Raw genomic sequence first — 72,089 nt, 5'->3', positions numbered from 1 at the left:
ATCTGACAATTTTTTTGAAAAACGTTTTTTGGTCCAAAACTTGACAAAAACGTCACACTATACTATGTAGTACGTCATACTATACTATATCTCCAAAATGTGGCCATTTTTGGAGAAAAAAAAATTGCTCCAAAATTTGACAAAAACGACATACTATACTATGTCGTCCAACATCCGACAATTTTTTTGAAAAACGTTTTTTTGGTCCAAAACTTGAGAAAAACGTCATACTATACTATGTAGTACGTCATACTATACTATATCTCCTAAATGTGGCCATTTTTGGAGAAAAAAAAATTTGGTCCAAAATTTGACAAAAACGACATACTATACTATGTCGTCCAACATCTGACAATTTTTTTGAAAAAAGGTTTATTGGTCCAAAACTTGACAAAATCGTCATACTATACTATGTAGTACGTCATACTATACTATATCTCCTAAATGTGGCCATTTTTGGAGAAAAAAGAATTTGGTCCAAAATTTGACAAAAACGATATACTATACTATGTCGTCCAACATCTGACAATTTTTTTGAAAAACGTTTTTTTGGTCCAAAACTTGAGAAAAACGTCATACTATACTATGTAGTACGTCATACTATACTATATCTCCAAAATGTGGCCATTTTTGGAGAAAAACAATTTGGTCCAAAATTTGACAAAAACGACATACTATACTATGTCATCCAAATTTCCAAAAACCCCATAGAGAAAACCAGTGTTTTTAGCTTGTGGGGAACACAGTAGCTGCTGCTCCACTGCTGCCTCGTGTGGAATGTCTGTGTCACTTGTATAAATGTAAATAAAGGTTTTTAATCCCAGAAGTCACCGGATAACACTTTTAAATGTATTAATGGAGGCAGCAGTGGATTAAACACTTCTGTCTGCCTTGGTGTAGAATTGGTCGTTTTTCCAGTGGAATTTGGTGCACAAAAGGTGGTGTTTGATTGCCAGAATGGCTTCAATCATAAAATCTAAGTGTCTGTGTTTCATCACACGAAAAGGACGAAGACTTCAAGGATCTAAAGAGCGAGGACAATCCATCACAGCCTGAAGGTCCATTAGACCCATTAGACTTCTCCTCTCCATGCGGCGGCGACGACGCGGACTTTGACCTGTGTGGACGAAACAAAAACGATCGTAAAAAAAAACAGTTAAAAAAAAAAAAAAGACTGTGAGAAGTGGAGCAGCCACCGTACGCAGGAACCGAGCAAGCTGTGCAAACACCAGCGGCCGCCACCGACCAGAGGACATAAAGAGGAGGACGCCGCGGCCCCCGAGAAACAGGTGATGAGTGAGTGTGTGTGTGTGTGTGTGTGTGTGTGGGGGGGGGGGGGTTGTGTGTGTGTGACCTGTGGCTGAAACAGAGAAAGAAGAAAAACCCGAGGAGGGGGAGGGAGGGAGTCGGCGTGTTCTCATGTACCTTTCCACGCTCGGTTGCTTCATTTCCCAGAAAGAGTCGCATATAATCTGCTTAGCATGCACACACACACACACACACACACACACACCCCCCCACACACACACACACACACACACACACACTGACTTTTTTTGTACCTTTCACTTGTCACTTTCCTAACTTCCTTTGGCTGCTTTAACAAGTGAATAATCCAATCTAATCTAATCTAATCTGAGCCGGTTCCTCAGAAATGCGGTTCCGCCTCATTAGGACCAGAACCTGGTCTCCATGAGGACTTACTGGTCCTGACAGGGTCACAGGAGAAGGTCCTAAATCCTCAATTTAACCAGTTAATCCCAAACCTAACATTAATTAACCTTAATCTTAACCCTCACCACAATTCAAATCTTCGTCCTACAGTTCCTCCGAAATGAGATTCTGCCTCATTAGGACCAGGTTCTGGTCTCCATGAGGACTTACTGGCTCTGACAAGGTCACAGGAGAAGGTCCTTAATCCTCAATTTAACCAGTTAATCCCAACCCTAACACTAACATTAATCTTAACCTAACCACAATTCATTCAAATTCAGAGTCCTAAACTTTAACCAGTTCCCCAGAAATGAGGTTCTGCCTCATTAGGACCAGGTTCTGGTCTCCATGAGGACTTACTGGTCCTGACAAAGTCAGTGTTTGACAGAAAAATGTCCTAAAGACAGAAGTAACAACTCTTCAACTTAACCCTTAACTAGTTAATCCCAAACCCTAACCTAACCACAATTCAAATCATCGTCCTACATTTCACCAGTTCCTCAGAAAGGTCCTGAGGTTCTGCCTCATTAGGACCAGGTTCTAGTCTCCACGAGGACTTACTGGTCCTGACAAGATCAGTGTCCTAGTAAACAAACACGTTCTTGTAGTGCATTCATTCATTTTCGCTAACCTATGGTTGGTCCTCACAAAGACACACACACACACACACACACCCACACACACACACACACCCACACACCCACACACACACACACACACCCACACACACACACACACCCACACACCCACACACACACACACACACACACACACACACACACACACACACACACACACACACACACACACACACACACACCACCTTAATCCACCATCACTGTGTGAAAAAGGGCCTCACAGATCCTGTGCCAGCCATGATGGGATGTCTGTCTCCTGAGGATTCACAAATATCTTTGCATCAGATTGACTTTGACATACGTGGGCTCTCAGATTTCGGGGCCATGTGTTCAGCCGTAAAAAAAAAAAAAAAAAGCCCCCGAAAAAACTCTCAAAATATATCTGACTTCACTTATACTGCGAACAGCTGTTGGCCCAGTGTTTTTCTCTGTATTTTCTAATGTACTCTGACATGCTGTTTTCATTAAATCCTCCTCAGGATGCAGCCCGAGTCCTTTCAGGGTCTCTGATCGCGCTCCAGAACAATAAGATAAACGGCCTCTTTTTCTTCTCCTCTCTGTCAAGGAGCATGTCAGCGACACCGGTGTCTGCAGACTCGATAACGAGTCGTACCTTTAAACTCTCAGACTCTACGTCCCCGCGGGCCAAAGAGGAATTTTACTTACTTACAGAAACATGGAGGAGGATTCGCCTGCATCACCTGTGGAACTCATGAAGACGAATCTGTCTGTTGAGGCACGACGACGATGATGATGGTGATGATGTTATTTATTCAGATGTATTGGCCAAGATTTGGGTCCCGATCTGGTCCTTGTGTCTTCCGGTGTCAGCCTGAGTTGAACAGATTATCTGGACAAATTATCCTTTAGTGTGAGGGATTATGAGACACGACTTTAGGTAAAAAAAACAGACCTGAAAATCACGTAAAAAACACACCAGAAAAAAAATAATCTTGAAAAAACAGACTCGTAAAAAAATATATTGTAAAAAACAGTTCAGAAAAAAGAACCCAAAAAAAAGAATTTTGTAAAAAGACGCCGAAAAAAAAAATCTTGTAAAAACAGATTCAGAAAAAGAACCCAAAAAAAGAATTTTGTAAAAAAAGACTCAAAAAAATTAACTTGTAAAAAGAGACTCGGAAAAAAATATATTGTAAAAAGAGACTGAAAAAAAAGAATTTTGAAAAAACAGACTCCGAAAAAAAAATCTTGTAAAAACAGATTCAGAAAAAAGAACCTGAAAAAAATAATTTTGTAAAAAGACACCGAAAAAAAAAATATTGTAAAAACAGATTCAGAAAAAAAGAGCCCGAAAAAAGAATTTTGTAAAAAAAGACTCAAAAAAAATAAACTTGTAAAAACAGACTCGGAAAAAAAATAATCTTGAAAAAACAGACTTCCAAAAAAAATAATTTTGTAAAAACAGATTCAGAAAAAGAATCTTGTAAAATCAGATTCAGAAAAAAGAACATGAAAAAAAGAATTTTGTAAAAAGACTTGGAAAAAAAAATCTTCTAAAAACAAATTCAGAAAAAAGAATCTTGTAAAACCAGACCCTGAAATTTTTTTTCATAAAAACAGACACCAATTATTTTTTTTCATAATAACAGATTCCGAAAAAAATCTGGTTGAAAAAAGGAGGGGGAGTGGGGAGCAGTGCAGGGGGGTGTGGTCTGAAAGTGAAATCTGACACTATCAAGGCTCATTTGCATATTTTTCCAGGCACATTCCAGGTGCAGTAAATTAAATACAAATACATATCGTGCAAGAGAGATGGAATTATGCTAAAATGAACATGAAGCAGATGCAAAGACACCAAACACTTCTGTATCTTCTTAATTTACTTAGATAGTTCAGTCCAGTAGCTCCCGACATAGACGAGAGGGCCTTTTTCAAAAGGTCAGAGGTCAATCTGTGAGGTCTGTGAGGTCTTTTGTGCATCAAAAATAAGGACAACATTTTTACAAACAAGTCTGTATCGATTATTAAACTTTTGTTTCGCCCTACAAACACCGATTTAAACAAAACCACTTGAATGGTTTCGTGGGGAAACGTCTCTTTGGTTAAACCCTCATCTGGATGTTGGTCCAAACGGACACTTTCTTTCTCCGAAGATGTCGAAAACCACTTAAAGATGTTGGGAGCCACTTAATCGGCAACAGAACTCGTGTTCTGTGGGGGTAAAAAAAAAAAAAAACCAAAAAAATACAGAATCTCCAGATGTAAACAGAGACGAGTTATGAGTGCGGTATTTCCTCCCAAATGTAGTGACGTACGCGAGGGGAATTAGTTTCGTACTTTCGTTTTTATGGATGTGTGAATCACTTAATATTTCTATTTCTGTCTCGTATCTTGTGTCTTGAATTTCCACAGTAACCCCCGGCCCCTGTTGTTAGCTAGCAAATCGCTAACAACAGCTTAATCGTTCAATTTGGACTAGATTATCTATAGACGTTTAAAGGCTGTGTTTACTAACCTGTCTATAACGTACATACTGTATATACGATGTAAAATTATCGATTTTTTGTTTCCAGACATCATAGCCCGGATATCGGGTTTACAGGTCTACACGTTCCCCAAAAAACAAGAAACTACAACGAGTTTAGCTTTCGCACAATATACACAATATACCACAAAAATGCCTAAAATAACAAACTAATTGTAAAAGGCATTCGCAAAAATGGCAAATTACCCTTCGTTTAATCATCTCTTGGACAAACGCTAGCAGCAATTGTCCGCCAACAAGTGACCTCTGTATCTTCTGACGATTTAGCGACGGCTAACTGATGGTTTGGGTCAAGCCTGGGTGAACCCAGGACTCATTAGCCCAGTGTTTTTATAAGCTAGTCTTTTGGGTGGTTTTTGGGTTCATTATCCTGTTGGACGACCCATGAGCGGTGGCGGCGATTGGGAGCGATTGATACCAAAGAAGCTCCGAAACGTAACCAATCCCCTCCTATTGCTGTGTTTCCGTCACGGTACGGTTCAGTTTGGTTTGGTACAGCGATGGTAAAGGCCTGGGTCATATGCTAGCATTTTCGGCTGAGAACAGTACCTTTAGTTGGTTGGCGGGGGGTTTGCGGTATTGGGCTGTGCCCGATGACCGTACCATTTTACTCTGGTACCCCCAAGAGAAGGGTGCCAAAGAATGGAACGTTTGGGGCCAGTTATTTTGGTAACCAGTAGAAGACAACGCTATGCCAATTTAAGCCCTATCATTCATTAAAGGTGTTCTTAGATCGTTATTAAGCGAGGACAAAACCCAAGAACGGTGTGACTCATTCTCACTTCTCCCTAATCGCTGATCTTCAGGAACATTTTTTTTTTTTAAATCCGCTTACTTCAAAGACAAAGAGGAAGGATTTGTGTTCTTAACACGGGGCGACTAATGACCGCTGACGTCTCGATTAATGGACTTTAATGTCAGCTTCAACACAACACAATTAACGCCTAATTTGCTCGGTAAACGCTTCGCTTCGTTGCGGCGCGTTCGGCCGCGTTGAGGGAGCGTCAACAAATTTGTCAGTCTCGCACACGCCTCGTATCTGCCAAGTGACGGCATAGACACAGACGTACGTGGAGTTTCCGACAATCATGACAGTATAATATCTTGCAGTGTAAGCGTTATACTGTATATATACCAGTCACATTTCGACGGATATCTCTTGCATTTAGCGTCCAAACAATGTCAAAGTTGGCACTGCACACACTGGTGCCCTCAGTAAGTCTCCTGCCAAGTTTGAAGCCTCTCAAGCGAACCGTTGGACAGTTATGCCCAATTGCGATTACGTATAATAAATGACAATGAATGAAAAACCCCACAACCCTTGCTCCCCCTAGTGGCCACGCCCTCTTCAACGCTACACACCGCTGCCATCGGCGCAGCAGCCGAGGGCGGGTTTTAATCTAATCAATCGAGCACATGCTCAGTTTGAGCGGCTGCCACATGTCTGCGCCGTGATAAAAGACAGGCCGGACAACTGAGTTTGACCAAGGCACTTTCACACACACACTCACACACACACACACACACACACACACACACACACACACACACACACACACACACACACACACACACACACACACACACACACACACACGGACAGAGTTTCACCCGTTGAACTCCCAACTCCCAACAAAATGTGTTCCGTGAAACCGCGTTCCGTGGTAAAATATTGCCTCCAGACGCTGCTTCATACACACTTATCTGTTTCTGATGAATTTCCATATGGCGCGGTGACGCAGTGATTTGTAGTCCACCAGGTGAAGTCAAATCGAACACAAGTAAAAAACAGAAAGCCCTCGTCACGTTTAATCGAGCTAAGGTCGTAGTCCCCGCTAAGCCGAACTAGAAAATAAATGTTTTGGGTCGCGTACGTCCGACTCTGCCTCTATAGGTGGCACTGTATCTCTCTATAAGCTAGAACGTATTGAAAAGATGACCAAAGATAAAAAATGTTTTGTTGAATGTGCTTAACGCCAAGTCCGACTCCAGTCCGACTCCAGTCCGACTAAGGGTACAGACGCAGGAGAAATCGGACTATGAATCCCATGATCCAGGTACGTTGGTCCTAATCCAAGACGAGCTTGATTTTAAAACTTGTTTACGTGGTGTTTCGAAAAAAAACAGAATTATTGCCTTAGTCTGACTAAAATCGGACTTTTAGCATGCAGCCATTACAAGGGGGGGCAGGATTGGGCTTGTAATCGTAGGGAACTCGGGAACAAGCTCTGCCCCATTCCCCATCGCCCATTGGACACTCTTAATTGTGGCCACATAAATATGACAGTAAGTGCTTTTATTAGTGAACCAGTCACAAAGTTGAAATGAAACAAAGTTCCACCTCCGTCAACAATGTAAATTTCACCCATCAATCACTTACCAGGAACTGCTAAGGGCGTGATGGCTGGGTTGGGTTGGTTTTTTTTTTTTTTATGCATATTTTTTTTCAGCAATCCCTTCCTTCTTTCTTTGTTTCTTTCTTTTCTGAAACCAACAGATGGCAGTTTTCGAGAAGTGTCTCTTGTTCCTTGTTCAATACCAGCTTTTCAGGATTCCAGAGCAATGAATTTGCATCATGTACCCGAGGACCTGTTCAGAATTTTGTTTTGGAACAGTAATCATACAGGTGCCAGTGCCAGTGTCTGCTGAGAGCGACACATACAAGTGTTGTGAGGCGTAGCTAATGACAGGAGTTTAGTACTAAGGAAAATTAGAGTGTGAATAGATTAACCGGTTTGCGGTCTTTGCGCTACGCTTAGCTAGCAGCCAGGGCCTCGTGTATAATAGAGGAGTTTTGCAGCTTTGCAACGGTACAATTCATTCACCACTGTATGTAAAAAAAGGTGCCACTATTGTTTTAATGGGGTTTTTCATGTGTAAACATAGTCACCGTACACTGTGAGTGCGTTAGCATGCTGACGCGACCGTTTAGCTCAAAGCGCTGCCATGCCTAAGTATAGCCTCGCAGAGCTGCTGTCATGAGCTGTAAACACCTAGCCTCGTTTGTTTTTGCACTCTGGTTTCAGTGTCACCTCAGTGCGGTCAGATTTTTTCCTCTGGGTTTCTGCGCTTTTTTAGCCTCAGTAGACATTTAAGCTTCTTTTTTTTTTCCCTCCTCCCCACTCTGTTTGCATTCTTCCTCCCTGTTATTATATATAAAACCAGATATTTTGCACCCATCCAAACCCGACGCGGGATCACAAACACTTGGGAGTGTGGTTACCCGTGGTTAAAAGGGACAGACCACCACACCGGAGAGTAAATAAAGAGCACGACCAAAAAGAGAGTCACAGTGTCGCAGTGTTCCAGTCCAAGAATGGAAAACACCAGTAAGAGAAAAGGTAATGAAATCAAAACGTAGGGACGATGGCTTGTCCAGCACCAATAGTGATTACAACTGCCGTTTGTTGACAAGCCGAGAAGACCAGTGAACTCTGAATCAAGTACAAGCCATGAAGCGTAACGTAAAGGTATTCTTTTGCGTTTCCATAAGGCACCAAAACAACCAGACCCAACCATTCCATTTTTTGGCACCCTTCCCTTGGGGTACCAAAGATAATGGTACGGTTAGACCGGCTCATGCAAAGCTTGCAGAAAGCGAGTTGTTGTCTGCCGCGCTGCGAATTGTTTTGATGTCGTCGTTTTGCGCCTAGCAAGTAAAGACACTGTTCTCGGTCAAAACTCAAGCCTGACTTTGGGGGGTAAACGCACCGGTTTAACCGCAATGAACCCGGCTGGCGTGAATACACCCTGAAGCCACGTTTCTACGGAGTGGAATAGTTTGGTTGGGTGCGTATTATTTTGCGTTAGTGCCAAAATAACGGGATCAAAGAGCCAAAGACCGAGTTGTTGTCTGCCATGTTGCGAATTGTAGGAATAGCACCAAAACAAACAGACCCAACCATTCAATTTTTTTGGCACCCTTCCCTTGGGGTACCAAAGATAATGGTACGGTTAGACCGGCTCATGCAAAGCTTGACGTCTCGTTGAGATAAAACAGTTTTCGATGTCGTCGTTTTGCGCCTAGCAAGTAAGGACACTGTTCACGGTCAAAGCCTGACTTTTGGGGGGGTAAACGCGCCAGATTTAACGCACCGATTTAACCGCAATGGACCCAGCTGGTGTGACTCCACCCTGAAGCCATGTTTCTACGGAGTGGAATAGTTCGGTTCGGTACGTATTCTTTTGCGTTAGTACCAAAATAACCGCAAAAAACAGCCACAGACCGAGTTGTTGTGTGCCGTGTTGCGAATTGTAGGAATAGCACCAAAATAACCAGCCCCAACCATTCCATTTTTGGCACCCTTCCCTTGATAATGGTACGGTTAGACCGGCTCACGCAAAGCTTGACGTCTCATTGAGATAAAACCCGCCCAATTCGCAACCTGTGTTGCAAATTGTTTTTCGATGTCGACGTTTTGCGCCTAGCAAGTAAAGAGACTAAGATTCTCGGTCAAAACTCAAGACTGACTTTGGGGGGTAAATAACCGCAACGAACGAGTTGTTGTATGCCGTGTTGCGAATTGTACAAGTGTACAAAATAACCAGCCCAAACCATTCCATTTTTGGCACCCTTCCCTAGGGAGCAAATTGTTTTGTTGCCTTTGTTTGTGCCTACCAAGTAAAGAGAGGTAACTGTTCTCTGTCGAAACTCAAGCCTGACAGAGGGCGTTACCGCGCCGAAACTGTACCAAACCAAACCGTACCATGATGGAAACGCAGCGTTCGAGGGCGATTCAATTCAGGGACAATACTTCTTGATTTGGCAAGCCCGTCTTTTGCCCTATGTCAGCTGGACAAGAACAACCATTCACTCCTACGGCAGATTCACCCTTCTCGGTGAGAGGCGACAGTGCTAGCCGCGACGCCACTGTACGGCTCAGTAGCACGAATTGTCGCAACAATTAACAATAACATGACGATAATGACGACAAAACTGAGTGCAGAGTGAGAATGTGCTGATTAATACTGCATTAATTACCACAACAGCACTGTTTTAGGTCATCTTCAGGGTTCGGTCAGACGTATACGAACCACCGCAAACAATCACAGTCGTCGAATCTAAATCTAGCAAATGCACAGACAAGGTGTCAGTAAAAGCGCAAAGGGACAGAACGTCTCTAATTGAGATTATTATGCAAAACTCTGTCATTAAGTCGAACAATCAAGAGGTTCATCAAGTCCATGACCCAGTTACGCGTTGTTAATGACATGTAATTAAACACTGAGATGTTGGCCAACAGTCAATTCAAGGACACAGTGTTCAAACAGTGTAACAAACAAACTTTTGCTCCAAATGAAAAGAACAGAACGGGCCTCGGAATTTAGGGTTTTTGAGTCGTATTTAGATTTTTTTTTTTTTTTTTTAAATTGATGTGATTTTGAGCATTAGGGGGCCCCCTAGAGCATTTCAATACCGTATCGTTTTATTTTATTGTTCGCGAAAGGACGATAACAGCGAGTCTTTTGCACATTTTATGCAGTTCTGATAACGAAAGTTCTTAACTAACATATTTTGCCATCTTGTTACAGCATTTGCACTCATGTGTGAATCAGCGAGGTGCCGTTTTTACATAGTTATCTCACTTTCGTTGTCGTGTTATTTCCTGGAACTGTTTCGTTTCTTTTTCTCTCAAATCAAAACTAGTCAAGTCACATTCACCTCTCAACTATTGCGCCACTTTGAATACTCGGTGAAAATCAACACAAGACCAAATATTCTTCTCGAGATTGCTACCATTTAAGAACAAACCAATTTTAAGCGTAAGAACGTGCAGCAACACAGCTACAACTGTGCAGAATTCCCCCCTGAAGCATTGTATAATTCACAGCTTTATTACTGGGATTGATAAAGGGCCTCAAATATCGAATTAGCTTGGGCCCCGGCCCGCTGTGCTCACTTATGCACATATTGAGTTAGACTGCGGTTTGGACCAAACATACACAGCAACATCCGTGATGCTGCTTTCTGCTAATAATTACACGTTTCGCTCTTAATCGTCCACAGATCGGCGCTTGCTTTAATTGATCAAGAGGTCAGTCCGTCAGATCACGAGCTTCAAAGCGGACACTCGTACACGTCTGCCGACCGACGTTTTGGACGGACGTTTATTGTCTTCGCCTGCGTTTGATTTGAAGCTGGTATTTAACCGGGGCGACTTTCGTTGTTTTGATGTTTATTTTAGATATTGTGTGCAAACGTGTGAACCTTCTGTGATGCAAAAGAGTCCCAGGACGAAGCCGAAGCCCGAAACCTTGTCTTAATTTCTGGGTTTACGGCACAATTTGTTTTAACTCTAGCGCTGCCACATTAACCCCAAGAGTCTCAAACACGGTTCCCACACTTTCGTTAACGTCAAATCCAAGGACTTTTAAAGGACTTTACGGGACCAATTTCCTCAAATAAGAGCTTAATCTAAGACAGTAGGGCGACGTGTAAGAGCGTCTAGGTTTGACTGTCGGTCAAATCAGTTTTTTGTCATTTTCTTTGGTGAATTTTCACACCGTTTGCTCTTTTGCTTGGCTTTACTCGCTCATCGTTCTGTATACAATCTCACGTCACAGAGCAAGAGAGAGAGACAGTGTCTACAACAACAACGCTAAAAATTACAACTCGGCCTGGTCTACGTGCATCAAGCGATGCAGGGCATGAAACAGTAGGTGGCGTCGTAAACAAACAAGGCAAACATTTACCTCGATATCAAACTGAACCTCTTTCCAGCACAATATTTAAGCCCTTTCTGTTTCGTTTCTATTTACTTTCAAGGCACTTGAAGGATCACAAGGACCTGTGCAAAGATCACAAAGTCTTTTTGAGCAACAAAGCTAACCCTGCGCTCCATTGTTGTCTGTTGGGTTGGGTTCGATGTCGTCGTTCCGATACGACGGCACAGCCCACACACACACACACACACACACACACACACACACACACACACACACACACTTACACCACCAAAACACGAGCCCAACCCAGGATTTTACCATTCCAAGCTGTACCGCGACGGAAAACAACAACAAGTTTAGTGAAGTAAATGGAAACTCTGTGGAAAATGCCACTCATGGTCACTTTGTTCTGAGCTCATTACAATCGGCCAATTAAAAAAGGCCAATTATCTGTTGTTATGATCACACTAACGCGGAGCGGTCGAATGAGGTGAGTCGAAAACCAGAAAAGCCGTTTTCCTTCGCCGGTTTTCATGTACAGATATTAGCGCTTCCGATTCTTGGCGAGAAAACCTTGTCTTACATAAAAAGACGAATGGCCCCGATGTGTTACTTAGTTTGACCTAGTTTATGCCGTTTGTTCATATAGGCATGAATGGAACAGGTTAAGTTAAAGTGTGCGTCATCATATAATTATGTCATTATATAAAGGCAACACACTCGAGCACAAAATATCTTCCATGAGTCAGCAAATACAGGTTCAAGGCAGTTTGGCATTAGCTTCTTAGAATTTTTTGTACCCTAATTTAGCAGCTTTGGAGTCATTGTGATGGTGAAATGGAGATTCAGGGGGGTTGTCTCTACTCCCCCTACTGTCTGTTAGCGGGAAACGCAAGGCTGATCAATGCTGCCGAGCCGGAGTCTTCTGAATTAGACGTCTCGCGAAGTCTCGGGTCTTGCTAGCAGCTATAGCGATTTTTTACACGCTCAGCGCGGCTAAATGTTGTCGGAGGAAGTGAGGAAGAGTAAAACTGACCGAGCGAGGGGCCACACATGAGTAAACATTGGAACCGTTGTTGTCCGTTGGCGGGAAAACCCGGCATTGCAAGATCTTGCTAGCAGCGGTAGCGTTATTTTACACGCTCAACGCGGCAAAATGTTGTCGGAGGAAGTGAGGAAGAGTAAAACTGGGGCCACACATGAGTAAACATTGGAACCGTTGTTGTCCGTTAGCGGGAAAACCAGGCATTGCAAGATCGCAGAGCCCCGCCGACCCGGAGTTCTCAGAATCAGGAAAAGTCTCGCAAAGTCTCGGCTCTCGCTAGCAGCGCTAACGCTCATTTTTACGCGCTCGTCGCGGCATATCGGGCAAAAAAAGAATCAGAGAAAACCGTTGTCGGAGGAAGCGAGGAAGAGTGAAAAACGGACCGAGCGAGCGGCCACACAAGAGTAAACATCGGAACCGTCGTTGTCCGTTAGCGGGAAAACCCGGCCTTGCAAGATCGCGGCTGCCGACCCGGAGTCTCGGCTCTCGCTAGCAGCGATAACGCTATTTTTACACACTCGGACAACAACGCTATTTTACAGAGCTGTGGGAAAATAAGCGACCGTTGTCGGAGGAAGTGAGGAAACGGAGCCACAGGCGAGGAAATATATCGGACAATTGTTGTCTGTCGTCGTTCCAGAATGACGTCACGCTACGTGGTCACCAAAATCAAGGACCTGCGGGAGTCCCGTACAGATTGACCGTTTAACCCAGTCCTCCGTTGTTGTTCCGTCGTGTCGCGTTCGATGTCGTCGTACCGGTACGACGGCACACAAGCCAGACACACTCCGCACTAACAAGGAAGTAAGTACACGTTTTTTGTGTACAGATATTAGTGGTTTCAGCTCTTGGCAAGAAAGGCCAGTGTCTTGCGAAATGTCGAAATGTTCTCGCAAAAGGCTTATCCTTTGAAGGTCAGAGAAAATGACGGCAATTAAAAGGTACATCAGCCACCGGACCGGCTTTGTCTGGAATGGTCGAGAAGTGGTAAAACAGAGAACAACAGCTCTGTGGCCGAAAGTTTGAATGTGATGTTTACTGCGAGCGTTTTTTTTACGACGCCTGTGTTTGCAACTTCACAGTTTACGCTCGTGCATCTGCGTGTTATTCGAACTGAATCCTGTGTTTTTTCTGCTGCTCCGTTGCAGCTAATCCCTAACCCGTCACCGAGGGAGGTCCGCCAAAGATGGATTTGCTCCGCCGTCGTCCATCTCCGGCTCTTGCACTTTAATCCGGGTGCGAGAACGAACGGGGAGATTAAAAAGGCGGAAGATGAGACGGTCAGGCGGTCAGCGGGGATGGGGTTTAATCAGCACACGGCCACTACTTCACTTCCTGGAACACGATGATGCTGTTTTTCTGCGGAGGGAAAGCGAGACAGGTGGAAAACACACACACACACACTCTTGTACTTGCTGCATACTGAGGACCAGCATTTCCACTTTATAAATCAACACAATTACAAATATCTACTTCATGAATGACATCTACAAAGAACTACTGGTTGTAGTACCATAACATGTCTGCAGGTGGAGCCCCAGAGCACAAAAAAAGCGGCTGGAAAACTTTTTTTATTTTATTTATTTATTTTAATTTTTGGTCCAAAATTGTATAAAAACGTCAAACTATACTATGTCAACCAAAATTAAAAAAAAAATTTTACCAAAAATTTTGGTCTAAAATTTTACAAAAACGTCATACTATACTGTCGTCCAAAATTTGAAAAAAAAAAAATTGACCCAAAAATGTTCGTCCAAAATTTTACATAAACGTCATACTATACTATGTCGTCGAAATACTTAAGCATTTCCACTATATAAATCAACACAATTACAAATTATATACTTCATAAATGACATCTACAAAGAACTACTTTTTTTTTATTTTTGGTCCAAAATTTTACAAAAACTTCATTCTATACTATGTCGTCCAAAATTTGAAAAAATCTTTGACAAAAATTTTTTGGTCCAAAATTTTACAAAAACGTCATTCTATACTATGTCATCCAAAATTTGTAAATAAAAATTTGACCCAAAATTTTTTGTCCAAAATTTGACAAAAATGTCATATTATGTCATCCAAAATTGTTTTTTTTTGACAAATTGAGTATAGCATATAGCAACCTAAGGAAGTGATTTCAATGAATACAAAGTGAGGACGGGCCAAAATGTCCTCACTCCGTAAAAATGACCTCACTTTGTTGGTTAAAAACCCTCACTGGTCCTCGGTATGCTGCAAGTATAAGAACACACACACACACACACACACACACACACACACACACACACACACTGAGTGCAACACCTGCTGTTTATCCTTCTAATTCAGCCACTTACTGCGTCTCGGCGCTTCCTTTGCCCTTAAAGCGACAAACGCGCTCCCCGAAAAGATACCGATTTTCGCACGCCTCACGCACGCATCCGTGTTTAATTACGTATATATAAATACATATTGAAGAAGTGAAACGAGGCAGCACAGCACAGACGCCTGGAATTATTGAACTATTCTAGGTACACAAAAGGTAGAACAGTAGAACAATGTTTTAAATGTCTAAATATCTGCAGGTCAGGGTTTATCTTTGTTCAACAGAAACTTGAACACAGTTTTGTTTTATGTCATCAAGATATGTTGAAATATTCGTGCCACAAAACGGGGAAATTTGCATTTACAGCAGCCAAAAAAAAACCCCAACAAGAGTAAGTACATAAGTATCTATGTTGTCATTTTCCCTGTTAATTTATTGCTTCACCTCTAAAAAAAAAATACCTATAAAAAGTGTTTATTTCAAGTTATTTGGAGGCAAATTTGCACATCTGTTGCACGTCTTTAAAAACTAAAGCCATTAAACTCGGGGTTTTGCGTCACAAACTTAAACGAGGAGAGAAAAACAAACACACAAACCACAGAGCGCAGTGACAAAGTTGACAATATACGGATATTTATGGCTTTATTTAAATAATAACATTCTGAAATTCTGCGAAAAAAAAATGAATGGCACGAGGAAGCAAACGACCGCGTCTTCTACCCGAGGCTTTGCCTTCCCGACATCGCTGATCGGAGCCAAAGACCATAAAAAAAACCTGCATAAACTGCTGAGTCATTTTACCCGGGGAGTAAAAATAATGCTGATCAGGCAAAATTTCCATTGACGAAAAACCAGTTCGTACTCGCATTTTTGAATTGTTTTGCAGCAAATTATTTTTCACCTGTAAAATAAAATGTATGAATTAATGTGACAACTGATATAATGGAGCAAAGAAACCTGAAAAAATACACTTTTAAGAAGCGGACAAACCAGAAAGCGTGTTTTAAATATAAAAAAACACATTATTAAGGCCTGAGCATAAACACCAGGGGGCCAAACCAATTATTTTCTTTCAGATTATTATTATAGCCATGGCTTTGCGGGGGAGGTCAGGTCTGGTAAAAAAAAAAAGCGATATTGGCATAGTTTCCTGACCTGTGCGTTGCTCAAGGGCTCTACAGCGCCAAAGGTGGAAAAAAAAGAAAAAATTAAGTTCCGCCGAATTTCCCGAAACTTGGTGGGAAGATGTTCTAGACCAAGACGAGGAAAAAAGTCGACCGTAACCATGGCCTCAACTCAACAGGAAGTCGGCCATGTTGTACTACACAGATCAAAGGAAGTGCCGTATAACTTTGGCATATATTGAGTTCCACCGAATTTCCCGAAACTTGGCGGGAAGATGTTATAGACCAAGACGAAGAAAAAAGTCAACGGTAACCATGGCCTCAACTCAACAGGAAGTCGGCCATTTTGTACTACACAGATCAAAGGAAGTGCCGTTTAACTTTGGCATATATTGAGTTCCACCGAATTCCCGGAAACTTGGTGGGGAGATTTTATAGACGGACAAAAAAGTCGACCATGTAACCATGGCCCAAACTCCACAGGAAGTCGGCCATTTTGAATTTTTACGCCAATTTGTACTAAAACCAGGGCTGAGATATGACAAACAGATGAGTCCTCGCAGTGAAATAAATGATAGTTACACAACTTTATTGCCTTTGTTTTGTCAGCATCAGTTTCTACCATAAGTTAAAGTCAAAATAAAAACTGAAAAAAAAAAAAAAAAAAAAAATCACATTTACAAAAAGAAAATCATATCATACACTTCCTGTAAATCATTTACATTCATCACAACAAAAAACAAAGGTCATTTATTTACCAGAAAGTTAAAATTTGGCTCATCTGCGATTCTTTGTATTTACATTCTGACACAATCTCCATCGTTTCTGATATTTAAGGGTCTTTAAATCTGTGTTTTAACCTCACACGACCTTTGTGATGGTGCAGGGTTTGTCTCAATAATCCGATTAATCTCCGTCATTAAAGAAAAAAAGTTTGTTCCAGACAGCACAATTAAAATAAACGATGATATTTCTTTCATCCGTGTGTGTGTGTGTGGACTGTCACCATCCCAGTGAGGCGTGAAATCACCACAGGCGTGCACAACTTTAATTCTAAAATTCTTGGCTCTGGGGCTCAAAGAAAAACAGGATATGCGGCATTGAAAACCGCGCCCCGATAAACTTAAGTAAACAGTGTCCAAACAATCGTGATGACATGTAATAACGACTACGACAGGATCGCGGAAACACCGGAAAAAAAAGTGAGGTGTGCGAGAACAAAAAACAAACCTGCGAGAACAAAAAACAAGAGCGTGATTTTTAAAAGGTGTCTTTGTTTCGATTGAAACTTCTGATGTAAGTATGCGGATGAGTGACTGTTTCAGTTTGATCGAGAATCGAGACTAAAGCGAAAGTGCGGAACGGAACGGAGCGAAAACATTTTAGGAAACTGGCCGCCCTTCTAGGCCGTTTTCTAGAGTGTGGATTTAAATTTTTAAGGTTTTTTTTTTTTTAGAGCTGCAACTAAATGTCCATTAGTGTCTTTGGGATGAATCGGTTAATTGTTTGGTCCATAAAATGTAGATCGATGGTTCCAAAACCTTGAAATGATGACGTGATTTCGTCCACAAAGCAAAAAAAAATTTTTATTAAGTTTTTGAATGCTTTCTTGGTCACATGGAGCAAATGAATTAGCGAATAATAAAAAAATTGTTGCCGAAATTGATTGGTTGTTTTGGTAAATAAAACATTTGTTCTCAGGTATCAGATGATCGAAATAATACTTTGTTGGTTAAATAGTGAAGCTATAGAGTTCTTTTAGTCTTCCATTAAAATCAGGGTTACCACACCTATGGGCTGACATCAAATTCGAGTACTTTTCAAGGACTTTTCCAGGACCGATTCCCCCTCAAATTCAAGGCCATTCAAGAATGCGCCGACACTAGAGCGTCTTCGTCCATTGTCCTCTGGATCTCGGTCAAAGTCGGTCTTTAATGAGACAGCGACGTCGTCATTTTGCGCGCTCTTTCGCTCGACTTTACTCGCTCATTGTTCTGCGTCTAAGTGTCCACAACAACGCTAGTTATTACAGCGTAACACGGGGCGCATTTACCTAAATATCAAACTATGATTCATGTCTATTTAGGTCCACTTTTCATGGATTTCAAGGACCTGTGGGGAACCCTGTAAAAATGTTTTAGCCTTCTACATGGAAACGGATAAAATAAAAATAAAGATTGTGATGAAAGTAAAGCTACAGGGAACAGAACAGGAGCAGTGAAGTGAAGAAAAATGTGTCGTTTTCTTGTCGTACACCCAAATAAATCGTCCAGAGTGACGCGTTTAAAGGTTCGTAAAGAGAGATCATGTGTGTGAATCCAGGCAGACATCATCTCATCCAGCGTCCGGGGATTTGACAGAAGCCCCGATGATGCGGGAGGACGGTTAAGGTCGAGGACATTCGATACGGCTCGTACAGTCGGGAGCAAAATGTCAGGCTCGACATGACACTTCATATTTAGGGATGTTTGAGGAAACTGCTGAACGGGAACTCTTAGTGTAAGGCATAATCCAGAAAACCCAAACCAGATCCACAAATAGTCTGTGGTGAGTGCGAATGACCGCTTACCGGGCCAGAGGGCTGCTGAGCGAGGTCCCTGCCACTGTTCATTTTTGTCCTTTTTTATTCTCCCCCCCCCCCCCCCCTTTGCAGAGAGCGAACAAAGGGGAGAGAGTTTCCTCTGCCTCGCTCCCCGGGGGTTTTCGTTGACGATGAGGAGGTGACGAGGTCAGACCACACAAACGCTAACCTGTCATCCTGCTTTTGACAGGCCGTCGACCGCCTCGTCGTCCCCGTGGGGGGGCGGAGACGCTTCCGATTTGGGGGACGTCACAGACCGGAGGAGTGGCCGGGGTGGTACGGTCCGTTCACCTGAAACAAACAGTCGTCAGTATACGTGTTATTTTTTAACAGTTATATGCAAATCCTGTACTTCTACACCTTTACTACATGGCTTCGTTACTACAAAATAAAAGCTGGGTTGGTGACGTTGATGCCTGTTCGTTGTCACTCGTTGTATTTAGCGGCACCGGCTGTTAGCCGCTCAGCTGTTAGCCGCGGATTTCGGCTCCAAGTGGACTTAAAACACAGAGGCTCTGGTCTCCGGGTTTCTGTTGTAAACGATCCGGACGCCGGGTGTCAGCTAGCTGAGCGGCCAACCGGTGAGCTAGCGAGCTCGTGCAAGATAATAAACCCACGGATTCCGCCTCCAAGTTGAATTAAAACACAGTGTCGTCTTCACAGATTCCAAAAGCTCCACAAACTCCCTACTTGTGCCTTTTACTCAAGTATCGCTTTCAAGTACGCGTATGTCTCGTACATCTCACCAAGGGCAAGGTCTGTCAAAATTGTATAAAGTACTTGAAAGCGATACCTGAGTAAAAGTACAAGTATCTTACCAGAAAATGACTTTGGTAGTTAAAGTTAAAGTCCCCTTTTGTCAAGCTTTTGGAGTCTGTGGAACGAAATCTGTTTATCGGTTTATCTGCGCTGTTAGCCTGTTGGCTAACAGCTGAGCGCCAAAGCAGCCGATAGCTGAGGCCCAGCGTCCAGATCGTTTACAACAGAAACGACGAGCCGCTGGCTGTGTTTTAAGTCCGCTTGGGGCCAAAATCGGCGGCTAACAGCTGGTGCCGCTAAAAACAACGAGCGACAACGATCAGGCATTGCGTCACCAACGCAACTTTTATTTTGTAGTAACAAAGACACATAATAACGGAGTAAAAGTACACATTTTATTTCGGAACTGTAGCGGAGTAAAAGTAATAGTTGTCAGAAATATAAATAACGAAGTACAGATATGTTAAAAATACTACTCGAGTACATTACAACACCGAGCGTTTGACGTTTGTTTGTGTCTGAAATTCCCTGAGATGCAGCAGATGTGAGGTTTTAATCTTCATCTCTTCGTTGCACTTGTGTGAAAACTCCGCTCGGGACTCACCTGCTCTTCTCTCACGCTGCTTATCAGGACTCAGATACTGTGAGACTGAGCCAGCGCTGATGGCGTTTTTTAAACATTTACAACAGATAGAGTTGGTTTGGTCGCTCGTTTTATGAACACAAAACTGACTCGTATTCGATCTTTGGGGGTCAATTTTGAGCTATTTGCGATCGAAACGATGTCATCAGAGAAGCGAGAGTGAACCCGAGCTGCGAAGTCGACGACAAAACGACTTTTAAAGGCTGTAAAAGTGCAGATTTACGCATAAAATAAGGCCGTGTAGGCTCGTTACCGTGAGAGCGGCGTCACTTTTTGAAATTAACACTCTACCCTGACAGAATCATATTTATATATGTATATGTATGAACCCTCTGCTCGCAGCGTGTGCGTAAAAAAGTGATGATGTGCGTACTCAAAGTGCAATAAATATCCTGTCGGCTCATATTTTAGTGAACAGAGAGAATCGGTATTTGCTGGACGCTGCCCCGCGCCGCTAATGCAGCCCAGCAGAGCGGGCGGTTCCTGGGTAACGGCGGCTTCAGGAGGTGTTGATTTTGAAGGTTAACGTCCACCTCATTGGGCCGACAGCAGGAGCCGATCTGACGTTCTCCTCAAAATTAATTCCCAATGAGCGAGCAAAGACGCTAGGCCTGCAACTGTGGATTATTTTTCCAAATCGGCGCTTTCCTTTGTCCGTAAAACAAAACGATTCACGATTCTAGTCACTTTTTAAACGTAAAAAACAACAAAAAGAAGACACATTTTCACATTTAGCGAGCTGAAAAACTTGATCATCGAAAAGTAGTTTTCCACCTGAACATCATTTGAAGTCTATTCTTAGACAGATACTGTAATATCCGATTATCCCTTTCATTATAAACCCCCCGAGGGAGCTATGAGTTCAACACTGTTCAGCCCGAGCTAAATACTAACATCCTTAAAGCTCCTCCAAAATCTGGACTCCAGCTGCATTTTCTTTTTTTTTTGCAAGTCTGAAGTCTAAAGAATAATATGAAACACATATACACCGACTGCACTCTTCCAAGAGCTGTTTGACTTTATTTTAAAGCTCCAGTGAGCAACACCTGGGACCAGAACACTGTAAATTTACAGATATCGTGACGTATCGTGATACGATTGTCTCGCGATGTGTCGTTTCTCTCAAAATTGCATTGTGGACCACGTGCCCTGTGATTCCCCTCCCCTATTTACATGCGATTTAAAAGTCAGACTAAGGTTGGGGGTCGGACTGGAGTCGGACTGGAGTCGGACTGGAGTAGGAGTGGAGTAGGACTGGAGTCGGACTGGAGTAGGAGTGGAGTAGGACTGGAGTAGGACTGGAGTAGGACTGGAGTAGGAGTGGAGTCGGACTGGAGTAGGACTGCAGTAGGACTGGAGTCGGACTGGAGTCGGACTGGAGTAGGACTGGAGTAGGACTGGAGTCGGACTGGAGTCGGACTGGAGTCGGACTGGAGTCGGACTGGAGGAATGGAGTCGGACTGGAGTCGGACTGGAGTAGGACTGGAGTGGACTGAAGTCGGACTGGAGTGGGACTGAAGTCGGACTTAAGTCGGACTGGAGTAGGACTGGCGTTGGAATGGAGTAAGACTGGAGTCGGACTAGAGTAGGACTGGAGTCGGACTAGAGTAGGACTGGAGTCGGACTGGAGTCGGACTGAAGTCGGACTGGAGTAAGACTGGAGTAAGACTGGAGTCGGACTAGAGTAGGACTGGAGTCGGACTGGAGTCGGACTGAAGTCGGACTGGAGTAAGACTGGAGTAAGACTGGAGTCGGACTGGAGTAAGACTGAAGTCTTGCAGTTTTGGCATTTAGCAGCATGAAATAACGTTTGGTTTATTTGGTGTGCTGACGGCTGTGGGGGAATGGAACTTTTTGGAGTTTTTTGGGAGCCCCTAAAATGTTATTTTTGGAAAAAGTGTCGTCACTCATGTTAGCACACGACCAATATTTTGACTTTGAGAAAACCTGTGTCATGGCCTTGAAGGACGGAGTGAAGGAGTTGACGCTGCCAGCAGCGAGACGCGTCCAGTAAGTTGGTTCGCGATCATATTGTTATTATTTGCTCAACTGTCGCCAAAACCACTTAAAGGTGATTGATTTCAAATTCATGAATCATTAATTTCACTGAGAATAAATTGCAACAGACTGGGGAAAAAAAGGCGCTAGCGTTTCTTGATGGCGTATTTGGCTCCAACAGTGTAACTTTAACTACGTTTGGAACACACATTTAATTCGTCGCTGATTAAAATCACATCAAAACGACTTAATTGTACCTCGAACTGAACGTTTTAAGCAAATAATTCTCGGTCCTCGTCCAACATCTAACGAGAAAAGACTAGCCAAGACAAACGGCGAAACCACCGCAGAGTAAAAAAAACACAGATTCAGGTGACAAATAATAATCTTTTCCAAGCATCTTAAGAGCTTTCACGTAAGAACCAGAATTTCCTGAAAACACTGTCTTCTGTGAGACTTTGGCACACATCGGTACACAAGAATCAACGCTAATGCTTTTCTGAGTACCGTGTTGTCCGCAATCAAAGCCACAGATAACTGAACCCCGAATATATCAAGGAGAAATTACGGATAATGTCGTTTTAATGGAACTCGTCCTTGGACTACCTGATTAATAGGTGTCGTTTCATTCGATAACTGATTGTTGCGGCTTCTCTGGTTTACATCGCAAATACTTTTTTGTCTTACCAGAGTATAAAAAATTCACGAGTGTAAACACGTTTGTGAGTGTTTAGATGTGAGCATGCAGTGAGATCAGTTGCGAGGTTTACTTTCAAAAAACACAATAAGCTCGCGACGCAGATGTGAAGCCGTACGGTTGCTTCAAATTGTAGGGCTCGTGTGTGTGCAGTTCAAAAAAAAAAAAAGGTGCAGACACTTGAACTCTTCAATTTCAAAAGGGAGGCCGTTCACTGACTTGGTTTTAGTATTGTTTATATGAGAATTTCCCCGCATCATTTATAGACAGAAACTGAAGAAGTTTAAGTTTTGGTCTGGTTGTTGTAGAAAAGCACCTAATTTTGGGGTTACTTAGAAATGTCCCAATTTTTGAAGGAAAAGCACGTATTTCAATGAATATAAAATTCAATGAATCAGAAATACACTCTATACTTTGTTAATGTGGTAAACCACTATTCTAGCTGCAAACGTCTGGTTTTTAATGGAATATGTACATAGGTGTATAGAGGCTTATTTCCAGAGTTCTAACTGTACATTGTGTTTGCTAATCGCATTAGAAGACTATTGGATGATTAGAAAACCCTTGTGCAATGATGTTAGCACAGCTGGAAACAGTTTTGCTGGTTCTTTGACAAAAGGGCAAAATGATTATTTTGAATAAAAATCATTATTTCTAATCTTGCCAATGTCTTGACTATATTTTCTATTCATTTTGCAACTCTTTCGATGAATAAAAGTGTGACTTTTAATGGAAAACGCAAAAAAATTGTATAGGTGACCCCAAACTTTTGAATTATAGTTGTCTGTGGATGGATGATAATGATGATAATGATGCTCACCCGTGCGTCGTACTCCAGGACGAAGGGGGGAATGTCGATCTGCTCGGGTTTGACGCAGGTGAAGAGCTGCCGCAGGTTGTCCAGGTAGCAGACTTTCTCCTTCAGCCCCGACACGGTGAAGGTGGTGAAGAACCACGTGGAGACCTGGAGGAAACGACATTTAATTAATTAATTAAATTAAAATTAAATTAAAAAGAATTAAAAAGAGAACACAAACTGGATTACTCCTAATGACAATTTAACGATGCAGAAGAATAAGTGCAGTGATTAAACTCGCAAAGCACAGACGTCCACCAAGGCTGCACAACGCTCAAGATTTTTGGACATGACATGCAACCAATCGGTGAAAAACAATGGACAATAACACTGAAAAACTATAGTGCTGTAACTTAAAGGTCTATCAATTTTTATTCCTGCTCTTGCAAGAGCATTAATGGAAATACTCGGACCGCTGTTTACGTTAGAGCTTTCAAAAGTGGAATTTTAAAGTACTTTTCCTGTCATTTTATCGCCAACTTTGTCAGAGCGCTGAAGCTACACATTTTTACGTAGAAAAAAAATCCTTGAACAACTTTTAATCAATAACTTTTCTGGAACATATGGACCGAGTTTGACGTGGCTAGCTCAAACATGCTAGGACAAGTTACTTCAAATGCATAGACTAGCCATTTTGTTTTTCCAAATTAGCCAACTTCTGGGTGGGCGGAGCTAATGGAAGTGCATTAGAAATTTGTTTGGAATCTTTAAAGCAACAAGTTTACCAAGTTTGGTTAAAATCTGAACAACTATGTGCGACTTGGACAGGATGGAAAAAATCCCAAATTTAGCATTTAATATAGTTTTGGCCACTTTTTCTCTCGTCAAAAATGCCCCAAAAAATTTCTCAAGAAACTTTGGAGTGAGCCCGACACACTCACCAAATTTCTTCCTGATCTGACGACTATTGTCTGACTGTGACCTGACTTCTGGGGGCGCTATAGAGCTATGGGGTCTACGAATGGGTTTGTGCCCTATGCCACCAGACCTCTGTGGCCAAATTTCAAGAGTTTTGATGCACTCTTAACCCCCTCAAAAATAATCATCTCAACAGGAACAATAGGTGAAAACTGAAAAAAATCAAACTCAGCCGGTTAAGAGCTGAATACACTGTGCAGTGATGACTCCGCCCACGTTGAGTAGGTTACTATTTTGTGGTGGAAAACCAACCTAAACTGTGCCGTGGCGAGGCAAGTCGAGGCAAGCTGGGACCGCAAGTGGAAAAGGGCCATAACAGACAGAAGAAGCAGTGGAGACGACCGCCCCAATCTCCCCACAACAAGACGTTTAACCGTCACGATGCAGTATTTGATGACGATCCACAATCTTACCTTGGATCGAAACGTTGGATGCACAAAGTAGAAGGCCTTCAGATTCTTTTTAAACCTGCAACACATACAAAAAGAAGGACAAAGATGGAAGCGTGAGGGGGATTAATCTTCTGGAACAGACGACAAGCTGTGTTTGCGGCGACGGTAAGTGTGAGGTGACATCCCCAAAAACAAAAAAAACCTGCTCCAGACCCTGTCATCAGAGTGGATTTACCGCACAGACGCAAACACAAACACAAACAGCCTCCTGCAACACACTGACCTTCATTTCACACGTGTGTGTGTGTGTGTGTGTGTGTGCAGGGTGTGGAGGTTGCTTGAAGCAAGAATGTCTTTATGCAATATATCCTTATATAACAGCCTGTGGTGTAGATGTCATGAAGTTCAATGTCAGGCAGCAAACAACAAATCAAGTATTAACAGATGGACTAGTCCGATTAATCAGTGCTTTTTTTTTTTTTTTTTTTTTTAAATAATCCAAATTATCTGATTTTCAGCTCCTTCGATGTGAATATTTTGTGGTTTCTTTGCTCCTTGTGAAGTATTTTTGGAGTGCGGATGAAAGGAGTTCAGCTTAATTTTGTGATTTCGGGAGACACGAAACAACATCTTCGAACTCTTTGACTTTTCAAATCAGTTATAAACATCAACGACTACCGAGAGTGGACATTTTCCACGAGGGTTTGATTTATCCCCTTCAGTGACACAGTTCCTGCAAACATTTTAGTAACGGGCGATTGGAAGCAGTAATTTAAGCAGGATTCACATGGATTTTAAACCTGGCATATTCGCTCAAATGTGGACCTGAACCTGTTCCTAATCAGACCTGATCAGGGGGGGAACACAAGTTAGTCATTTGTCTCTCCATGATCTCATAGCCTGAGCTCATGACCAGAGGTGAGATTAGCTTGTTAGAGTTTTACGTCTTTGACGTAAACCCAACCCTAACCCTAACCCTAACCCTAACCCCAACAGTGGTTCTGGTCCCAAGCGACCAAAACTACGTCCACCATTTCTAAACTACTTCACAAGCCAGTTTGTACCAGTGAAACCAGTGATTTCCACCCCCCCCCAAAATCTCCCTGAACGTGGGCTCCACCGACTCTTTTCCCCTACTTCAAGAATCCCCCTGTGACTGTGGCGGCTCAAAAATAACCCCGATCTCTCGAGGGCGAATCTGGCTCCAGCAAAATGTGAAGTAACCAAAACAGAGATTTTTTTTTAAAAATCGGATCTCCAAACAAATATCAGCTGTTGCGTTCAAAATTCGAGGTAACTGAATATTCCCGTTACTGACTTGCTTGGCGCTTCGATTTGTTGCAGTGATACGCTGCCATATTTGTGACAGTCTTCAATGTCAGGGCCTCAAACACGCACACATAATAATATTGGTTATCTGGCCCGGGACAGACAGCATGTGTTCATATAATAACACACCGTTTGCCAGTGAAGGGAAAGAACCCAGGTCTTTTACTGCACAAAGCAACACAGAGGTGAACAAGGCGTAAAAATTGCCCTGACGAGGGGACAAAAACATAATAATCAACCTCTTAAACTCTCCCGGAGAAACTAATCAATCTGCCCCCACTTAGCCAGACAGTTTTGGAAACTTTTTCAGTATCCACGTTTGGCTCAGGTTTGTTGTCAGTGGTTTTTTTTTTTTTCCCCCGGAGCCAAAATGCATCTGCAGGCAATCAATGGTGCGATGGGTTGAACATGGAGTCCATGCCAGGCTTAGGTTAGTGGTTCCATTGCCTGTGTGAATCAACAGAGCTCCGGGAAGCCAAAAGAGCACAAATGGCTTGAAAAGGGGGGGAAAACCAAGAGAAATAATACTTGGCGACTACTCACAATATCTATAAAACGTGTATTTTTAATAATTTCCAGACGAATATGACCAAAAAAGTACTGATAAACGTGGATTTATCATCTGTCTCGAGTGATCCAATCAAATCCATTAGGACAGCAACGGTTATTTCAGTCGATTATTGATCGAGTACTGTTATTTCAGCTGTCTGGTAAACCCTTAAAACTGAATCATTTTGGTTTGGTTTAGCATTTCCAGGTTTGGTTCAACGCCGGTCAAAATTTACTCGATGAATCGAATATGAAAATAATTTATAATTCCATCCGAATGTTCCCGAATCCATCCTGAAATGTCCCCAGATCTTATCAAAAACACATTTTGGAGGTGTTTTTAAGACACGCAATCTGTACTCAGGACAAATTAGGATACCGGAAATCTAATTTCATGTTACGGCAACACGAGTAGAGCTCTGTTTGTCGACTTTTTCCCACTCTCTCCTCGAGTCACTTGAGCGCACACACACACACGCTGACATCAGACACATTGGCACGGCCAGATTTGATATATAAAACTTCGTTTTGCTCTCGTGAACAGACATGATGTCAACGTGAATTTGAATACACGGCGTTGGGAGCCAGAGCCGATCATATGTGGTCACGGGAGACGCGTTTTTAAAGCCAAGTGAGAACAGTTGGTACTTAGCGAGCGCTCTCTCCGCATGCAAACTGGATCGCAGAAGACTTCTAATGAATACACCACATCTGAACCGTGATCCGTTTTGACGATGCTTTATACTGTCGACCGTCCACAGAAATGGTTTGTTCAAGAAACGATCACAGACTAAAAGGTCAAAAAGTGCATCATCAAAGAGAAAAGAATAACAACAAGCAACCAATTTGAGCTTTTTAATTTTAAAATCAGCTGCTCGGTGGTTGACTGCAGTCCAACCGGTCTATTTTCCTCATGAAAAGGTTGATTTAATGAGCCAAAACTAAAATGCCACAGTGGGTTACGGTGACTTTGTGGATCTAAAAATACTGAAATAACATTGGCGACCGACTGCTAATTAGCATTTCGCCATGAGCCGCAGCTCTGACGAATCAGAAAATTGTAGCGCAGCAGCAAGTCAAGAGTTATCATGTATGACTGAACGGGGTTTCCTGTTCCAGTCAACGAGGAAGCTGATTGACAATATCTCCAGTCATAACAGTGTATGTGTCATAGTGTTTGTACCACTTTAATTAATCGTTGTGTGACTCACGCAAAACGCCAAGAATATCAACCACTAAAACTTTTTTTTTTTTTTTATGACCTGTCAGAAAAACCAGTTCAGCAAAGACATAGTGAAACCAAGTCAATGACAAATCACGGAAAAGTGATCAGAATACACGAGAATAAAGGAGTTCCCCACCAACACAGGAAATAGTGGTGGTTGTGGTTACTCAAAACTGGCATCTGAACCTGCTGCAGAACCTGCATCGTGAAGTTCCCGTGCAAGTTTTAGCGATAGAAATTTCCAAGTTGGGGAAACACACGTACGCGACATAATTGTTGACCGCGTGGATTCAATCGTTGCTCTCCCTGACAAACGTCTAGAGCGACTGATAACAAAACGGCTTACAAACAAGGCAACAGTTGAACCAGATTATACCCATCTATCCGGATTCTGTTTCCATTCATCGATTGATGCAGCTGCAGCAGCACCAGGCTCAAGTTAGAAGAGGGGGCAGCTCTTTGGAGACGTGAACAGATTCACTCTGTCAAGAGGCAAAAGTATGACGTACGACGCTTTGTGAAGTTCCGCATGAGATGTCGACAAGAATTCCACAAAGTTCACAGCAAAAACATTGTTTTTCTTTTTTAAAAGAAAACACAAAAGAAAAACCCCAAAACTACACATGCTCTTAAGAGTAGAAGGGAAAGGTTGGCGGCAGAGACTGAAAAGAGTCTCCATCTTCAACAAAAAGTAGGACAAACTTAGGAAAACGAAGGCTTTACTCACACCTCGTACCTTCAGCCAGACCAGAGATGGACTCTGTCCAAGTCCGAGTCTGGCCTAGTCCAAACGTAATGGAGGAATTATGTTTGGACGGAATTTCCAGGACTAATTCTTTCAAATTCAAATTTCAAAAGTCGCCCCATGGCGTATGCTTTCATTGATTTGCAGCATGCTCTGCATCTGGACAAGTGATTGTCCTCGGGATCTTGGTCAAAGTCAGTCTTTGTAATTTTCTTTGGTTGAGACGGAGATCTTGGAATTTTAATTTCCCAGGCATCACGTCATGAGACCGTGGACAACGTCCACGACATTGCTAGTAATTACGACTCGAGGTTAGTACTGCGTTGGCCTAGTCTACGTACATCAAGAAATGCAGGGCATGAAATAGTAGATGGTATTGTAAACAAACAAGGGAGACATTCATCTACATATTAACTACAAATCAACAACCTATAAGGATCTGTGGGTACCCTGCACTCAGTACAGTAGGATGGAAATCACTGACAACAGGAGGAAGCTCCTACAGCTTTTCACAAAAATGTTATAATATTACAGCGGCTCTATGTTGAAACATAAATCTTAAAACATAAAAATGATAGTCTAAGGCTCATGATCCAGTGGTCCGTGAGCTATGTGATCGGAGTGGAGCTGAGGAATTTTGACGGGAGTGCGTAGAAAATGAAACAAATAAAGCCGACTTTTCTTGGCCAATTTACCCCAACGAAAACCATCCTTCCTCGCACAGGAAAACTTTGTGGACTGTGCAGAGGTGAGGTCAAAGTTCACCTTCAGGTTTGTTTAAAGCAGCCTGATCTGGTTGGAACATTTTGGACGACTGTGGCTTCCATTTGTAGCTCCAGGAAAAAAAAACGTTTTTCTATGGAGGCCTTTACAGCAGCTTGCGGAACAATGAGATGCAGTGTTAGCCTGGTATTGATCCAAACATACAAACGTCGAATTGTGTCCATGTGTCCGAGGCATTTGAAGTGAAAACGCTGCACATGTGACAACTTCAGCCTTTGTCGGGATCCTAAACAAAAGCGGACATCTCAAAAGAATCTCTGATGTGGATGAAGGCTGGACGCCTGGACTGCATCTGCTCGCCGTTCCGAGGCGAGAAGTTGTCCACATTTCAAGTGGTACAGTAGGTATAGGACTGCTGACCCAGCACTGCTAGTGTAAATATTTCTTTTTTACCATGTAAAATAAAGGGATTTTGAATGAAAACAAAATCCTACAATGTACCTTGAAGTGTACTTTTGTTTACACTTAGGAGACAGCTGTTTTCAATTAAGGCAAACGGCAAAGTTTGAAACTATTACGTTATTTACTGTTTAACACATTTATTTGACTGGATTACTGTAGCGCTCTTTACGTTGGAGTTAGCCAGGCTTTCACTGCTTGCCTTCAGCTCGACTCCAAACCCTCCATTGGTCCACGACATTGCTAGTAATTACGACTCGACGTTTGTTCTGCATAGGCCGAGTCTACGTGTACGGTGTAACAAATCATAACAAACATTAACAAACAAGGGAGACATTTATCTACATATTAACCACAAATTCACAAACGTTCAAGGATTTCAACGACCTGTGGGATCCCTGCATTCAGTAGAGTAGGATGGAAATCACTGACAACAGGAGGAAGCTCCAACAGCTTTTAGCGAAAATGTTATAATGTTATTGTTTTGCCTCTAAGTGCTTCTTCCCAGCTTCAAAGATTGGCTAATCAGCTGCTGCTCTTGGTGGTCCCGAAAACAAGGAGGCTTGGGGGGGCGGGATCAGGCCTTCGGGTACCATCTCCCAATTTGTGGATTAAATTGCCGCTCCACTTCCTGTTTTTAAATCTAATTTAAAAAAAAACTAAAAAAACGCATCTGTTCTCCATGGTCTTCCATGCAGTGTGAGTTATTGCTATGTGTGTCTTATGTGATATGTGCTCTGCTTGTGTTTTGTGTTCTTCGATGTTTTGCATTACTACTGTAATTTGGTTTTTGGTAGTTTCCATTTGTCTTAAGAGAAAAGGGGAATATGTCGTCTGCTTTTATCCCATCCTAGAACTAGGAGCAGTGCTGGGGAGCATTGAGGGTTGGGTACCTTCCTTAGGTACCTTCCTTAAGACATTTCATGAACTACTTAGGTCTTCTAATATGGGATTTCCAAGTGATCCCAAAGAAAAGGAAAGGCCCAACTAACCAGAGCTACTCCAGAACAAGAATGGAAGCTTCTGACCCTCAGATAAGGATGAGTCACAGCCAATACATCACGCAGAAGAACCCGCGCCAAGTTTGAGTTTCCTGCTCCAAATATGCCCTCCAGATTTCTAGAATTTACAACGAAACAAAAGCACTTCAAAGCTCCGTTTTCTTGGTTTTCTAAACACTGTATAATCTTTGGCTGTGTCACCGTAGCATGAGCAACGCATCTGAACCTTGCACGAGTCAGCATATTCAGATTAGCGGCAAAGCGAGGGAGCCAAATCAAAAGGGCGGTCAAACGACGGTCAAACGACAAGCCGAGCTTCAAAGAGGATCGTACCCAGATCATCATCGGACACCACAAGCAGCGAGTCCTCATTTTGCACTTTGGTGTTGTATGAACCTACAACACCTGTTGGGACTTAATGTCAAATGACTTCACACAACAAAAATACCAGGAAGCTGCTAAAGTCTGTCAGATGTTCGACCGCTACATCTGGAGCAATTTTCTAAAAAAAAAAGAAAAGAAAAGTAAAAATCCCTCATGCTCCTCGTGTTTGTAAAATTCTGGAACCTTAAAAGACGAGAGAAGACGAGCTCGGGCCAGGAGAGTCGGCCAAATGACGTTAATGCGCGCTGCGAACCCAGAACATACAACACAGAACATTAAAGTCCGTGCCCTTGGGTGAGCGGAGGTTAAACCAATAACGGCGCCGGAGTTTTCCTACTCACTCACTGTGTGTGGCATCGGGAATGAGGACGGACGGACCTCAAACAAGGGGAGCTGAGCTAATGTCTAATGTGATTAGCCTTCTATGTAACCTCAGTGTAAATACATTCACAGATACGCGTGGCACTCTGAGCCAAAACGAGAAGTCCAGCGAGTGGAAAACGTCAAAGAAACTGTGTCATGTTATTTCCCCTTTTCCCAACGAGCTGGGGTCGTAACAAACTGGTAGAAAATAGAATACATTTAGGTGCTTTGGGTTTATATTGCGTTAATTTGACTGAATAACCCAAGAGTGAGTGTCATGACTGACTTGGCGTCGACGATGTCGTAGAGGTTCTTGAGGAATTCGGCGTTCAGGTGGTTGTGCTCGCCCGTCAGCGTGTGGAAGTAAACCATCACGTACTCCTTCACCGCGATGTGGTCCATGACGTGGATGAAGTAGAGCAGGGCCTGCGTGCGTACACACACATACACACACACACACACATTCAGAATCAGAGCTCAAACAACGTTTTCAACATATACTTTTACACTTCTCGTCGCCGTGACTTCATTGAACAGCCGTTAAAGTTACTTATCACTCAAGCTGTGTATTAAGATTTATTTACTTTGGTTAAAAACTATTTGTTCAGCACAATTCTATCAATAAACCCAACTTTAAGGTAAAAAACCAAGTTGAAATTATGAGATAAAACATCAAAATGATGAGATAAAAAGTAGAAATTCTGAAATAAAGTCGAAATTATGAGATAAAAAGTCCAAATTAGATACAAAGTCAACACAGTGAGATAAAGTCATAATTATGAGATAAAAAGTTGAAATTGTGAGATAAAACATCAAAATTATGAGATAAAAAGTTGAAATTATGAGATAAACGTCAACATTTTGAGATAAAGTCATTATTATGCAATAAAAAGCTGAGATTATGAGATAAAAAAATCATAATTCTGAGATAAAAAGTGGAAATCTGAAATAAAGTCAAAATTATGAGATAAAGTCATAATTATGAGATAAAAAGTTGAAATTGTGAGATAAAACGTCAAAAGTAAGAGATAAAGTCATCATTATGATATTAAAAACTGAGATTATGAGATAAAAAGTCACAATTCTGAGATAAAAAGTAAAAATTCTGAGATATTAAGTCGAAAATAATGAGATAAAAAGTCGAAATTCTGAGATAAAGTCATAATTCTGAGATACGAAGTCGAAATTCAGAGATGGTTTTGAAATTCTGAGATAAAAGTCAAAATTATCAGATAAAAAGCTGAAATTATGAGACAAAGTCATAATTCCGAGATGAAAAGTTGAAATTAGGAGATAAAAAGTCATAATTCTGAGATAAAAGGTCGATTTTATGAGATAAAAAGTTGAAATTATGAGATAAAACGTCAGCTACATACTTTTCACAGGCAGATTTAAGCAGCTTGTTATAGTGAGAAACTTTCATGTCAAATCTTAGCCCTAGATTCAGAAATGAGGTTTTGCCTCATGAGGATCAGACTTTGGTCCCAACAAGGTCAGTGTTTATACCAAAAAAAGGTGCTAAAGGGGTAACAATACAAACACATATATATAAAATTACATTACACACTACCTTTTATTTTGAAAAACTCTTATACTAACTTATATTATATTATTTGACTAATTCCATACCTTTTCCAGGTCAATGAGAGTCACCGGGATGTTTCGTCCGACCACGATCATCACGGTGCGGCCGCACAGGTCGGCACCTGAGTGGAGAGGATTATAACAAGGTCACACATACACACAGAGATATCCCAAATATCTGTTTAAAACAATTCCAATCGTAGGTTTCTGCTTCTTATTTGTGACAATTTGTCTGCTGCAACAATGGATCAATTATTAACCAACCACTTCATGAATAATCTGAAAGTGAAATCTGGTTTCACTTGCTTAAAATGTGAAATTATTCTGGTTTCTTTTGCTCCTTAACGACCGTGAAGTGATTCTCTTTGGTTTGTGGACAAAAAAAATGAAGGACGTCATTGTTTTCTGAGGTTTTGCTGAACCGAAAGGCTGTTTTGACGTTTCACCGAGCAGAAGACTCATCGAGGGAATCGAGATCAATCGAGGAAATACCCGTCAGGATAATGAAGGAGGAGGGCAATCGATTAGTTTGTTTTTCGATCAGTGGCGTTGATGTAACTTTGACAAAGCTTTTTGACATTTAATTTAATCGGTAAACCACTAAGTCACTTCAAAAATATACCTAATATTCCTACATGGCAGCTCTGGACAGTTGGGATGGGAGCATCTGCACTGGAAAGAACAATACTAATAACAGAAGGATTATGTAATGACATGGCCAATCAATATCACTAATATAATATCACGGATGTTTTCCAACCTATTAGTAATAGCTGCTTGGACTTAACGACCTATAAAATCATTTTTTTTAGTGAGGAGCAGCAGTTTGGAGCTCACTCAGTTTGCCCCTCAAGCTAAAAAGTCATAATTATGCGATAAAAAGTTGAAATTATGGGATAAAAAATTGAAATTACGAGATTAAAAAGTCAAAATTATGATAAAAAAGTCAAAATTATGATATAAAAAGTTGAGAGTATGAGATAAAAAGTTGAAATTATGAGATAAAAACTCATAATTATGAGATAAAAAGTTGAGATTATGAGATAAAAAGTAAAAATTATGAGATAAAAACTCATAATTATGAGATAAAAAGTTGAGATTATGAGATAAAAAGTAAAAATTATGAGATAAAAAGTTGAGGTTATGATAAAAAAAGGTCAAAATTATGATAAAAAGTCAAAATTATGAGATAAAAAGTAAAAATTTGGAGATAAAAGGTCATAATTCTGAGATAAAGTCAAAATTCTGAGATAAAAATTCGAAATTATGAGATAAAATGTCGAGATTGTGAGGGAAAAAGGCCAAAATTATGAGATAAAGTCAATTCTGAGATAAAAAAGTCGAAATTCTGAGATAAAGTCGAAATTCTGAGATAAAAAGTCGAGATAATGAGACAAAAACTCAAAATTATGAGATAAAAAGAAAAATTACAAGATAAAAAGTTATAATAATGAGTCACAAGTATCCACTTTATCCTCTCATGATAATTATCATCATCTCCAAATGTCTCAAAAAGACTCTTTTGTCCTCATGTGTCATCGAGTTTAATCAAAAGAAGAAAAGAGTGAGGTGAGGCATGTTGAGACATGACCCTCAGTTCAATAAAGCACATTATATAGGGCAGAGGAAGGAGTCAAATATAATTATTTTAAAGTCACATGGTCAGTTAAAATGAACTGCAACACTGCCTCCTAATGGCAAAGGCACTGAACTGCATCTCATGACACTTCAACTTCATTTTACTGATCACCGCTCACACACAAAACACATCTTTTCTTTGAGTGTAATAAGTAATAAATAGGATTTTTTTTTTCTGTCACATACCGGTTTGATATAAGGCTTTCAGCGCGGCGATGTCCGACAGATCCTCGGCCCTCGCTCGACACAGCCAGCGGTTATAACTGGAAACGAACACAGATCCATTTTTATTAGACATGCATCTACGATTATCTGTAAAAAGCAAAGCAACGGCTGTGAATTATCCACATCCTTCTGGTCGTGGTGTACGATTTACTGTATATATTCGATGTTAACTCTTGTTGTTGTTGTTGTTGTTGTTGCTTCTAGCAATATTCATCTAGCGTTGCTTAGCTGCCGGGGAAAAACTGAAACCGAGAGGTTTCGGGTCGCATAACGTTTCTATATGGAGTGTTTTTCAGACACGACGAGTCGCTCTTACTTCCTCTGGTGTTGTTTCTGCATGGCCACGTCCGACATCTGGCCCTGCAGGATCAGTTTCCGTTGTTTGTCCACATCGCCCTCCATCCGAGCAAAAGCGTGATTCCCCACCTGACCCAGATCCTCGTCCAGATTGTCCTCCTCGACGTCGTCTGCACAGACACAAACGGAAAAACACGAGCAGATTATAATCGCTGACAGCTCCCATGACTTGTCGCATCTAAACACAGTTCTGCATTCTGTTTAAATCAGCCTAATCTGTTAAAACAACGAATGGATTTAAGAATGTGTGTGTGTTGAGGCCGTTAACTTACACAAAAAATCTTCAAACCTTGCATGTAGGGCAGGTCTGGCGAAAAATCGAAAAATGTCAACAGGAAGTCGACCGTTTTGGAATTTGGCGTCCATTTTCGGCTATTTCCAACCTTACGTAAATGAGCTAACTCGTTCGAGTGTTTGCCGTGCCAACATAAAAAAAAACGGCAATTTGTACTAGACACATCAAAATTTAAAATGAAAATTTAGCAAAAGGTTTTGCAGATTCAAAACAGCGTGGCCATGGCAACCCAATGTTGACCATTCGCCACGAAACAGGAAGTGCCCTGTAACTTTGGCATACATCGAGTTCCACCGAATTTCCCGATACTTGGTGGGAAGATGTTATAGACCAAGACGAACAAAAAAGTCAACCGTAACCATGGCCCCAACTCAACAGGAGGTCGGCCATTTGGAATTTTGCTTGCCTTTTTTGGCGATTTGCAACCCTACGTAAATGAGCAAACTCGGTACCAATTTGGTAAAACCGTTAAGTGAGGGGAGACAGTTAGTGTGCTATTGTGTGAGTGTTTGGAATTACATATTTATATACATACATTTCAAGCATATGCAACACGCTTCCATAGGTGCCCTTTAAGTTCGAAGCCTCTTAAGCAAACCATTGGACGGTTATGTCGTATTATTCTGCAGAACTTTCACTTTATGTAAACATCTGTCCACCAGTTGTTTGCGTTTAATTCTCCGTCAGTGCCAGGAGTCTTTTGGACTTGGGACCAATTCCCGTAGAATTCTTATTTATTTAATTTAGGCCCTTCCTGCTATTTGATTTTCATAAATACCGTTTAAGGTTTGACAGACAGACGGTCCCGAAACGTTAAAATGGACTGTATTTATGCATCGCTTTTCTAGACTCGATGACCCGAGTACGCATCAGCATCACGTAGACTAGTGGGAGGCCGGGAAATCGAACTCACAACCTTCCAGTTGACCCCTCTGTGCCCCCAACACAAGTACACTTAATAGACGAGACTAATAACAACAAAACAACTCAATAATCCAGGATCTGGCCTCAATCTTACCTTTGAAATAGTGAATGTTTTTTATAAATCTGTGAACCACATTTACCGTTTTTTTGTTCACCTCCTGATCCTAATTTACCTACGAGACATTATTATTTGTGTGTGTTTGTGAAGAGAAAAACAGAGAGAATTAAATAGCTACGATAATGACCATAAAATCAAGTTGACAGAATTCAGGCGTCGGGGGATGTTTTCCGATGTGACCACATGTACCGATCGAGTGCACGTCCGCACATTTAATCAGAGTCCAAAGGGGCATGTGTTGTCCGTCAGTGTGTGTGTGTCTGCGTGTGTGTGTGTCAGCCTGTTCTCATTGGGGTTTCACTCGCGGGCGGTCTGCTCGACTTGGATCAACACCCCGGAGCCACATTCGCGTCTCTCTTTGAAGCGTCACGCCAGTCGACATCAGGCTGGAGGGTCAGCGGAGTCGACGGGCTCGAGGCAGAGAAACCGCAAACACGCGTGCGTGCGCGCGCACACACAAACACCAAAGTGTGAGAGAAAGTGGAGGTCGGAAAAAAACTGAAAGATACAGTTTATATGACAGTTTATGGCCTGAAATAGAGTTTTAAACCAAGCTGCCAACAGTAAAAAATGTCTCCTTTTTTTTGATCTCCTTTGCCTGATTTACTTTATACGCAACACGGGCTAATCACTGTACACACAGTTGTAAGCTTTGGCTCTTCTCACTTCCTTCATGACTGCAGGGAAAGATATTTGGTTTATATATAAAAAAAAAAAGAAAACAGCCTCGTTAAGGTGTTAAATGACATCCAGAGCAAGCTTTGAAAATGCCTTTGCGTAGATTTGTTTGTGGTTTGATCACTTCTATAAATGACAAGAAAATAGGGTTATCCGGGCAGAACACTCAACAACAAACTAACTAACTCACTTAATTATCCGGACATTGTCCAGAAGACGGCTCACAGACGTAGCTTTGGACGTTTTTTTCCCAGAGGCTCTTATTCCGACATTTAAACTCTCACGTGCATCACATCTGCACAGTGTCAGGGGGAAAACAGCCAAACTTAAGTGGATCACTTCAACCCAAGCATCAGTGCCAATAAAGATCAATTTAAAAACGAAAAAGCAGACTGGAGCTAGACACATCGCGTGAGTAGTCAACAACGGTCTTCTCCGATTTCTGTAAAAAAATATGCCGTAATGTATTAGTAGAGGTGGGTCAAAACACTGAGGGTAAATACCGATATTTCAATCATCAACTTAAATCGCTCGCCGGGCGTCGCTACTTCATGTTTCCTTGCGGTGGCGCTGCTCTAAGGTATCGCTATACGACTGTCTTGGAATAGAAAGAGGTAAAACTTAGCCTCGATAATAAAAAAAACAGCCTCAAAGTAAGTCGAAACGATGAGATAAAAAAGTCAAAATTAATCGTAATTATGAATTTTATTAGCGCTGGGCACGCTAACGGCGTCAACGCTAACGCAGGGCGCGTCTCCATGGCGACTGATCGGAAAAATATGCGATTGACGTCATGTTTGCGTGTTTACGCCCGATTGTTAAAATTAGTCTCGAAAGTAACACAGGTTTTTTCGTGCTGCGGCACCCGAAGTCCAGGCACTGTTTACCATTTAGCTCCGTTAACTCCATTAGCTCCATTTGCTTCGTTAGCTCCGTTAGCTGCGTTAGCGCCTTTAGCACCGTTAGCATGCCCACTTTTTATCTCATAATCTGGACTTTTTTCATCTCAGATTCCACCCATTGTGAGGCTAACAAAGGATCATTTTAACCATATTACACAAAAATTGGGGATAAAAAAACCTTCACGTCTTTGTGTTTTGGAGAAAAATATGAATATCTGTCACCTTATCTGTCTGTCAACAAGTGCATCGCTTTGTAATATGTAGAGGACGATGCTCTGTGGAAAAACCTGACATCCACCAAACACTTTCTGAATGAGTGAAAGGGTGTGTAAGTAAATACTGCATGTGTGTGTGTGTGTGTGTGTGTGTGTGTGAAGGCACTGGGCAGCCAGATGTTTCACTGACACGGTCACAGAGTATTCAGTTACACTGCTCGTCCGTGTCCGGCTGACTGGCGCTGGAGCTTGAACACATTGTCCTCATCAAAAATGCAGTTTTTTTTTTGTTTTGTCTCCCGTCCCGATGCTTTTGGCGGACGCCGAGTCAGCAGCGCTGAGCAACTGATTAATAGGCTATGATGTCAGATCAGTGCCCAAAATGGCCCAGTGTAGCGGTGTTGACGGATTTACTGGCGTGTGGTTGTGATTGAACGCTAAATCACACCAACTTGAGCTGGTTTAGCTAACTTTTATAGCTGTATAGACACGACGTTTAAACGGGAACTAATTATTACTGACAATAACAACAAATCTTCTGCTTCTCCCTTTAGGGGTCGCCACAGCAGATCCTGTGCCTCCATCTTGCCCCATTGTGACTGTCCAACATCCATGAACCTTCTCTATGGTCGTCTGCTTTTCCTTCTCCCCAGCGGCTCCATCTTCCAACATCACTTTCCCCTCTTTGGACCGAACACTTCAACTTTTATTCTCTCATTTGATTTTGAAAAATCAAATAAACTTGAAAAAATATGGTTCCATCCTACACTATCCCTTGTGGCTGTCCAACATCCATGAACCTTCTCCGTGGTCCTCTGCTTTTCCTTCTCCCCAGCGGCTCCATCTTCCAACATCACTATCCCCTCTTTGGACCGAGCCACTCAACTTTTATTCTCTTATTTAATTTTGAAAAATCAAATAAACTTGAAAAAGTATGGTTCCATCTTGCACTATCCCTTGTGACTGTCCAACATCCATGAACCTTCTCTGTGGTCCTCTGCTTTTCCTTCAGCCCAGCGGCTCCATATTCAACATAGCTATCCCTTCTCTTCTGACCAAACCATCTCAACTTTTACGTTCTTAATTGATTAAAACATCAAATGAACTTGGAAAAATAAGATTCCGTGGGCGACAACGATGAACTAACCCACACATTTGGTGTTTAATCAAACGGGATCTCACAGAAGGACCGAACCCAGGACCTTCTCACGAAGAGAACATGCTTAATCACGTCTCAGAATTCAAAAGTTGCGTACCTTCCAGGCTGCCGGGCTTCTCCGCGATGCGTATCTGCCGCTCCGGGACGACGGGCTCGCCCTCGGAGTTGCCGATGTCGCCGGGGATGAGCGGCAGGCACGCCTTCTCCTCGTCCTCAGAGCGAGGGTAGTACAGCGGCAGTAACTTCTTATACGTCGACTGGGGAAGGGAAAAACAAACATTATTTTTTACATTCGTTCATTTTACGGTAGAATTCTTTGAAAGTTGCCATCAGGAACATATATTTGTTTTACTTAATGAAAGGTTTACAGTGGGGGAAATTACAGACATAAGTATTTTAAGTACTTTTTGAAATTGGTCAAAACTCGACATGAACAAGTTTTTGGCACCTCGTCAGGGTACAGACACGAATACAGGACACTGACCAGGATAAACCTTACATTTTCTCCTTATTTCTACAGCAAAATTTGAATGAAAACAGGTGGCAGAGGTCAGGAACATGAGGTAAGGAGTTTGCAGCAGGTCAAGGGTTGTCAAAAATCGTGAAAAATGACCCCGGAAAAACCCTCTAAATGTAGTTTAACCTGCATTCCCACTGCCTGACGCTGATGTTTTCACCCTCTCTTATTTTTCCCCCCTCTTACCTACGTGAGAACTGACTTTCTGCCCCTCAATAAATCCTAAACGATGAGGTCACAGACGTTACTCAGAGCCAAACGGGTACAAACCTCCTCGGCGTCCGACACGGCAAACACCACGGCCTCGATGCTGTTTCCATGGCTCTCCAGGAACCTGCGAACTGTTCCTATAAACACACACAGGCGAAACACAGACATAAACACACACATATTATTATTATTATTATTGAGACGTGCCAGGGAAAATTTGAAGGAACTGGGATTTTTTTTTTTTTTTATGACAGTAAAAATTCAATTATGGATAACGACGCAGACAAATTACAGCGGCAGAAATCCACGCGTTAAAGACGAAGCGGCGGCTGTTCCCGTAATTAGATTTGATCGAGTTGAGCGCCCGCCAGACATAAAGGAGTGCGGCGTGTGTTGTAATTAAACGTCTGCCCGCGTAATTCGCCGACTTAATTCTGAGGATATACAGCACAGCCACATGTCGTGCGTGTACAGCGCTGTGTTTTTACTGTAGTTTCTAAGGAGATCGTCTTATAGCGCAGGACAGAATGTGTGTGTTCTTTGTATTTGTAGTGTTGCGAGGAGCTAAAAATCACAAAAAATGGGACATTTTGGCTCATCCTCACATCTTTGTAAGGCTTTTTGGAGAGGTCAAGACATAGCCCCTAACCAAATTGGGTTTCAGTTGTCACCTTTTCGGGACCTTTTCTGGGATACACTATCCAGGATGAGCTGATATACGATACTCGGTATTCGTCGGATATGGTTAGAATTAAAAATGAATTGAAAATTTATATGATGGCATTTGTCAAAATTTCAACCGTTTCACTATATTATCTTATAGTAGTGAGGCTACAGGACAGAATGTGTGTGTTTTTGCATTTGTGACATTGTGAGGACCTAAAATCGGGACATTTTTGGCTGGTCCTCACATCTTTATAGGGCTTTTTTGGAAAGGTTAAGACAGGGGTTTCAGTTATCACCTATTTGGGACCTGTTCTGGGATAAACTATCTATAGGATGAGCTGATACGATACTCAGTATTCATCAGATATTGGTCGAAATCACTGGCTGTACATTTATATGATGGCATTTGTCAAAATTTCAACCGTTTCACTACATTATCTCATAGTAGTGAGGCTACAGGACAGAATGTGTGTGTTTTTGCATTTGTGACATTGTGAGGACCTGAAATCGGGACATTTTGGGAAAGTGAGGACATTTTCAGCTGGTCCTCACATCTTTAAAGGGCTTTTTGGTGGGGGTTATGACATGGTTTTTGGGTTCGGGTAAGTCATTTAGTTGAATTCTGTGCAAACGTGTGTATGCCTTTATTTGTCACCTTTTTGGGACATTTTCTGGCATAAACGATTCTCTGTATTGGTCCGATATTGGTGAAAATCACTGGATCGGACATCGGAAGGACGTGCCAGTGTGTGTGTGAACTTACTGAAAGCGATGTGCGTGGCGTCCTCCAGCGGGTAACCCCTCTTCACCGTGCTCACCACACACAGGGCGACAGATGCCATCGACTGCTCTCTGTGGAGGCAACAACAACAACAACAACAATAACATATTTTTTCGTCTCCGTACAGCGAAGCAGCGACGGGACAATTACAGCGAGACTTCGGCTGCGTCATTTCGATTAAAAGGTGCGGAAGAAAACTAATCTAAAATATGAGATGTAGACAAGGAACAGCAGTAAGCTTTACGTTGCGGGTCTGTGGCAGGAGCTAATCTAATTTAAATTACAGAGCCAGGGTAGGGGGGGAGTAATATTCTGAGAATAAACTCCGTGACCTGTACTTCGCGTGATTTACCGTTTACTCTAAAAATGAGCAGCAACAAATGAGCATAACATGTACTGTGTATGGTAAACGCTCTGTATTTATATAGCACTTTGCTAGCCTTGATGACTCATCAAAGCGCCAACTGCAAACCCAACGCCAAATCATATTACTGTCCCTAAAGAAACTGTGGACATGCCCCTTTTGTCCTGCGATTTTAGCTGTTTTTTTTATAATTTATATGAATATTCTGCATTTCAATTGCTTTTATTGGATTAGATTAAAGTGATTCTTATCATTTATATTAATATTTTGCGTGGATAAACCTGCGGCATCAAAATCGACCTGAAACAACTACTTGAATGAGCAAAAAACACAACGTAGAGCCTGTGTAACGTTCGTTTCCCCCGAAGTTGTGTAACGCTTGTTTCCTAAATTAGCATTTTAGGGCTGCGTGTGGATAAAAAGACAATTTATTTAAAACTCTTTGTCATGTGTACGGGCCCTAAATCATTCATTCATTCCCCGAGACTGCTTAGGGACACACAGATGGGTCGCAGGAGATTCAGCCGAATGTTTTCCAGCCTTTTAATCATGAATTATGTGCATATTTTTAAAAGAACATGCAAAAAAAGACTATATTTATCAAACATATTCCTCGTGAAAATGGCTGCTTTAACACGATGTGCTACAGAAAAGACAGCACGCATTTCCTCATATTTGGGAAACACTGGCAAATAAAGGTTTAAAAGGTGTTTGAAAGGGGTTTAAAGCGGAACTAGACCGGAAGTTTCAATTAACGCTGTTTTTAAGTGTGTATCTGCGTCATTACCTTGTTTATAAAGACCTGAAGGTTCTAAACAAACAGATCAGCCACTGCTGAGAATGCTGTGTTTTATTGTAATCTCGGGCTCAGCGAGATCTCTGAAAAATCCCGGTATAGTTACGTAAACACCGGTTCTCCGGAACAGCAGATCGTCCTACTCCGGGCACTAGTCCGGGCACATCCGGTTGCGTACATTGAACCGCAGAAGAAGAATAACGTCCGTTGTGGAGGTGTTTCACGAGCGGGTCAAAGTCATAAAAGGGACTCTGGCGGGGAGTCGTGAAGAAGCTATTTTTAAACACGGTTAAAACAATGTTTTGATAATGAGTAGCAGTGCATCCACCGTTCCAGAGGGGGGCGCTGCGCTTCTGAGAGCGGGTGTGCCGAATGTCACTTCCGGGGGAACTGGCCAATCACAACACAGTCCGACATCTCAGGCGAGATTTATGTCTGAAATAGCGCGGCTGAGTGCAAGTGCTTCAAAAAGGACAGATTTCTAACGGCTCGTTTCCAGCAACTAGGAGGTTTTTGACCATAAAAACAAGTTAATGTATGTAAGTAGACCTCCATAACTAACATATATGTGCACCAGGACCAACTCTATGTGACCTTTAAAAGTGAGTGAGTGAAGAGCTCTTACGCAGCCAGCTGCATGATGTTCCTGTAGCAGCTGTAGAGCGAGCTCTCCGCCGCCGTCCTGTACTTGTTCTTGTACTTTGGTCCCACGGTGTGGACGATGAACCTCGCTGCCAGGTTAAAACCTTTGGTGAGCTTGGCCTCCCCGGTTCGACAGCCTGCACACACACACACACATAAAATAGATTAACAATATAATATTATTATATCAGCCGAGTATAGCAGCTTGTTGACCTCGATTTAGATCAGAAAACAGGTTTATTGCCATGCGCGCTGGAATCGATACAGGGAATATGCTGTGGTGAAATTGGTGCCAAAATCCAATAAAAATACACACAATATTAACTCAATTATATAATCAACTAGAAAAGAATTTAAAATAAAATATTAAATTAAATAGTGCACTGAATGCCTCAATAAAACACAAGATTTATGCGATACGGCGTCTACGAGTGTGGCGTTTTCAAAATAAAAGCTTTTTTTTTTTAAAAGTATGAATATGAAAAGATTTAAAGGAAAGTGTGTAGAAAACCAATGTTTTCATGTTTGCCCTTTGGTAAATCCAAATGAAAGAACCCAGAACCCAAATTCTTGCCACCATAGGTGCTGAAAAATACAGTTCTACCATCCCAAATCTGAAAAATATTCAGTTTTAAAGATTTCTTTTTTAGATGAAGCAAAAAAAAAAAACACAAACTTGATTGAATTATTCCCAAAAAAAAAACATTCAAACTGACTGGCAAAAAGGAATCATGTGTGTATTGAAACGGCATAATTCTCCCGGAATGTGTTTTTCGAAATTTAATTATTTCAATCGCCACCATGACTATTCATGAGGCTTCGCTGCAGAAAACCTCGGGTTCACAGACGAGCAACCAACTCTTTTACGAGCTTTGATTCCCGCTTCGGTGTCGTTTTAATTCCTCCAATGACCACATGTTCTGTGTGAAAAAAAAAAAAAAGATTCATTGCACTTTTGCCTCAGCTTTATGCTGCTTCTCTTGACTTTATATGAGCAAAGCAATGATTGTCATATCACCCTTTTTTTTATTAGATTCAGCTGAGCATCATGTGCCTGGTTATGTATAAAAAAATAAAAAAAATAACCATGAATACACACTTTGAAGCCTCCAGACTTGAGCCCACAGCATCACTGAGAACCCGACTATGCCACAAACATCTCGGTCTTCGTGACTTTTTAAGTCAAGAATTAGGAATTTTATCTTAAATTTTTAATATTATTTCCCAGAAAAACACAAGTCTGCCAACCTGACGTCATCACTGACATTTATGAGCCGGCACATGCCCTCTGCTGGATCCTAAGGGGTACTGCTTCAAAAGGTCTATTAGACTGCATGCTTTACGAGCCGCTTATCTCCTTGCGTTACCAAAACGGCACCTCAGGTTTGAGATAATATAGAACTTTGGATAAAAAATAAAAATAAAAACGTGTAATTGTGTTTGTTTTAAAACTCTCTTCGCCCTCTACCTTTGAATTAGAATTAGGAATGTTATCTTAAATTTCTAATATTATTTCCCAGAAAAACACAAGTCTGCCAACCTGACGTCATCACTGACATTTATGAGGCGACAAATGCCCTCTGCTGGATCCTAAGGGGTACTGCTTCAAAAGGTCTATGAGACTGAATGCTTTACGAGCCACTTATCTCCTTGCGTTACCAAAACGGCACCCCAGGTTTGAGATAATATAGAATTTTGGATAAAAAATAAAAATAAAAACGTGTTATTGTGTTTGTTTTTAAACTCTCTTCACCCTCTACCTTTGAATTAGAATTAGGAATGTTATCTTAAATTTCTAATATTATTTCCCAGAAAAACACAAGTCTGCCAACCTGACGTCATCACTGACATTTATGAGCCGGCAAATGCCCTCTGCTGGATCCTAAGGGGTACTGCTTCAAAAGATCTATGAGACTGCATGCTTTACGAGCCGCTTATCTCCTTGCGTTACCAAAACAGCACCCCAGGTTCGAAATAATACAGGATTTTGGATAAAAAAATAAAAATAACAACTTGTTATTGTGTTTGTTTTTAAACGCTCTTCGCCCTCTACCTTTGAGTTTGAGCAGCTCGTCGCGCAGCTCGGGCCCGGCGAGCCGGTGGACGCTGTCCGACACGGGGTTCTTGTCGTTCAGCGACTCGTTGCTCGTGTTCACGATGGCGGTGCTGTTCAGCAGGGCAATGTCCCCCGTGCTGCGTGTGGAAAGAAATAAAAAACAAAGAATAACTGTATTAAAATAAAAAAATAGGAGACACAAACAAAGAACAAAAATGGTTGCAGAACACTTTCTTATTTGGGGAAACCTTTGCGGTTAACAGCGTGTCGCTTTTAAATATCCACACAACCGTCCCTCTTTGTTTCTCGGCGTTCAGATCGCATGTCGCCCGGCGGCGTTTCCCCTCGCCGCACACAGGAAGTGATTCGTTTTACGCCAAGACAGACGGAGACAACGGCAACATTGTGCTAGTAAAAAAAAAAATTGAGTCCGTAAAAAGGTGAATTCTGCTGCTCGTTCAGGGGATAAAACACAATCTGCTCTGCTGCTGTATACGCACAAACGCTCCCCCACAGTGTTTTCTGCTCACGAAAAACACCAAATAGCAGCAGGAATAAGATCCTGGACATAATGCTGTGCAGCGCAACTTTAAATTGAATTTAAATTCGGTAGTTAGACGTTAGAAAACACGGGACTGGATTTCATCAAAGTTTCCTAAATTTAAAGTGACATCATATCACTTTCTCGTAGCTGGTGTGGATTTTCAAAATGGCCTAAAATCAACAATTCTTCGATGCCAGATAAACTCGCCATCTGCTTTTTATTTTTAGCCCCGTGTTTGTGTAAGTACTGAATGCATGGGTGACTGGGTGAACACACACACACACACACACCATAATATCTTCCCTCTGAAGCCTCTCAAGAGTTGGTTTGGAAGGAACAATGAGGAACTACTCGACCATGTGGTGAAAGCATTTTGGTCACGAGACAAAACTCAGCTTCCAGTTTCTCTCTAATGCACCATCTCTCTTACTTTGGGGGGGAAAAAAATATGATGTGCCATCATCCACTTCCAGAAAATAACTCTTACCGAGGAACAGATCTTGCCGTCTGTTCTGTTTCTGTGCTAACAGACCGACTTCTTGTCCTGATACGCAGCGTTTTTGTAATACTCTCATGGTCATCGTGTCGCTGTATTGATGTCATGAAACCAGAAGCAGTTTCGAGTTTCTCTGAAACAAAGAGTTTCACTTTTCCCTCAGTTCTGTGGTGACATGAAAGCACTTTGGCTACAAACGGTCAAAGCTCTCTGTTCCTCGTACATCCACAATAAAAGTCATTAGCGAAGTTTGCACGGAATTTCCCGAAACTTGGCGGGAAGACATTATGGACCGAGACGGACAAAAAAGTCGACCGTAACCATGGCTTCAACTCAACAGGAAGTAGGCAGATTTGTACAACACTGATCAAAGGCGGTGCCCCTATAACTTCCGCATACATTGAGTTCCACCGAATTTCCCGAAACTTGGCGGGAAGACATTATGGACCGAAAAGGGCAAAAAAGTCGACCGTAACCATGGCTTCAACTCAACAGGAAATCTGCAAATTTGTACTACATAGATCAAAGGCAGTGCCCCCTATACATTCGGCATAAATTGAGTTCCACTGAATTTCCCGAAACTTGGCGGGAAGACGTTATAGACCGAAACGGACAAAAAAGTCGACCGTAACCATGGCCTCAACTCAACAGGAAGTCGGCTATTTGGAATTTTCAACCCTACGTATGAGCCAGACGCATCAAAGTGGAAAATATTTCGCGGATTCAAAAGTGAGACAACTAATAAATGAACTAATTAATCTGGAAAATGAACATCAGATTAACCCAATGCTGTACCACTGATATTATGATTGGAAAAACTGGCTTTAGATTGTTTCAAGTGTTCAGTTTATAAATCCTAGATGATCTTTTTTCTTTACTCATGAACATGTGCTACCTGACGCTGTTCCTCCATTTCAAAATGGTCACAAGATTAAACAGCAGCAGTTGCTGGAGGCTCTGGTTTTTTTCTTCCCGCCGTGTTTAGTGCGGCAGGAATGCGCTTCACCCCCCGATGACTGAGCACAGAAGGGTCACTCACTCTCACAGGAGACGTGACACCGGCCACTCCAATTAGAACAGAAAGACATGTAGCTTTAAGATGAAAACACGTGTTACGTATGTGCTTCAGTATGTGGAAAAAATCTAATTGGACACATTCATGTAGCAGAGCACAAACTGTCCGTCTACTAGTTCTGTGTAAACCGAAAAAGAAATAGAGGAAGTGGTCTGAAAGGCTGGAATTATGTTTTAGGCTGAAGAAAATGGAAAAAATCTGGATCTGCCGTTTAATCTGGTGGAAATTATAACCTCAGATAAACATGAGGGGGGAAAAAAACATCTTTATACTTTCTCGCTAACAAAACAACAAACATCTCTGTTCTCAGTGACTGTTGACCACAGAACAGAGAAATGAAAAATGTGACAGTGTTTGTTTTTTCCTCCAGCATGATTATCGTCTTCAAAACATTACAACAAAGAAATAAATGAACAGATTTATTTCTCATATCACGGACGGCCTGACACGTTGTTTAAACCTCTGGTGCAAACATTAGTCAGTTCATTTATTCATAGAATGAACGGACATGTGTGATTATGTATATTATATTGTGTGTATGATCATCAACAAAGATGTAAAAGCAGGGTAAAAAAAAAAAAAAACATGAATCATCTTCTTCATAACCTAGAAAAAATGCCAGATTTATTACTTGTAAAAAGTAATTAGATTGGTGGATTATTGTACATTAAAAGCCCTGGGACTCAAATTGGGGTTGTAGATAGTCATATTTGTTAACATTAAATAAACCTTACTTATATAGAACGTGTCAAAACACAATTACTAAAGCTTATAATGTTTGGTTTCTCCAGTTATTTCATATTTTAAAGTGTAACACCATAAAACTGCATCATTTAAACACATATACATTCATCCAGCCACATCCAACGTGGTTATTGGTTTAATTATTTTCAAAAGACTGCTGTTGTTTGAGTGAAAATACCTCATTGATGCCAGAGGTTAAAGGTGTACGGCCAAGATTATCTAAAGAAAACACCAATAAGCACTATTTTTACCACCAAGATATGCAAAACACCATCATGGAAGAAACAACGTGTACAATATAGAAGCAGATGAGCAACAGCAGCACATTATCAGGCTGCCAGCGTACCTAAGAAAGTTAAAAATGGTGCATGTGACTCACAAGAGGATGATCTTGCGGTTGATGTCTGGCCTGAAGGGGAACGGAGAAGGGAAAACCTGCTGGCTGAGCAGACTGTCGCTCTGGTCCTGCGGCGTTCCCGCGCCATCCTCGCCCAGCTGCTGCTGCCAAGTGGGGAGAGTCTGGATGTCGACAAACTGGGAGCGAGCGCCCAGAGGATCCATCCCCCTCCGATCTCTGCGAGCTGCCGACCTCACCTCACTGCGAGGCCGGGCAAATAAAACAGTCAATAACATCAATATCAGTCAGTCTGTGTTACTTAATCTGCAACGAAGAAATAATGCAATTTTAAACACTTGTGTTTGCTGCCTCTAATCAATACGGTTTGATTTATGGGGTTATATTATAAGGATTAAATTAGATTTACACTGAAAGTAGTTGGATCCAATAAAATAAATGTAATAAAACTAATTTGGAAAACCTGAGATACGCATAATTGTACTGGAATATTTTGACTAGTAGCCACTTAAGGTATTTAGTTAGTTAATCAAGTTGGTTGATCAGAAACAAAGGTTATTGATCCATCAATACATGTTGAATATAAATAACTAAGTCATTCTTGAGATATATGTTTTATATTTATATATATATTTTTTGGTAGTACATTTGGCTAATGTTCTTGTATTTCCTTGATCTGATAAAATATATATTATATAATTTCAAATAAGACAAAATAAAAAGAAAACGTGATAACAATGATGAATAAACTCAGCATTAATATAGATGAAACATTCAATAAAAAGTGATAACTGTGGGTTGTTTATCACTGTATCGACGCCTTCTGGCTCAAGCTGCAGCTGTAGCGATGGCATTAAATATAAGGGAAGTAACCAAAGTACAGGAAACATCCCCTACAACTGTCAAAAATACATTTTTTTTTTTTACACGTTTTCAATTAAATAAACATATTAATGCAAGATAAGTGCACAACATTCCATGTTGTAAACTAGTCAACAGTGTCGCTGTAAACCTACCAAAACTAGCCCAGCTGTGCTTCCCCCAGTCAGAGGTGATGTTCACGCCGTAAAGACAACTCAATAAATCTCGACACGAAGCGCAACGACTCAAAATATGTCCACGTTCTTTGGCGTTTTCATATTAGCAGACAAAAATGGCCCAAAAAACGCGACAAGAGTTGACTTTAAAGTGTGCTAAAACAAACAAAAAAGAGCAGGTTTACACGTTTACCCGGGAGTAGCATGCTAGGTGCTGACTGCTGACACATCCAGGTAGCGAGAGTGTTTAACAACATCCGGCTAAGAATTTCAAAGTAAACCTATATCAACCGAATTAGTTCGCTAGTATCTATGACATGCCCTTTTAGCCCGTTCCACATTTGATTATGAGATTCCTTACAAAAGGGAATACATATTCCATTGATACACGCATGCGTTTTTGTCTGCTATTTCCCATTGTGGTTCAAGGTAGCCTGACAGTGGCTTTTATTTTGCTAAATGTTTCCGGTACGGTTGCTATCATGTGCTCTGTGGCTTGACTTTTTCCTCCAGTTCCTGATCAGCTGACTTATGACTGAAAAAAAACAACCAAACACTTCCGCTGATGACGTCGAGACTGGAATGCTTCTTTTAGGGTTTCAGGCAAAAGCAACAAAACGAGAATGATCGAGCAAACGCTGCCGGGATACGAGCGAAGTCATAATGTCATATTTTACACAAAGAAATCCCCAAAATACTTCAATTAATAAAGTTTCACTTTTCGTAAAAGTAAACCATTTAAGTATAATCCGACGTTTTATTATTTCGTTTATTTTACTTTTAGAGCGATATGTGATCGATTAGTTGGGTCTGACAGGGCAGCGTAGCAGGATCTACAGTAGAAGTCGGCTAAAACAGTTAGCTGCCGCGTTTCAGAGGTAAGTGGAGAAAATGTACTAATTTAACAAGGCTGCGTTAAAAGGTAAACATTGTAATAGTGTGTGGAAATGTGTACGATTTAATCACATCTGGTTTCACCGATCACGTAAAAAAAAATCCGAGAACTTTCACACGTGGGTTCAGGGAGAACTGGTGTGTTGTGGTTGATTTTACGTACAGCGCATAGTAGGCGGGCGGGGTTTGCCACATGGTTACTTGATACGAGGTGCTTAAGCGTTAACCCCGTCCCTGTTAGCACTTGGGTTGTGTCAAAACGAACGCTCCTCAGACTTAGCTGCATGGAACGAGACATTTACTCACCAAAAACACATTTATATGTTACTTTCTCACGATTTAACATACACGTTTATCCGTAAAACCGACAAAAACCGTGTTGTATAATAATGCGACTTCACCGCAGATGTAAATACAGCGAACCGCTACTAATAGCTTACGTACTTTACGTGTTGTAATGTCAGTTTTTAACGTAGTAATACTGTCTTATAACACATTAATGTACAATTATACATGCTATATTTGAGTGTTTCATACCATGTATTTGCAGCTTTATTAGGTAAGTTCGTGTAAACAAACACGAGACATTTAGTCGAATAGTTGATTTATTTGCTGTTAGCTAACAGTTAATAGTAGCCTAGCATGTTTTTGGCAATGTGTGTGTTGTGTATATAGCACATATATGGATTATTTATGCTTATATGTTTACATTACACATATAATATTTTTTAGTATACTTCTATGAGTATTTACTTACTTTTTTATGTTTATAATGCATGCTTACTATTTATTATTTAGCCATTTTTGCTGCTGTAACATTGAACATGTCCCGTTGTGGGACTTTTAATGGATTATCTTAACTTGTAAATCATTTAAAATCAAAAATACAAACTATTTTCAACATATGCCGCAACGTAATATGAATCAAAACTCCTAATATATGCATATTACTGTAGTTTAAGACATATTTACAATGATTCCTGTATTTATACCAAATAAATTTGACGTCTTGACTTAGCAAATATATTGAAAAACCACAGAGCTTGTTTTATTACTTAAATAAACACTCAAAACCAATCATCAGAGCTGCAAAATACTGTTCTGTCCCTGTTTTCCTGCATGAATTAGTTGTAATAGTTATATAACATGTACATAATAACCGTGTACTCTCTGACGCAGGTATCAGTGTCATCACCTGTGGCGTTGCAGGGTCATGGGTTTGACCAAACAGTACCTGCGTTACGCCTCCACCGCCGTGTTCGGGGTCATCGGCAGCCAGAAAGCCAACATCGCGTATGTGAAGCTCAGAGGAGAGCGGGGGCGCTACGTCGCCGTGGCCGCCTGCGAGCACGTCTTCATCTGGGACGTCCGCAAGGGAGAGAAGGTGATTTGTTGTTGTTATTTTCACCTTTTAAAATTGTCTCCACGTTTCGTCCGCTAACTCTTCGTCTCTCTCTCTCTGTCGTTGTGAAGGTGCTGATCCTGCAGGGTCAGAAACACGAGGTCACCTTCCTGTGCCCGTCGCCCGACGGCGTCCACATCGCCGTGGGCTACGAGGACGGCGCCGTGCGGATCTTCAGCCTGATGAGCGGCGAGAGCAGCGTCTCCTTCAACGGGCACAAGTCGGCCGTCTCCGCTATCAACTACGACGGACTGGGAGCGCGACTCGTCACCGGCTCTAAGGTCAAACCTTGGAAATGACGATGCTCTCAAATGTCTTGTCTTATTAACTTTTATTAGTTCGTTTATTAAATTGTCAATTTGAGCAGAAAAAGACAGAAAATTGTCGATTTCAGCAGAATATAAGGAAACATGGCCAATTTGAGCTCAAAAATACAGAAAAGTGTCAATTTAAGCATGAAAAAGACATATAACTGTCAATTTCAGCATAAAAAGATAGAACATTGTCAATTTAAGTAGAAAAAGACAGAAAATTTGCAATTTGAGCAGAAAAATTACAGAAAATTAGTTGATTTGCACAAAAAAGACAGAAAATTGTCTATTTCAGCAGAGAAAAGACAGAAAATTGTCAATTTAAGTATGAAAAAGACATAATTGCCAATTTCAGTGTAGAAAGATAGAACATTGTCAATTTAAGTAGAAAAAGACAGAAAATTGTCAATTTCAGCAGGAAAAAATACAAATATTTGTCAATTTAAGTAGAACAAAGACAGAAATTAGGTTAATTTGAGCTAAAAAGACAGAAAATTGTCAATTTCAGCAGAAAAAAGACAGAAAATTGTCAATTTCAGCAGAAAGAAGACAAACAATTGTAAATATATGCAGAAAAAATACAGAAAAGTGACAATTTAAGCAGATAAACGACAGAAAATTGTCAATTTGAGCAGAAAAAAATGAAAATTGGTCAATTTGGGAGTAAATTCAAGTTGACAAAAGTTGTAAATTGTCTTCACGTCTGTAACTTTTTTTATTTTGATCCTTTTTTCTTGCAGGACACGGACGTGATCGTGTGGGACATCATCAACGAGTGCGGCCTTTACCGACTCAAAGGCCACAAAGACGTCATCTCGCAGGCGTTGTTCCTCACCGACAAGAACCTCCTGGTCACCAGGTAACGCCAGGTCGCCTCATCCTCAAACACTCAAACGCTCTTTTGTGTTTTATAATCCGTCGCTGACGATTCTCTGCTCTGTGTCGCACAGCTCCAAGGACAGCTTTGTGAAGTGGTGGGACCTGGACACGCAGCACTGCTTTAAGACCATCGTGGGCCACCGTAGTGAGGTGAGCGAGAAGAAAACGAGAACTGTTTTAAAGTCTTTTAGCTCCTCACACTTTGAAAAAAGAATCACATCTTTTAAAAAACAGCCTCGTTGTTATGAGAAGAAGTTTTTTGCTTCCTCGTCTCGGCCTTGATGTGTTTTCTCACTTCTGCTAAAGCAGGAAATGTGGTTTGAGGCTGAAATAGCTCCTCATTTTTTAATAAACTGTTGTTTTAATAGTTGTAAAAAAAAACACTGACTTTCTGAGTATATTGTGTTAGGTGTGGGGCATGGTGCTGCTGAACCAGGAGAACAGGCTGTTAACGGGCTCTGCAGACAGTGAACTACGAGCCTGGGACATCGACTACCTGCAGGAGGTGAGGACACCTTTTATTTTGTTAGTTTTGTAAAGTTTCTACTTCCTGTCACTCTGGTTCACACAGGAAAAAAGTCAGTTTAAGTAGAAAAAAAGGAAAATGTGTCAATTTGAGCAGAAAGAAATTAAAATGTGTCAATTTGAGTAGAAGAAAAGAAACATTTGTCATTTGAGCAGAAAAAAGGTAGAAAATTGTCCATTTGAATTTGTCCATAAATTCAAGTTGTAAATGTTCTTGTCTTGAAACTTGTCAATTTAAGCAGAATATAAGGAAAAATTGTCAATTTGAGCAGAATAAAGACAGAAAATTGTAAATGTACGTAGAAGAAAAGGAAAATTTTTCAATTTCTGTTGAAAAATAAGGAAAAATTGTCAATTTGAGCAGAAAAATGTTTTACATTTATCAAATTCAGCAGAAAAAAGACAGAAAATTGTCAAGTTAAGCAGATAAAAAAGAAAATGTGTCCATTTGAGAGTAAATTCAAGTTGACAAAAGTCATAAATGGTCTTCATGTGTGTTTGTGATGTAAATGTTATATATATTATATATATTTTGCATCAGATTCCAGTGAAAACTCTGACTGTGTTTTGTTTCTGCTCAGGAAAAAGCTGCAGGTGAACCGAAGGTGAAGAAAGGGAAAACTCTGCTGGACGACGATGAAGATAATGATGATGAAGATAATGAAGAAGAGGGGGATGAAAGTGTTGATGAGGTAAAGGAGCAGTCAGTCCCTGTGTGTGTGTGTGTGTGTGTGTGTGTGTGTGTGTGTGTGTGTGTGTGTGTGTGTGTGTGTGTGTGTGTGTTGTGCTGACGTAACCTGTCCTCGTTCCCTCGTCTCTCAGCGAATCCTGAGCTGTAGTAAGTCGGGCTCCATCCTGAGAGAAGCCAGAGACCGAGTGGTGTCTCTGATGACAGACGCCAGAGCTCGAGTCATCGCCTGCCACGTGAGTGTCGCCGCTTCTCTTTCTCTTCTTCTGTTTGTGTTTTGTTCCTTTTCCATTCTTCTCTCTCTCTCTCTGAGCGATTGTAAAACGTCTGGAACGGAGTTTTACGAGCTCCTCGAAGTCGTAAGTCAGCGAGAGCTCGGTGTTCTGTGTCGTTAAACGGAGAGGAAACCGAACATTAACATCTGAGACACGGTGGATTTTCTGCAGCTTATAAAAGTACCTTGTTTTGCCTGTGGATCTGAGATTACAATCATCATAAAACACAAAGACACATTTTTAAAAAAAGAGCTCCATAGATGATTGGTTTTCTATTTTCACCCAAATACTCAATTTAGCCAATTTTTCCTCCATTTTATATAAAAATAACGACTAAATTTAACAAATGATGAAAGAAAATTGCTTAAATTCAATAACTAGTTATTGTACAATGCAGTATTTTCAAAATAAAAGAGTAGAAACTATTAAAAGTAACAAAAAGACAGATTTAGGTGAATGAACACATAAATCTTACACATTACAATTTTCCTTTTTTCCCTCCATCTTATAACAAAATAGCAACTTAATTCAACAAATAATACAACAAAATTGCCTAAATTCAGTCACCAGTTATTGCACGACACAATAACAGTGCAAACTGTAAATACATGCAGTATTTTCAAAATAAAAGAGTGGAAACTATTTAAAAGGTACATGTGTCATTTCACCTAAATCTTTTAAATTGAACAAATAATGAAAGAAAATTGCTTAAATTCAGTAACCAGTCTTTGTGCAATGCAGTATTTTCAAAATAAGAGTGGAAACTATTAAAAATGTACAGGTTTCGGTCAATCTACACTCTTAAAAATCATCATTATAATTATTTTTATGTGTCATTTCACCTAAATCTTTTTTTAAATTTAACAAATATTGAAAAGGAAATTGCTTAAATTCGGTAACCGGTCTCTGTACAATGCCATATTTTCAAAATAAGAGTAAAAACTATTAAAAAGGTACAAAAAGAAAGGATTTAGGTGAATGTACACTGTTAAAAAGCATCATCATAATTATTGTATGCGTCATTTCAGCTAAATCTTACACACTGGACCTTTTAAATGACATGAAATCGGTCCTCAAAGAACAGGAAAAGATAAACTTTTTAATGACTTAGTAAGTTCAATTTTGTTGTTTTTACATCGTTAAATATAATATAAAAATATATTTAAATAAAGCCACGCATGCCGTTTGTTTCCTCGTTATTTTGTTATTTTTTTCAATCGTGATTTAGGGATTTGACTCCGTTGACACAGTGCACTCACACTGTACTGCGCTCATCTGTCCCTCAGCTGTTTGCACTGTTTCTCATTAACGGTTCAAATATGAGAGCTTATAACAGCTGGTTATTTATGACGAACAGATCGGCGTCTCGACCGTTTCTCCTCGGGTTTGTTTGTGTGTCCAGAAGCTGATGAAACGCTGTTATTTTACGGGGTTTTTTCTCTCCCATCAGGGCAACGACTCGGTGCTGGAGTTGTTCTCGGTGCTGACGGAGGGCGAAGTCAGGAGGAAAATGACCAGGAAGACCAAGAAAGCCAGGAAGATGGCGGCCAAAAAGTAAGGACGGGGGGAAATATGGCTTCTCTTGAATCCTAAATCCTTTTAGGTCGTAATCTGCATCTGCTGTCACTTATTTATTTGAGTTATTTGACTACTGACTATTTTTAATTGTATATAATTCATAGAAATCATCTCACACTGTAAAACCAAATAAAATACATGATTTAATAACAGTGTTTTGTTCTATAAACTTAATTTTCTTCAATTTCGCTTAACAATAAGTACTTGAGTTACTTTAATCATTTAATTTTCCTGTGCTTAAATTCTTTGAGTTGTTAAATTTAAATGATTTAAACAGTTTTTACAGTGGCGGGGCCATCTCTTTATGTCTGGTGACCCCTCTGGGGGTCCCAACCCCTATTTTGGGAACCCATATCTCTACGCTGAGGGTAAACGTGAAAAAAATTTGTGTAAAAACATCATTATAAGTATTTTATGTGTCATTTGACCTCAATCTTTTTTTTAAATTTAACACATAATGAAAGGAAATTGCTTAAATTCAGTAACCAGTCATTGTACAATGCAGTATTTTCAAAATATAAGAGTAGAAACTATTATAAAGGTACAGATTTAGGTCATTGTACGCTCTTAAAAACATCATTACAATTATTTAAACAGTTTTTTTACAGTGGTGGGGCCATCTCTTTATGTCTGGTGACCCCTCTGGGGGTCCCAACCCCTATTTTGGGAACCCGTATCTCTACACTGAGAGTAAACGTGGAAAAAAGTCCAGTAAAAATAACATTTTATTGTTATATTTATACTTTTGTAGGTGTGTACTTTTGAACGTAAACAAACGTCTGTTATTCAACGGTGAAGTTTGTTTGTGCCGCTGCTGCCCCCTGCTGTAGAGCTCAGGACACAGGAGAGGAGGAGCCTGAGGAGCTGGTGGTGGAGAAGATGCTGAAGGACGAGATCGTCAAGCTGATGAACCTCCGAGCTTCTGCCAAGATCAGGTCAGTGTGGAGTCGCACGATCCTAACTCTTCAAACACCGATATATACGCCGATGAATCCTCACGTTCTGTCCGTCTCCTCACAGGTGGGTGGACTGCATGACGTGCGCGGGCAACGAGCTCAAGGTGGCGCTGCTGCTGCAGAACAACACCATCGAGACGTACACGGTGAAGATGGGCGACAAGACGCCCGTCGCCAACAAAACGTCTCGCCTCACGCTGGGCGGCCACCGCACCGACGCGCGCACGCTAGCCTTCAGCTCGGACAACCTGGCCGTCCTGTCCGCGTCCGGGGACACGGTCAAAGTGTGGAACAGGTAAAAAACAAAATTGAAATTTTTTTTTTTGAAAAACAAAATTGAATTTTTTTTTTTGAAAAACAAAATTGAATTTTTTTTTTTAAAAAACAAAATTGAATTTTTTTTTTGAAAAACAAAATTGAAATTTTTTTTTTTGAAAAACAAAATTGAAATTTTTTTTTTTGAAAAACAAAATTGATTTTTTTTTTTTTGAAAAACAAAATTGATTTTTTTTCTTTTGAAAAAAAAAAGATTTTTTTTCCTGTTTTGAAAAACAAAATTGAATTTTTTTCTTTTGAAAAAAATTTGAATTGTTTTCCTTTTTTGAATAACAAAATTTCAAAGAAAAAAATCAAAAAAAAATTCAAAAAACAATTTTCAAAAAGAAATTTGAAAAACAAAATAAAAAAAAAAATATTTGAAAACCAAAATTGAATTTTTTTTTTGAAAAACAAAATTGAAAAATAAATATTTTGTCAAATTTTTGACTTTTTAAAATCAGTTTTGGTGCCACGATATCTAACTGTAGTTCTCGTCTCCCGGCACAGGGCGACGCTGCAGGTGATTCGCACCATGGCCTGTGACTACGCCCTCTGCTCCCTCTTTGTCCCAGGAGACAGACAGATCATCCTGGGAACTAAGGTATTAGACAACTCTTGTCGGACACTTACTGCTGCTTTTAGAAGAGTCAGTGTTTTTCCCACACGGGTCCTTGAAATCCTTGAAAGGGTTTTGAAATATCGCCCTAAAATAGGACATGGGGTCATTGAAAGTGCAGTTGGTATTTAGGTAAATGTCTCCCTTGTTTGCTTGATATATACGACCGTTGGGTATCCAGACTCTGGAGTCCAGGAGAGTCATCCTCCAGAACTTCTCCTGCTCGCTCTCTAGTCACAGTTTTAGATCATGGTCGAGTGGAACCATGTGAGAACTTCTCTGACCTTCTGTTTCAGAAGACGGTCTCTAACGGTTTGCTCTTTCCCCTGACAGAGCGGTAAACTGCAGATCTTTGAGTTGGCCTCAGGAAGCCTCCTGGAGACTGTGGAGGCCCACAACGGAGCCCTGTGGTCTTTGTGTTTGGCTCCAGACCAGGTAAACCACCACCACCACCACCAGCTTCTCAAATCCACGAGTCTCTCCAACCCTTAATCCGTGTTGTTTTTTTTGCCTAATCCCATAGAGAGGGATTATTACAGGAAGTGCGGACAAGACGGTGAAGTTTTGGGAGTTTGAGCTCATCAAGGACAACGAGAGCGTTCAGAAGTAAGAAGACTAAACCTTTATACTGACATTATTAAGGTTTCTCAGCGTTTACTATCTGAACTTGTGTGTGTGTGTGTCGTAGGAGGCTGACGGTGAAGCACACTCGCACTCTCCAGTTGGAGGAAGACGTCCTGTGCGTGAAGTTCTCCCCCGACCACAGGCTACTGGCCGTGTCTCTGTTGGACTGCACCGTCAAGGTCTTCTACACGGACACGTTAAAGGTGCAGCGCAAGAAAACAAACGCTCTGCTGCTTTATTTACCCTTAAACAGTGTTTGAGTCAGTTGATCGGTTGTCCTCTGCTGCCACCTACTGGCTTTATTCTGCAACTGTAGTATCTTTTTTTAGTTTTGCCAGATTGAGAATCTCTACTGCACAGATTATTTTAGTTTCTTTAGTTTCTTATGTGTCCTCACCGCGTCAAAATCAAGCTAGCAAAGTATTTTCCACCTCCGTTTTACTCTGTGCCTTCACCAGGAACAGCAGCAACGACTTTTATTTTGAAATTGTGTCTTAAATTTGAATTCCACGTGGCTTAAAATGTCTTGAATTTAACTCGCCTTACGTTGCAGGGGCCGTGTTTATGTCTTAAAACTACGGTCACAGCATTCGCTGCCTTCTCACATCAGTAAACGTGTGTTTTGTCACTTCCTGTCCCCCCCTTCCTTCAGTTCTTCTTGTCTCTCTACGGACACAAGCTGCCTGTGCTCTGTCTGGACATCTCACACGTGAGTATTATCACTTCCTCTGTCGGCGGAAAAACAAAGTGACGTCAAATTAAACCACCGTTTCCTCTCTTTTGGATCCAGGACAACACGCTTATCGCAACAGGATCGGCCGACAGGAACGTGAAGATCTGGGGCCTGGACTTTGGCGACTGTCACCGATCCATGTTCGCTCACGATGACAGGTGAACGCTCAACAACAACGACGACGCTCTTATTATGAAATTCAGTTCTTGAGCCGTTTGCTTTTCCCAGCTCTGACGTCACGTGCTGCGTTCAGGGACTCGTTTAGACCCGGAGTGACCGGTGACTTCAACAAAGTCTTCTCCTGCTCACAATTTCCAACCTACACAAACTATTTTTACATCAAAACGTTGCTATGGTTGTCGTCTAACCCCGTGTGTTGTTTTCATTTCCGTACGACTTGCAGTTTTTCTTTAAATCACCTAAAAGCGCAGAGCGTTCTGGTCAAACCTCCCATTGTTAAAACTCTGCCATGGAGTTTTTTCAAAATCAAGACGAGGGTGATATTAAAACTGTAATTTCTCTGTCAATTCACACCCGTTTGTCACAAATTTAAACGTGGGAGCTCCTGAAAGCCTCCTGACGAAGCAACCCAAAAATTGAATCTCTATCCTTAACCGTTCTTGAAATATGATGACTTTAAAACATTGACCTCCGCCGAGGAGGCATATGTTTTCGCCGGAGTTTGTTTGTTTGTCCGTCTGTTTGTTTGCAACATAACTCCAAAAGTCACGGACGGATTTGGATGAAATTTTCAGAAAATGTCCACAATGGGACCAGGAACATGTGATTCAATTTTGGGCGTGATCCGTAAAGGGGGAGGGTAGCTGCCTTGGCGGAGGTCTGCCCTCTCCGAGTACTTTTCTAGTTTTCTCTAGTTTTGGACAGTCAGAAACAACGTTTTCTCCCAGTGTTTTCCTCGACTTCCTGCTGAGTTGTCCTCTCTCAACTGTCTTCTCCCTCTCTTGTCCACAGCGTCATGTTCCTCCAGTTTGTCCCCAAGACTCATCTGTTCTTCACCGCGGGCAAGGACAAGAAGATCAAGCAGTGGGACGCAGACAAGTTTGAGCACATCCAGACGCTGGAGGTGACTCTCGTCTTCATCCGTGCACGGATGTTTTGAGTCGTTTCCTCTGAACCTCTGACCTCTCTAACGCTCTCTGTGCCTCACAGGGTCACCATCGCGAGGTCTGGTGTTTGGCCATCAGCCCCAGCGGCGACCACATCGTGTCGTCGTCGCACGACAAGTCGCTGCGTCTGTGGGAGAGAACGAGGGAGCCGATCATCCTGGAGGAGGAACGGGAGATGGTGAGATGTTTTTAAATTCTCATTTTTTTACAGCAGTTTCTGCCCCAGTTTTCTTCTACTTTTAAGAATCCAGTTACATTTAGTGTCACACAAGTCTTCCTGAGCACATATGGATTAAGATTGTTTTTCTTTGGTATCCACAGGAACGAGAGGCAGAGTTTGAGGAGAGCCTGGCCAAAGGAGACGTGCCTGTGGTGAGCATTGATGACGACTTCTATCTCCAGAAGCTGACGACAAACCAGCTTTTACTTTGAAATGCCCAGATTTTGAACAATCAAATCACAAAATCTCCAAATCTCTAATCCAAATGAGTTCTACCATCGTTTTAGAAGGATTTAAGGTCATGCATTAACCCATTAACCCTGGTTTCATGACCTCAAACGACCAGATGAGCTTCAAGTCTGTTCAGCCACGATATTCCATGACGACGCTTCACACAATTTCAAATTAAAAGTCTCCGTTTTGATAAGAAAAAACATCTCTGAGACCCGCTCTCGTTTCACTCTTCAGGTTCCAGGAGAGACTCCGGGAGAAGCTGCACCGGCGGCAAAGAAAACGGTGGAGACGGTCAAAGCTGTGAGTGGATTTAAAAACTTGAAAGTACTTAAATGTAAGGTAAAAGCAAACAGGGTCTTTGTTGACGTTATTGTCGTCATGTGACTTGTTGTTCACAGGCGGAGAGGATCATGGAGGCTCTGGAGCTTTACAGGGAGGAGCTCAGGAAGAAGGAGGAGCATAAATACGCTTGTATGCACGCAGCCAAAGAGGTAGAGACGCCGCCGAGATGTTCTTTTGCTTTTTTAAAGCCTCTTTCTTTTATTTGTTTATTTGATGAGAGAAAATGCTAAATAATGTTAATTTTCCCTGTTCAAAGGGAGCTTTGGTGTTGATATTCAAGAGCAAAGCTGGGTTCATGTGTTTTTAAATCGTCTAAAAGCCATAAATCAAGTACTAAATACCAATATCAAGGGTAATTACAATACATTTAACAATGCATAAATACCTATAAGGGTGTTAATAAAGAGGAAATCCTTTGATGTGATGGAAAACGTTCAGCTTTTGGGACTTTTTCAGGGTATTATGTGTTATTTTTATGCTTATAAAATGACTTTTAACTGATAGTCGGTGTTGTTTTTGGCAGCTTCCTCCACCGCAACCCAATCCCATCCTCGTGGCCTTTGGAAATATCACAGTAAGTAAAACGGTGATTAACGACGGAGGTCAAATATGCAGGTATCACAACTTAAAAGATATGAAATGCATTTTTATTGGTGCAGAATAAAAAGAAGAGAACAATTAAACTGTAGCCTTGTTTCAAATCAGCCATAAACGACATGTAATGTATAAATGAACAGTTTAACCGACATTAGCATCTTTTCCAGCCGGCTCGCTACATCTTAGACGTGATAAAGAAGGTCAGATCCAGGTGAGATGTTCTCCGTGTCCCACAGTCTCTCTTTCTGTAAACTCGAACACGTTCACTAACAAAACACACGTGGTTCTTCTTGGTGGTTTTTTTCCGTGTCGCAGCGAGCTGGAGATCTCTCTGCTGGTGCTGCCGTTCTCTTACGTCCCCGAGCTGCTGCAGCTCTTCAGCGGCTACATCCAGCAGGGCCTGGAGGTGGAGCTGGTCTGCCGCTGCCTCTTCTTCCTGCTCAAGTCAGTCAAATATAAGTGTTTGGTGGTTAAATATGATCTTTTGTTGAGTGTATACATCCAGTTTATGCTGAATATGTGTCGTTTCCGTCATTCGCAGGATCCACTTTGGTCAGATCTCCAGTAACCAGATGATGTTGTCCGTCATCGACGATCTGCGGAGCAGCACTCTGTCCAAAGTGCGAGGAATCAGAGTGAGTTTAACGCGTGGAACTTCCCCTTTGTATAAAACAAGTAGTTTTGTTTACGTTAAAGCTAACGTAGCGTAAAGTACTTTCCCCGCCATTTTAACGTCAACTTTGTCTGAGCGCCGAGGCCACGCCCTTTAACGTAGAGAAAATCCTTTGGTAACTTTTAATCATTAACTTGTCCGGAACACGTGTACCGAGTTTGACGCAGCTAGCTCAAACGTGCTAGCGTGTGTTTGTTGAAATGCGCCGTAAACTTTTGTTTTTCCAAAATGGCTGACTTTTGGGTAGGCGGAGCTAATGGAAGTATATTAGAAATTCGTTTGGAATCACAAGAGCAACAAGTGTACCGAGTTTGGTTAAAATCGGAACAACGCTGTGCGACACACTCGCCAAATTTCGTCCCAATCCGACCACTTTGTCTGACCATGACTTCTGGGGGCGCTATAGAGCCCTGAGGCGACGAATGGGTTCATGCCCTATGCTACTATCGCAATTTCACCAGACCTGACCTTTGTGGCAAATTTCAGGAGTTTTTATGCACATTGACCCCCTCAAAAATTACTGGAAACCTAAATTGAAGGAGTTTGTTCAAATTCGTAGACTAGCCATTTTTGTTTTTCCAAAATGGCCGACTTCTGGGTGGGCGGAGCTAATGGAAGTACATTAGAAACTTGTTTAGAATCACGAGAGCGACAAGTTTACCAAGTTTGGTTCAAATCGGAACAACGATGTGCGACTTAGACACGTTTTTTTACGCTAACCCTCAAAAAATGACCGCGAAGCCACGTTTGCCTTTTTCAGGACATGATGGGCTTCAACAGCGCCGCCCTGCAGTTCCTCCAGCGCGAGATCGAGGGCAAAGAGGACGTGACGTTCTTCGCCGAGGCCACGGGGCGACTGAAGGAGAAGAAGAAGAGGAGGAGGAAGAGGGAGCGAGTCGTCCTCACCCTCACCGCGTGAATCCGTTTAAGCTTTTGTTAATAAAAGTGCTTTTTTTTTTTGTTAATAAAATCTCCTCCCGTCTGTTTGGAGGATCCACTCTTGAGTAAACGTTCCATTTCCAGGTTTTTCCCCTCTCTTTCGCTCTTCTTCAGGTTCTCGTAGGAGGTTTTTACGGCTGACTTAAAAAAAAAATGATTTAAGCTGCTCTCGCTGCAGAATATGGTTTTTGGTCCGGACCACCTGGGTGTGACCACACGGTCCCACAGAGCGAGGCGTCTTTGGATCGTCGTAACTTCAGCCTGGATTTATGAACGCCTGCTTTTTTCCCCTCGTAGATGAACATATTTCACGAGAGAGCGTCTTTGGCTCGAGGGTTTTCCGTCCTAATCCTGGAAGTCTAACACCTCACATCGAACCCCTTCGTCTGTATAATCGTATACATGCGATGCTGCGGAATAATGAAGCAGAACCTTTAATAAAAATAAACACTAAATTTTCCTGGTTTTAACTCAAAAAACACAAATTAACTCTGTATTTACAGGCCCATTAAAATCCCAAAGTAGAGAGCAAACGTGTAAATATATATATATATATAAATATACATCTATCCTAGTAAAATAAAAGTTTTAATTTGCAGTTTATTCACCAGACTGTACATTAAAAACACTTTAAACTCATTATTCATTCTTATTTTCCATCTTTTTACAACATTATTTAAGTGTTTTTCTCAGTGCAGTCACACCAAACTGGTGCAGAAACAACCTCCGGCCACTAGATGGCAGTCTCGCCTCTCGTTAAACTGCCTTAAAATCCTATTTTCGGTGATATTTTTGGATTCATGTTCCCTCCAGACACCTGCTGCAGAGCTGTGTGTGTTGACTCAAGTTCATTTTATGATTAAAAACTTGACTTTGCGAGTTCTTTTGGCTTAAAACTGTTTTTTTTTTTTTAAAGTTGATTTAATTTTCCAAGTTTAAGTTTTAATTTGTTGTTCATTAAAATTAAACAATAATTTAATTGTCTGGTGGGTTTTTTCCCCACTTTTTTTGCCTTAAACTTTGTATTTTCCTTCAATTTTTATTATATTAAGTTCAAGTTTTTTAAATAAAATGCGCAGAAACTGTATTTTACTTTGATTTTATCCTTTTAGATGTCACTAAAAAGCTGTATTTTTATTGTGTTAAATTGCAGTTTTGGTTGCTTTATTTCCTCTCTATTCTGTTTACAGACGTCACTTCCGTGTTTCTCCACAGTTGCGTGACGTCACATATACACGTCAGGACGTGATGGACTCGGAGCTGTTGACCCCCAGACGAGCGTCCTCAAACTGTGTGACGTCAGTGAGTCTGCCACCGTGTGGCTGCAACATGAAAGTACACCGAGCAAGAACAGCTTTTCTATTATGTTGTTTTAAAACAACAAAAATTACTAGATTTAACATGTTAATGTGTTAATATTTGACTCTTAAATCTGTGTTTTTAAGAAAAGACTCACACGTTTTGACTAAAATAAGACTTTTAGTCGACAAAAGTGGTACGCGAGTGACTAAATATGACAAAATAAATAAGTAATAATAAAAAAAAAGGGTGATAAAATAAACATTATTCAGATCAACATCAAATCCGATGCGTTGTGAGTTTAGTTTCGCAGCAAACTTTGAATTTACGTTGGAGTGATTTAAGAGCGAGAGACGCCGACCCACAATCCTCCTGACGGACGAGCAATTTCCTGTGTGAGAAAACGCTAAGTTAATCCATACAGCACACAGACAGAGACGCAGACTATTTCTAAATGAATAATAGGTTTTTTAAAAAAAGGAAAAGAAAAAGAAAAGAGAACACCAGATGGACCTGAACGTCTCTCGACTCGTATTTTATTGTGAAAACCTCTCTGTTTACCTTTCAGAAGGCATTTCCTGTGAAAATCCATAAACAGCAACAGCACAATTGACTTATTTTAATGGGATTTCACCAGACAAACCAAACTCCATGTAAAATTCTGCGTATTTTTACACGTTTCGTCACTGAAAGTCAGAAATAAACGCTGTTTTTAATGATTTCTAAATCTTTTTGACTTGACTTTGACTTTTATTGCAGTTCGGCTTTACTTATGTAGTCGCTGGGTCTGATTCTGTTCATTTTAATACAGTTTAAGTCCACTTTTTAATGAAAAACATGCATTTTTTGACTAAAAAAGAAATAAATATTTAATATCGAGATCTGTCACCTCGTCCTAAATCACCAATCTGTGATTCTAAGTAAATATTTGTGCCAGAAACCAACAAAAATAAAGTTTTATATATAAGTTTTCCTTATATTCTTCAGTTTCAGTGAACAGAGGTGCTGCCAGTGCGACAGACAAACCAAACTCCATGTAAAATCCTCCCTATTTTACACGTTTCCTCACTGAAAGTCAGAAATAAACGCCGTATTTAATGATTTCTAAATCTTTTTGACTTGACTTTGACTTTTATTGCACTTCGGCTTTACTTATATAGTCCCCGGGGCTGATTCTGTTCCGTTTAAACCGCTGATTTTATCGTTTAAACCGTTGTACCACAACAGCACAGATGATCCGTGCACTGTGTTTTGTAACGTTTGCCTCATTATTGCCTTTGTGTTTATCTAATGCACCTGTTGTTTCACTTCTTTTCGCGTTTGCCGCAGAAACCAAAACAGCCAATTACCGAGTTCCATGCGCCGGCACTGACCCAAACACGCTCCGGGGCCGTAACGCGGTCACATGACGGTCGCGTCCAGGGCCCCCCCCGTGTTTGGTCTAGCGTTGGATCAAGGTGTTAAAAATAAAAAAAACACGACTCGGTGACGGGAAACAAGGAGTAATCAGGCGAAATGTAAAGCAGTCGGAGGAATGCCTGTGAAGGGCCGGCTGGTGGTGGAGCACCGACATCTGGACGAGGTACGACACCAGAGAGGGCGAAAGGTCAACGGCTGCTTTAAGCCTTCAGCGTAGGACACGGTTATTAGTGTGAAGCAGCCGCAAAAAACAGGCCTTCAAATAAGATTTTATACGTGTCAAACTCGAGGCCCGGGCCCCCAGATGTGGCCCGCCGCGTCATTTTAATGCGGCCCCGCGAGTGATTAATTGCTCTTAAAAACCTGAGTTAAAACAGGTCTTTAAGGCAACAATTTTCCACAATGCACGGCGATTGCGTTACGCGCAAAAGGGACGGCATCCCGCCACTAGATGGCAGCGTATCATTGTATACGCGTCACGCGAGTGCACAACAATCCTTCCATGCAAACCATTGTTTTAGCTTCTTTGCTAGTAATTAAACCATAAATTAAACTGTAGTTTTTTTCATTGAAACAACAACACAAATTAACCCCAAAAAACAACTTCCCAGAAACAATTTATTTCACTTTTTTGCAGTGAAAAACATTAGCTTGATATTTTGACCCACACAGTGAGAGTGTGACTGAAACTGTGGGCTTTTATACAAGCTGTGAGCTGATTGGTTCGATTGGAGGCAGGTGTGCAGGTGACAGCAGCAGGTGGAATTAACGACAAACAAAACAAAACGAAAACACTGGACAGACCTGACTTTTTAAGCACAGTAAAGAATAAATAACTTACAAAAGAGGAATTATAGAGACAAACAATGACATTTTGGGGGGGGTTAGAATTAAAGCTAACATCTATAATTTGTTTGTGGAACACCTTTTTATGTCGGTAAATTCATGAAACTGAAATAAATACTAGAAATCATCATGTATTAAGTGTTTTTGGGGGTGAAGGTTTGCAAAAAAAGATGTTTAAAAGTAAATGTTTGCTATTGTTTGCTTTTGAAAACCAAACATATGTTTTAAAAGGGAGAAAGGAAGAGGCTAACACTAACACTAACACTAACACTAACACTAACACTAACACTAACACTAACACTAACACTAACACTAACACAGCCTGAAAAATACACAGCCGTTAATATTAGCTTATGAACACATTCATGCTAGCTATTGCTAAGGTAAATGATATTTAAGCTAACTAGCCACAAGGGACGTAACATTTTCACTTTTTCTCCAAAGTGTGGCCTGCTATTACTACTAGCTAGCTTTTCAGAGGGAAGTGAAAAAACCCCAAAATGTGCGATATCTGATAATACACAGCAGTTATTGTTAGCTTAGAGTCACCAACAGGTTCATACTCATGATAGCTAAGGTACTTACTTGTTCACTACTAGCCTTAAGCTACCTATATAGTCACTACGAATCATTTGCACTTTTTTACAACATGGCTATTAATATCACAGAACTAGCTTTACAAAGGGACGTTAAAGAAATGTGCATATCGGCTCATATATAGCTAATGTAACTAGTTAGCTACTAGCCATAATTTTACCTAACTAGCAAATTTGCACTATTACGAAAAACTATCACCAAACTAGCTTTACAAAGGGAAGTAAAACATAGCAAAAACGTTGATTATCTGAAAATATGCAACAATTATTAGCTCATTTAACCGCTAGCTACTACTAAGTACTAGTAGCTAGAACATTTTTTTTTTCTTTTTCATGTCTCTTATAGTTTACATGACTCCACGAGTACATTTAAATGTGTTGGTACGATTATCGCGCTCAGACGAGTTTTGTTCATTTACGAAACGTGCTAATAGCCAAGATGGTGGGCCAAATTCAAAATGGCCGACTTCCTGTTGAGTTGAGGCCGTGGTCCCGGTAGACTTTTTTGTTCGTCTCGGTCTGGGAAAATGTTTCTGCCAAGTTTCGTGCAATTGTGGCGCAACTTTGTCCGAGTCTAACGTATCAAACACGTGTAATTCATTGTGATAAATGTTTTACTTGACTGAATTTAGCCTTCGACGTCGTCCTCTGTGACGCGAGTTCTGCTGCTTGTAAACACTCGCGCCATCGTCACGTCGCGAGCAGCGCGGAATCCCATTTATGACTCTCGTGCCGTAACTCATAAACACCGCAACACTCCACCAAGAAAACGTCCCATAAGACGAGGTTTTTTTTTTTTAACGAGTGCAGAGTTGTGCGTCAAAATCTGCGTCCAACATGTTCCCGAGCGAGGAATCGATGCGTGACGGGAGCGACGTGGATCTACTCCCTTTAAAGGCTTTAGAGCGTGGGGGCCGTGGGGGCCGTGGGTGGGGGGGGGGGGGGGGGGGTAAGAAAACAAGGGATGAAAAATAGCTGCGAGGGTAACATAGACCCCGTCGACCCCCGCGCCGGTGCTACCAGCCGCCACCTGAAGACCACCCAGACACGAGAGAGCGACCTGTCAATCATGTCATTTGGGAGGTAAACAGTGCCGTGTTGTGTTTCTTAGTGAAGCGTCGCTCTATATTTCGCTTGGAATCATTTAAGGGATTTTTATTTTTATATTTTTTTATATCTTTGGGTGCCATACATACAGCTTTTCCTTGCAGATATAAAGTCTATTTCAGCCTTATTTCATAAACAACGACCTGGGGGTCAAAGAGCATCGTGTCTGGACAACAGGTCACAATATTTGTGGCATTTTCAAAATAAGTGTCTGATGGATTAATATGAATAAGTTATAATGTTATTTCTGTATGTTTTTTTTTTCATTTTGCATTTTATTGTGAAGTATTATTATATTATTCCATGTAAAATTTGCAACTTTTATTTTGAAATGTCATCACAAATATCGTTATAGTGCGATAAACAAATGAGACGGACATCTACAGCAAGCCCGCGACGACTTCCGGTCCATTGAGCTGTCGCGCGAAAAAGTCAGTAGCCAATCGGCAGACAGCTTCCTAAGCCCCGCCCATGGTCAGAATCGCTAACAAAAAAACAACGTCAAGTCAGGAAGCGCAAAATTAACGCCATATGAAAGTAAGACTGTTATTACAAATATCGTTATAATGTGATAAACATGATAAGACGGACACAAACTCAGTAGCCAATCAGCAGGCAGCTGCTTTAAGCCCCGCCCATGGTCAGAATCGTATATACAAAAAACCACCACGGCAAGTGAGGGAGCGCAAAAAATAATAATATTATTTTTGAACAATTTAATCCCTATTTTATTTTGTAATTTGTATATTTTGGATTTTGTGGTTCATTTTTTGTTTTACTCGATTCATAAAGTTTTGAAAATATTGACGCAAATCTAACACACACACAGGGGTCAGGCGAGGGCACATGCAGGCAGAGTGTGTGTGTGTGTGTGTGTGTGTGTGTGTGTGTGTGTGTGTGTGTGGACTCTCAGGGGCGCGTTTGTCTGTCAGCGCAGAGGCTTGAACCCCCGAGCTCGCCATAATCCCTCTGTCAATGACTGGACCTCCTGCCAGTAACACACACACACACACACACACACACACACACACACACACACACACACACACACTGACCAACCAATCAAGCGACCCCCCCCCCCCCCCCGGCCCAGATTTCGAACATCAGTCCAAACATAAACCCAGCAGACCACCACCACACAGCTTTTCTAGCATCTGGCTAATCTCATGGAGATTTAGGGAGAAGTTCGACGTCGTCCGACTTTCACGTCGTAGCGACGTCTCAAAAATGATGTACGAGAAAACGTGGTTACGTGACAGCTGTCATGGCTAATTCAATCAATTTGTTTGTCTCAGAGCGAGAGCGTGTGAGAGCACGGCCTGGAGAGGCAGACCCCTTCAACAGACAGATGTAAAAGGTGTGTTACTTTGGTTATTTATACCTGTGATACTGTGACACACATATAATATAATGAGTATTTTTTACTTCTTTAACCGAAGCAGATACATCCCAGAGTTCCAGCTCAGGTCTCCACTTAAGGGATCTTCATATTTCTTAACGAACTTAACTGAAGCAAAGGGATTTTTAATCTCGCCGTTTACAAGTGTTGCGTGGAGGGCCGCGATTTGCAAAAAAAAACGTGAAAATAAAGTCGTGAGAAAGCTTTTGCGGCTCCGGAGGGAGCCGTGTACGAAAATATGATGAATGGACGGCGGTCGAAGCCGAAAAAACTCTTACAGGTTTGAAAATGAAAAACATCTGCGTGTGTGTGTGTGTGTGTGTGTAAGTGAGTTTACCAGACTTCTCTTCACATGTCCACGAACCAAAAGTAGATTTTAGCCACTTAACAAAGGCAGAATATCATATAAAATTTCTTTCTGTTGCCTATTTACCAGCTTTTGTCAACCTCTCGTGTTCCCACACCAAACCCCATAGAGAAAATCGATGATTTTACATCACAGCAAACAGAGCTTGTTTATCCAATGCTGACCCCATCAGTAAATTCAAACTATCTTATTCTGTGTATTTTGTGTTTATTATCCATTCTTCGGATTAACATAAGTGACAAAAACCCATGAGAGAAGGCCTCAGTAGAGCAGCAGCTGCTCTGTCACAGTGAGCTAAAAACCATGATTTTCTCTACGGGATTTGGTGCAGGTTTACAAACTTTGGCGTCCAGCTGGAAAATTACTTTTTTAAAGTGAGATAAAGCAGCGAACATGTTCCTGGGATAATGTAGACTTAAGTAGAGCCTGGATTTTTTTATGAGCTGAGCCCACCAGGTACTATCACCGACGGAAAAAGCAAAAGAAACCGAGCCGCGCCGCGCTACGACGGTGTAACAGAACACCCAGAAATCAACTAAAGATCATTCCAAAATTACATTCCTCAGCTCTTTTACATCACAGCTAAACACATAAACCCCATCCAGGACCCCCCCCCCCCCCGCCCCCCCATAAACTTAACCTGAACCTTACAGGAAGTGTCCAAATTGTCTTAAACTTCCCAAATTGTCCTCACTGGTGCTTGAAGTATAAGCACAGACACACAAACCTGTGACCTGTGACTAATCCTATTAGCCTAATGCTATCAAAACACACACACACACACACACACACTCACGCTAATCTCTCTATCGCGATCTAATAACACCTCAGACTCCGTCCAACACACACAGATGAAAGCAGACTGCTTCACATTAGAGTTTAATTAAGTTAAAAGTCCTCTCTCCACCTCCGACAGCTCAATTGAAGTCGTCTTTTCTTTCATGGCTCTGAGCCGCGTCGCTGCCGTCGCCCCCCGATGGACGCCCGCGGCCACTGCCGACGTCCCGCTCAAGCGGCTAACTCAATAAGACGTGGGGGGGGGGGGATATACCTTTATGGTCTATGGTCTACGGTCCAAACCTTTTACTCTTTACCGAGCCCCGCAGCCAAAAAAATGGTTCAGCCTCA

At 41.3% G+C, this 72,089-nt stretch overlaps 2 protein-coding genes across 2 annotated transcripts; one reads left to right on the top strand and one right to left on the bottom strand.

The window, feature by feature from the left end:
* Window positions 1-18,827: 18,827 nt before the first annotated feature.
* Window positions 18,828-50,087, bottom strand: gdap2 (ganglioside induced differentiation associated protein 2; the record flags this gene model as incomplete). The annotated part of the gene is made up of 14 exons (XM_083902789.1): window positions 49,977-50,087; window positions 48,985-49,203; window positions 45,744-45,883; window positions 43,674-43,827; window positions 41,871-41,959; window positions 40,502-40,578; window positions 39,812-39,971; window positions 35,383-35,533; window positions 35,028-35,104; window positions 33,249-33,325; window positions 31,906-32,045; window positions 24,863-24,917; window positions 23,496-23,639; window positions 18,828-18,869 (listed from the first exon to the last, which is right to left on the bottom strand). Exons 2-14 carry the CDS (start codon window positions 49,164-49,166, stop codon window positions 18,828-18,830), a joined length of 1,488 nt encoding a protein of 495 aa, XP_083758915.1. The 5' UTR covers window positions 49,167-49,203; window positions 49,977-50,087.
* Window positions 50,088-50,816: 729 nt separating this feature from the next.
* Window positions 50,817-63,908, top strand: wdr3 (WD repeat domain 3; the record flags this gene model as incomplete). Its single annotated transcript, XM_083902869.1, has 27 exons — window positions 50,817-50,875; window positions 52,071-52,275; window positions 52,365-52,574; window positions 53,345-53,463; window positions 53,555-53,633; window positions 53,893-53,988; window positions 54,590-54,700; window positions 54,831-54,932; window positions 56,422-56,525; window positions 57,380-57,484; window positions 57,570-57,800; window positions 58,331-58,424; window positions 58,773-58,874; window positions 58,963-59,045; window positions 59,128-59,266; window positions 59,716-59,772; window positions 59,854-59,954; window positions 60,769-60,880; window positions 60,967-61,101; window positions 61,245-61,295; window positions 61,612-61,677; window positions 61,776-61,868; window positions 62,243-62,293; window positions 62,484-62,527; window positions 62,632-62,760; window positions 62,858-62,951; window positions 63,750-63,908. The coding sequence occupies exons 2-27, from the start codon at window positions 52,105-52,107 to the stop codon at window positions 63,906-63,908; spliced, it is 2,838 nt and encodes a 945-aa protein (XP_083758995.1). The 5' UTR covers window positions 50,817-50,875; window positions 52,071-52,104.
* Window positions 63,909-72,089: the final 8,181 nt, after the last annotated feature.

This window comes from Microchirus variegatus, assembly GCF_963457635.1.
Source record: "Microchirus variegatus genome assembly, chromosome: 16".
In the NCBI taxonomy this organism is placed as follows: domain Eukaryota; kingdom Metazoa; phylum Chordata; class Actinopteri; order Pleuronectiformes; family Soleidae; genus Microchirus; species Microchirus variegatus.
Note: the sequence above shows the minus strand (reverse complement) of the source record. Positions and strands in the feature narration are given on the sequence as shown.